Consider the following 72089-nt stretch of genomic DNA (forward strand, 5'->3'; position numbering starts at 1 on the left):
ATCCTAACAGAACAAGTTCAGTCAGAAGGCAACTTACTTGGACATTGGCTCGAAGGGCCGTGCTGGCGTCGTAAGCAGCCTGACTATTTTTGTGCACCACCTTCACTCGCTCAATCATCATGCAAGCTTGGCGAATGGCTTCCGCAGCGGCGTCCGCCTGACTTTCAGGAACGTGATGAGTGGTGAAGAATGGGACTGACGGTCCAGACGCAGAGCTTGAAATTCCAAGGCATGAAGTTGGACGGTTGAAGCAAGCACTGGTACAGTCGATGATGTGGGGCGTTCACTCGATAGTGGATCAGCAAAAGTAACAGAAGCCCGAGTCACATCTTCAGGATGTTGAACCGCTAGCTCTGCTGCCGGCACCGTTTGGGATGTCTTGCTACCTGATGCCTTCTTGTTCCTCCTGGCCCTCAGCGGCACATCATCGTCGTCATCTGGAAGTTCAATGACATTGGGAGGAGCTGCAAAAAGATCAGTCGACCCCAGATCAATCGTTAGAATTTAATAGACCGAGTAACTGAAGACGGGATTACGAGAGTTGTACCTGGGTTGGAGGTGACTGCACCTTCCATGTCTTCATCTTCATACTTGTGGGTGGAAGTCCCAGAGGTAGCAGCACTGCAAATTTCAATATTCAGTCGGTCATGTCTATCACAGCGGGTCGACTAAGAAATCAGACCCAACTATTACCCGGAAACAGTAGGAATGATCACTCTGATCTTTGGCAAGGCCTTCGGCGGTTTTGACGGCGTATCTTTTGGTTGCTTCGGTGCCTTCTCAGTCAGCGCTGGAGAAGACGTCCGAGGACGCTTTGACGACTGTCCAGTCAGCGTGGTCACTTTGTCGTGGATGCTTGCCGGGTCGTGAGTGTGCTTGGATCGCCTTTCCCTACGGGGAGGTGAGTCGACCTCTTCTTCGTCACTCGGGTCGTCACTCTCCTCGTCCTCCTCTTCATCAGAGTGCCACTCGCTGCTCTCGCCTCCGCTCGCCTCCCCCTCTGGATCCTACTCCTGCTCCCCGTTGGGCATCGAGTACATCTCAATAAGGGCCTGAAAGACAACAAGCAAAGCAAAAATCAGTCAGTTGACAACAAGTAGTTACATGATAAATCAAGAGAACACTCGGTAATTCAGAGTTGGACCTTGTCTGGTTGGCGCGAGTTGTCGAGTGGAGGGACTCTCCTAGACCCCTTGGGGTTATCTTTGTTGCCAGTGATACCCCTCAACCACTTCTCCACCGTATCCTCGTCGACCTCTTCTGGGTGGATCCGAGTGGAATCCTCAATACCCGAATACATCCACATCGGATGATCACGAGCTTGAAGCGGCTGAATGCGTCGTTTAAGGAAGACCTCCAATAGATCCATGTCAGTCACGCCATCACGAACGAGTTGGACCACCCGCTCGACCAACACCTTCACCTGCGCTTTCTCCTCCAGGATCACTTTCAAGGCGGAGGGCTTCTCGACCCGAGCCATGGAGAAGGGGGAAGTCCGGTCGACTGACCTAGAGTCGGCTGGTCTTTGCAATAGAACCAGGTCGACTGCCACCATCGGACTGACTCGGGAAGGATCATGGCTAGGAAAGTGCTTTTACCCCTCATTTGAATCCCAAGACCCCCACACATCTGGATCACGTGCGTCCTCTCATTACTCGGGTTGGCTTTCTTGACCGACTGGGAACGACACGTGAAAATGTGCTTGAAGAGGCCCTAGTGTGGCCTACAACCCAAGAAATTCTCGCACATGGACACGAAGGCAGCGAGGTACACGATGGTGTTGGGGGAGAAGTGGTGGATTTCTGCTCCAAAGAAGTTCAAGAAGCATTGGAAAAAAGTATGGGGAGGCAAAGAGAATCCGCGACCTAGGGGTGGGCATAAAAACCGACGAACCGTAAACCGAACCGATGCCAAAACCAAATAAACCGAATTTTCAGTTTTTTCTAGTGTCACAATAAAATTCGATTTTCATGCCTACTAACCAAACAAAATTCGGTAGGTTTGGTTTTATTCTCGGTTAACCGAACAAAAACCAAAGAAACGTGAATCAGCAAAAGAAACGATGCAAATACATGCGCATGAGCGCAACAATGTCTTCCGGGAGTCACGCATCGACGCTCCCACGATCGCCCACCAACGCATCGTGCGCAGCTCCCATGACATGGGCCATCCTTTTCTTTTTTTGACCAAAGTGCATGCAAGAGGATGCAAGGCCCAGCTCACGTGTGCTTCTTTTGTGGCCCACGTGTGCGCGCATGCATACAGCCGGCTCGTCTATCACGCTCCTTTAGTCCCACCTTGCTCCACTGGACAGATGATTCAAATTTGCTGCCTATATAAGAGGGTGCCACTACTACAATCTAAGCACGGATAGTTGAAGCGTGGTTGTTCGGTATAAAACTGAAAACCGCACCGAAACTCCAGTTAACCGGATTTTCGGTTAGCTATTTTTAGCTAGCATTTTTGGTTTCTATTTTTACTAACCGAAATTTAATAAACACCGAATGGTAGAAACCGATTTTTTGGTTTATACCGAATGCCCAGGCCTACCGCGGCCAACATGGATGGCGAGGAAGACGCACTCACCCTCCCGCGGATGCGGTTCGGTCTCGCCCTCCGGGAGCCGTGCCGATTCGTGGGGAATCAGTCCCCCCTCAACTAGATCGTCGATGTCGTCCTGACGAATCATCGACCGAATCCAGTCGCCCTGGATCTAGCCACGCGGCAGGCCAGACCTCGAAGAAGATCCGCCCCGGCTGGACTTCTTCCCCTTCACCTTCGTCGTCGCCTTCTTCGCGCGCTCCAAGGCTACCGTCTTCTCCTTCACCATTGCAGCGGGCGGAGCCCGAGTAGAGCGGCGGCGCCGGGGGCAGAGGTGGATGTGGTTGAGAAAGCAGGGGAGAAGAAGAATGGGAACACACAGTGCAAAAAACCCCAGTCCGGCACCTTATATGAGGCCGTTTCCGAGTGGCTGGCCTGTGGGTCCAGGCGATCCTATCAAATCCCGCAACAGTCGCGCGCGATATGTGGCGAAAAAGGTGGCACAATGATCGAGGCGGCCCTGCCTAATCCAACTCGATTACTGCGGCCTCCTCTGCCCCGCGCACATCCCGAAATTCGAATCCCACAATATCCGCGAGCAGCAGAGCAACCTGTCAGACGGAAGATTTTTCCCATATCAGCACTCGAAGCATAGCAGTAAAAGTTCACTCGGCAGAACCAAGAATGGATCAAGGCGACTGAAAAAGAAGTTGAAGTCATCATGATTGCTCACTTGGTCCAATCAGGCGCTTCCGAAGCACGAAAATTGAATCGGAGGTGTTCTCAACTCCTTCTCCACTCAAACCCTGAACCATTCGAGGGCTAATGATGAAGCTATGTACCTAGGGTAGGGTCATATGCCTGACCTAGACACCCTCCCCTAGGACTCCATCCTAAAACCAGAAGCATTCGAGGGATAGCATCATCCACTCGATTGCCAGGCATTCCACTCGGAAGATTCAAAGTCACTCGACCACTACAATTATCACTCGAGGGACAAAAGATCTAAAGTCACTCTGCATGACAACGGTCGGACGTTTACTTCATGTACTTAATAGGCATTTATGTCACTTAATTGCTAGCGTTACCAGTAACGCCCCCCTCTTGATGTACCTTAAAACCCTTGTAACGTAGGCTGACTGGGGTCTAGGCACACTCTATATAAGCCACCCCCTCCACTGGCACAAGGGTTCGCACCCCCTGTAAACACACACATACATAATCTAGTTGACCGCCTCCAGGCACCGAGACGTAGGGTCGTTACTTCCTCCGCGAAGGGCCTGGACTCGTAAAACTCGTGTGTACAACTTCGCCATAGCTAGGATCTTGCCTCCTCATACCTACCCCCCATTCTACTGTCAGTCTTAGATCCACAACAACTACTTCAAACCGGACCCAACTTATGATGAGTTTTTTTGACATCACGTCCGGTTGAGCAAACATTTATTCTTACTCATAGTGAATGTGGTGGACAAATATGATTGTCGATGTCAAAACCGGCGGATCTCGGGTAGGGGGTCCGAACTGTGCGTCTAGGCCGGATGGTAACAGGAGGCAGGGAACACGATGTTTTACCCAGGTTCGGGCCCTCTTGATGGAGGTAAAACCCTACGTCCTGCTTGTTTAATATTGATGATATGGGTAGTACAAGAGTAGATCTACCATAAGATCAAGGAGGCTAAACCCTAGAAGCTAGCCTATGGTATAATTGTTGTATATGGAGTTGATCTATCGACTAGCCTGGCCTCGGTTTATATAATGCACCAGAGGCCTAGGATAACAAGAGTCCTAGCCGAATACGTCGGTGGGGTGGAGTCCTTGCCTTGATTGCCAAGTCTTGTGGAATCTTCCTTGTATGCGGCAGCTGTCCGAACTGGCCCATGAGTATACGGCCATGGGGGTCCTCGGCCCAATCTAACAGATCGGGAGACGACGTGGTGAGTACCCCCTAGTCTAGCACACCGTCAGTAGCCCCCTGAACCGGTCTTCAAGTTAGGGACGCTCCTCGATTCTTCCGAACTGTTCTTCATCTTCGGTCGCCGGTCTTGAAAACGGGTTCAACAAATCTTCTCATCTTTGATCTTGAGTATCGCCGAAATGCATTCGACGAGTTTACACGTCGGGTATCCGAGGAGCCCCTTTAAGTTTCCGGCCTTTATCAATGCCTTGTTATTTTTATGCCACACCTCGGGTTTGAAGTTGTTCCCGGGCGGCAGCATCCTCTTGCGTTCGAGCTCCAACGCCGGACTGTATTCGAGGTATCTTTTGCAACCGAGCACCAACTCCGGACCGCTTCCCAGCTCTAACGCCGGAATATATCCGAGCTCCAACGCCGAACTATGTATCCGAGCTCCAACGCCGGACTATATCCGAGGTGTCATAAATCACCTTGGTTCAAAGAAGTTTGAAGGAGTTTAGCCGAACTTAATGCCGGAAATGCCCTCTATGGAGCCAGCCATTAGCGCCCGAGCTTTATGCCGGGCCGCTTCCGAGGTGGTGCACCACCCCGAATGTGGGCCGATTTTTGTGAATATTTTTTATTGGTGCAATTTATTCTCTGCCGAGATATATAGCCAGTAGCCCTCAAGGTGTGTATCGGTCTAAAACCCAAGATGCACCTGAAGGATGACGTAAGACCGCTGGTCCCAGTAGCCGCTGAGACTCAGGTTGATTTGCAAACTCGGACTGAGGATCAAGTCCAAGCTCGGCAGAATACCTCGGGACACTAAAAGCGGCGTGCTCAGTCCTCGAGACTCAGGTTGGGTGCGGCCGACCAACCTGAGGATCAAAATCTCCTCGGAAACTATATTGCACATAAAATTTTCTGCATTGGACAAGCAATGCAGTAGCCCCCGAGACACTGGTCGGGTGGCAACATCAGATCAGGGGATCGATGTGCCCCTTTAATATTTGTAAATAATAAGCCTGAAGCCCAGTAGCCCCCGAGACTTAATGCGGGCACGGGTGGCCGAATTAAGGATCGATATCCATAGTAAAATCACAAATTATGTGTAATGACTCTATGTATCCAAGTACTTTACGTTATTAATGCTCGGATCCGCATTGTACAAAACTTTGTTGACCGACCATCGGTCCTACTTTATAAATCCTTTATGAGGGCAAAAATTTATGACAAACAAGGCAATCTGGCCACACGGTTGTATAAACAAAGGTACGCAGAGAGATATGTTATATTACTGTTTAATAGAAGAAATGTCTTCCAAAGAAAATAGTCTCGCTATCGGTTCCTTTCTTTGGGTTGTCATGCTAAGCATGATCATGAAACCTCAGCTCCTATGTAAGAGCAAAATATCGAGGATTTAGTTTGGGAGGCTAGTTAATAGCCCCCGGTAGTGTTCGGCGACAGTCGAGGTCAAGCTGTAAACACTTCGGCCATTGTTATGAGCGGCCCATTATTTAACACAGTCATCGGATCACTGACCAGTTTACTCTTATTGTGACAGTCAGTTTTCGGCTTTCTCCACTGAGGTGCTTAACCATGTGAGCTGGAAGCACAATCGCAGTGGTTCTCCCTTTGCACGCCTAGCTGAACAAAACGAAACGTAGGAAGCAAGTGCAGGAGCCGGGCAACCCAACTATTGACCAAAGACACAATTCGAAACCGATGCGTATATAGTAATATCTAAGAATGTTTTTGCCGAATCCCTAAAGGTGTCCGGCGTTGCACTGCGAGACTGATGCTGGAAAAGCACAAATAGTTTAAAAGTGCCAAAAAGCTTGGGAAACCAAGAAACGTCAGTAAAAACATGACGTCCGAACAATATCAAGTGTTCGGTGCCAATCCGAAAATTGGTCTTAGAAAAAAAAAGAGTGCTTCTGTCGTGCTTTAACATTACACATCCGATCTCAAGACTTCAAGCGGGTCAGCCTACGGCTGCAGCCTCCTATCCCGAAGGCGGAGTGCTTCTCGTTAGACCAGTTTAGCGAACTAAACTCGAGCGGTCGCTAGCGAGAAAATGGGTTATCTGGCTATTGACCACACACTCACGTCGAAAAAGGAGCGATAGAAAAAGACTTTGCAACGACCAAGAAGAAAACACATTTACTATAAAATAGCTCATAGAAATTTTAAGAGCCCCCAAGTGACTTGGGTAGAAGAATGATTGCATGTACTGAAGTACTTATATCATATCTATGTTCAACCGAACATTAAACGCGTCTTAACCGACCGTCAGCTTCTCCCTCTTCGATAAAGGACCGAAAAGTGTTATGTACTCCATCGGTCGAGAATATCGACGGTGTTTCAATAACCAGGCAATCAGGCCATAAGGCTGTAACAGACAAAGCGCGCTCAGGGAACTTATGCTATATTACCGTGAAGTGTAAGAAGCATCTTCGAAGAAAATAGTACCCCCACCGATACCTTTCTTCGGTGCTCATTTTTATTATGAGACTTGTGCAATAGATTTTTTGTACTCATGAGTTCCGTTGTGTGCCGACCATCATTGAAAACTATAAGAGCGCTAGCTTTCGGCTTCACCCAGTCTGAGGTCCGGCTCGGGCGACCCGATCATGACAATCGCAGAGGTGCTCCCTTTACTCCCTAGCCGAACAATCGGGAACGTAGGGGTAAACACAGGAGCGAGGCAACCCAGCTTGCAAATCGCTTAAGTCAATATGGTGCATATAGGAACAAAGCCGTACAAGTATAATCAGATGCAAGAGGAAAAGCTTCATGAAGGAAGCCCCCAAATGAATTGGGTATTTGAATTTATGCGTCACAAATAAAGTTTGGACAAGGAAATTTTTACAAGCAACTTTTTTCCAAAAAGTATAATGCTTGGTCGAACCGAACACAAGTTAGAAATTAAAGCTTTGAGCATGAAAGCGACTTAGCTGGTTAATGTGTTCGGTATTGATGACGCGGTCCGAGCTTGATGCGGGGCAAGGTTCCATCCCCCAAGCCGGTCCCGAGGTGGCGGCGCGGAGAGCTCGACACGCCGAAGTGGTGACATAGCACGGTCAATGCAGACCGGCAGAGTGACGCCGAAGTCCCTGGATCATTTTCCTGTGCACAAAAAATAGTGCAAACCGGAGATAGTAGTAATAATGATAATTTAAAAAAATCTTTGCATAATAAATCATTTATGCAAAATGAGTAATAAAAGAAATATGGCCTGGCGCCAAAGTCAATGTCGATGCAGGGCGTCGGCGTGATGCGATAAAGCGTGGCAAAGCCTGAATTCGTAGGTCGGTCCGAGCTCCGGATGCGGCGTTCGCCGGACTATGTATGGAAATTGACCGAACCACCATGCGACTATCGTGAATGCGGCTACCATTTGATAGACCTGTGTACATATGATGGATAAACCACAGTAATAATTCCTTGGGAAAAATGAACCCAAACAAGCAAAAAATATTAGGGATTGATAGCACCTGGTTTATTTGTTGTAGCAATCCGAAGGAAGGTGATTCCCAAAATTAGGACTCGATCCACACACCCATTGCCTGATGGGCGACAAAACGACAGCATGTCAATGCTGATAAAGGTTGGCTCGCCGAGGCAAAGCTCTCGGCCCAGCTAATGTGACGGAGCTGGTCGGCTAGTGAGGCCGAAGTGTCCGGAGTAGGTTGATGAAGAGATGGCGAAGCCCCCGGTCCAGCCGAGATGTCGAAGCCCCGATGTTAGCCGATGAGTCGAAGTAGGTCGGCGTGATGGACACCAGCTTGAAGAAGCGATAGTGCGGCCCTGTCGATGCAGGTCGTGACGTGGTCGATGTCGGCTTGATGAAGCAACCGTGCGTCGATGCCGGTATGCCCGCTCCGTGTAATCCGTGGGGCGGCGATGTTGGTGATGATTTATCCTTCACAATGCCGAACTCTTGTTCGGCTTGCCGAGATGATGATCCGAAGAAGTTGAACTCGGCTCAACAAAGTGACGCCGTTTCTTAGCGCAGATCGGCAGCCGTGGAGTAATATTATCGGACTGGTTTGACACCAGCATGATGTTGAAGATCATGTTCAAAAGATCTTAAAGTTAGTGGGATGTGTTCGGGAACAAAACACAATACCCCATGCAAAACTTCCTTCAAAAGGGATGTCCGAAATCCCGTTCATAGAAAAGATGAAATCGGGTCAGATTCGTTTTCGCGCAGAAAACAGATGTGAAAAGTGATGCACTAATCGGAAGGTTCCCGGAGTTTGGACGGTTGGATCGAGCTGAAATTTTAAGAGGTGGTAGACACAGGAATTCCGCAGTCGATCAACGGTTGGATCTTCCAAAGGACATCCGAGCTAGAATCTGGACACCACGCCCTAAACACATCCAAATTCCCGTCCAGATTTGACAGGGCTCCGGTATATCGTGGATTGCCAGAGATTCCTCCATCGGAACTCGACGAAATTTTCCAGGGTTGTTGTAGACTCAATTCCGCACAATTCCACCAAAGAGATCGTCAAAACGATACTCGAGGAGGTGGTGGCAGCAGATACGAGTTCGCTGTCCAGAAAAACAGCGCGATCGCTTGAGGGCAATGTTGACGTTGAGCGCCCGAGCTCCATGGATGATTCCTCTGTGATCTTGATAGAGATCGGAGTAGATGTTTGATGAAGGCCCTCGTCCGAATATAATGATCCGAACACGGGGCGCAATTCTTGGTCGAACCAAGGTGACCAGTCGAGCTGGTGACGAAGATGCCGAAGTCGCAGTTAATCTGCAGGCGAGCCATCGATCCTTTTGTCGATCACACAGCGAAACTCTCAATGAAAGCACCAATGTCGGTGTCAAAATCGGCGGATCTCGGGTAGGGGGTCCCGAACTGTGCGTCTAGGCCGGATGGTAACAGGAGGCAGGGAACACGATGTTTTACCCAGGTTCGGACCCTCTTGATGGAGGTAAAACCCTACGTCCTGCTTGTTTAATATTGATGATATGGGTAGTACAAGAGTAGTGTTGGGGAACGTAGCAGAAATTCAAAATTTTCCTACGTGTCACCAAGATCTATCTATGGAGAAACCAGCAACGATGGGAAGGAGAGTGCATCTACATACCCTTGTAGATCGCTAAGCGGAAGCGTTCAAAAGAACGGGGTTGAAGGAGTCGTACTCGTCGTGATCCAAATCACCGGAGATCCTAGTGCCGAATGGACGGCACCTCCGCGTTCAACACACGTACAGCCCGGTGACGTCTCCTACGCCTTGATCCAGCAAGGGAAGAAGGAGAGGTTGGGGAAGACTCCATCCAGCAGCAGCACGACAGCGTGGTGGTGATGGAGGAGCGCGGGACTCCAGCAGGGCTTCGCCAAGCACTACGAGAGATGAGGAGGAAGAGGGGTAGGGCTGCGCCAACAGGGAGATTGAATCATGTGTGTTGGGCAGCCCAAACCTCAAGTATATATAGGGGGAGGGGAGGGGCTGCGCCCCCACCTAGGGTTCCCTCCCTAGGGGTGGCGGCAGCCCCCAGATCCCATCTGGGTGGCGGCCACAAGGGGAGGAGGGGGGGGGGGCGCACCTGGGGTGGGCCTTAGGGCCCATCTGCCCTAGGGTTTGCCCCCTTCCCCTCTTGGAGGCGCCTTGGGCCTTGGTGGGAGGCGCCCCAGCCCACCTAGGGGCTGGTCCCTTCCCACTATTGGCCCATGTAGGCCTCCGGGGCTGGTGGCCCTACCTGGTGGACCCCTGGACCCCTCTGGTGGTCCCGGTACACTACCGGTGTTGCCCGGAACACTTCCGGTGGCCAAAACCATACTTCCTATATATCAATCTTTACCTCCGGACCATTCCAGAACTCCTCGTGACGTCCGGGATCTCATCCTGGACTCCGAACAACATTCGGTAACCGCGTACATACTTTCCCTATAACCCTAGCGTCATCGAACCTTAAGTGTGTAGACCCTACGGGTTCGGGAACCATGTAGACATGACCGAGATAACTCTCCGGTCAATAACCAACAGCGGGATCTGGATACCCATGTTGGCTCCCACATGTTCCACGATGTCAAGGACTTAATCAATCCCGTATACAATTCCCTTTGTCTATCGGTACGATACTTGCCCGAGATTCGATCGTCGGTATCCCGATACCTTGTTCAATCTTGTTACCGGCAAGTCTCTTTACTCGTTCCATAACGCATCATCCCGTGATCAACTCCTTGATCAAATTGTGCACATTATGATGATGTCCTACCGAGTGGGCCCAGAGATACCTCTCCATTTACACGGAGTGACAAATTTCAGTCTCAATTCGTGCCAACCCAACAGACACTTTCGGAGATACCTGTAGTGTACCTTTATAGCCACCCAGTTACGTTGTGATGCTTGGCACACCCAAAGCACTCCTACGGTATCCAGGAGTTACATAATCTCATGGTCTAAGGAAATGATACTTGACATTAGAAAAGCTTTAGCATACGAACTACACGATCTTTGTCCTAGGCTTAGGATTGGGTCTTGTCCATCACATCATTCTTCTAATGATATGATCCCGTTATCAATGACATCCAATGTCCATGGTCAGGAAACCGTAACCATCTATTGATCAACGAGCTAGTCAACTAGAGGCTTACTAGGGACATGGTGTTGTCTATGTATCCACACAAGTATCTAAGTTTCCTATCAATACAATTCTAGCATGGATAATAAACGATTATCATGAACAAGGAAATATAATAATAACCAATTTATTATTGCTTCTAGGGCATATTTCCAACAGTCTCCCACTTGCACTAGAGTCAATAATCCAGTTCACATCGATATGTGATTAACACTCAAGGTCACATCCCCATTGACTAACACCCAAAGAGTTCTGGTTTTGATCATGTTATGCTTGTGAGAGAGGTTTCAGTCAATGGGTCTGCAACATTCAGATCCGTATGTACTTCGCAAATTTCTATGTCATCTTGTAGATGCAACTACTACGCTACATTTGGAGCCATTTCAAATAACTGTTCTACTTGGAGCTATTCTAAATTGTTGCTCCATTATAGTATCCGGTATCTTTACTCAGAGCTATCCGGATAGGTGTTAAGCTTGCATCGACGTAACTCTTTACGTCGAACTCTTTATCACCTCCATAACCGAGAAACATATCCTTATTCCTCTAAGGATAATTTAGACCGCTATCTGGTGATCTACTCCTAGATTACCTTTGTACCCTCTAGCCATATATGTGGCAAGGCACACATCAGGTGCGGTACTCAGCATGGCATACCGTATAGAGCCTATGACAAAAGCATAGGGGACGACCTTCGTCCTTCCTCTTTCTTCTGCCGTGGTCGAGCTTTAAGTCTTAACTTCATACCTTACAACTCAGGCAAGAACTCCTTCTTTGACTGATCCATCTTGAACACCTTCAAGATCATGTCAAGGTATGTGCTCATTTGAAAGTACCATTAAGCGTTTTGATCTATCCTTATAGATCTTGATGCTCAATGTTCAAGTAGCTTAATCCAGGCTTTCCATTGAAAAACACTTTCCAAATAACCCTATATGATTTCCAGAAATTCTACGTCATTTCTGATCAACAATATGTCAACAACATATATTCATCAGAAATTCTATAGTGCTCCCACTCACTTCTTTGGAAATACAAGTTTCTCATAAACTTTGTATACACCCAAAATCTTTGATCATCTCATCAAAGCATACATTCCAACTCCGAGATGCTTACTCCAGTCCTTAGAAGGATTGCTGGAGCTTTGCATACTTATTAGCATCTTTCAGGATTGACAAAACCTTCCGGTTGTATCACATACAACCTTTCCTCAAGAAAATCGTCAAGGAAACAATGTTTTGACATCCTATCTGCAAGATTTCATAAATAATGCAGTAATCGCTAATATAATTCCAACAGACTCTTAGCATCGCTACGAGTGAGAAAGTCTCATCGTAGTCAACTCCTTGAACTTGTCGGAAAACATCTTAACGACAAGTCGAGCTTTCTTAATGGTGATACTTACCATCATTGTCCGTCTTCCTTTTAAAATCCATCTGTACTCAACAGCCTTACGACCATCGAGCCATTCTGCCAAAGTCTACACTTTGTTTTCATACATGGATCCTCTCTCGGATTTTATGGCCTCGAGCCATTTATCGAAATCCGGGCCCGCCATCACTTCTCCATAGCTCGTAGGTTCATTGTTGTCTAGCAACATGACTTCCAAGACAGGATTACGTACCACTCTGAAGTAGTACGCATCCTTGTCATCCCACGAGGTTTGTTAGTGACTTGATCTGAAGTTTCATGATCACTATCATAAGCTTCCACTTCAATTGGTGTAGGTGCCACAGGAACAACTTCCTGTGCCCTGCCACACACTAGTTGAAGAGACGGTTCAATAACCTCATCAAGTCTTCACCATCCTCCCACTCAATTCTTTCGAGAGAAACTTTTCCTCGAGAAAGGACCCGATTCTAGAAACAATCCCTTATTGCTTTCGGATCTGAGACGGGAGGTATACCCAACTGTTTTGGGTGTCCTATGAAGATGCATTTATCCGCTTTGGGTTCAAGCTTATCAGCCTGAAACTTTTTCACATAAGCGTCGCAGCCCCAAACTTTTAAGAAATGACAGCTTAGGTTTCTCTAAACCATAGTTCATATGGTGTCATCTCATCGGAATTACGTGGTTCCCTATTTAAAGTGAATGTGGTTATCTCTAATGCCTAACCCATAAACTATCGTGGTAATTCGATAAGAGACATCATGGTATGCATCATATCCAATAGGGTGCAGTTATGATGTTCGGACACACCATCACACTATGGTGTTCCAGGCTATATTAGTTGTGAAACAATTTCCACAATGTCTTAATTCTGTGCCAAACTCGTAATTCAGATATTCATCTCTATGATCATATCATAGATCTTTTATCCTCTTGTCACGACGATCTTTCAACTTCACCCTGAAATTACTTGAACCTTTCAATAATTCAGACTCGTGATTCATCAAGTAAATATACTCAACATCTACTCAAATCATATGTGAAGTAAGAACATAACAATATCCACTACACGCCTCAGCACTCATTGGACTGCACACATCAAAATGTATAACTTCCAACAAGTTGCTTTCTAGTTCCATTTTACTGAAAAACGAGGCTTTCAGTCATCTTGCCCATGTGGTATGATTTGCATGTCTCAAGTGATTCAAAATCAAGTGAGTCCAAACGGTCCATTTGCATGGAGTTTCTTCATGCATATACACCAATAGACATGGTTCGCATGTCTCAAACTTTTCAACATCGAGTGAGCCCAAAGATCCATCAACATGGAGCTTCTTCATGTGTTTTATACCGATATGACTTACGTGGCAGTGCCACAAGTAGGTGGTACTATCATTACTATCTTATATCTTTTGGCATGACCATGTGTATCACTACGATCGAGATTCAATAAACCATTCATTTTAGGTGCAAGACCATTGAAGGTATTATTCAAATAAACAGAGTAACCATTATTCTCCTTAAATGAATAACCGTATTGCGATAGACATAATCCAATCATGTCTATGCTCAACGCAAACACCAACCTCGATGGTAGGGGGAGCGTGCGATGCTTGATCACATCAAGCTTGGAAAAACTTCCAACACATATCGCCAGCTCACCTTTAGCCAGTCTCCGTTTACTCTGCAGCCTTTTATTTCGAGTTACTAACACTTAGCAACCGAACCGGTATCTAATACCATGGAGCTACTAGGAGTACTAGTAAAGTACACATTAACACAATGTATATCCAATATACTTCTATCGACCTTACCAGCCTTCTCATCTACCAAGTATCTAGGGTAATTCTGCTCCAGTGGCTATTCCCCTTATTACAGAAGCACTTAGTCTCGGGTTTGGGTTCAACCTTGGGTTTCTTCACTAGAGCAGCAGCTGATTTGCCGTTTCATGAAGTATCCCTTCTTGCCCTTGCCCTTCTTGAAACTAGTGGTTTCACCAACCATCAACAATTTGTTGGAAATATGCCCTAGAGGCAATAATAAATTGGTTATTATTATATTTCCTTGTTCATGATAATCGTTTATTATCCATGCTAGAATTGTATTGATAGGAAACTCAGATACATGTGTGGATATATAGAGAACACCATGTCCCTAGTAAGCCTCTACTTGACTAGCTCGTTGATCAATAGATGGTTACGGTTTCCTGACCATGGACATTGGATGTCGTTGATAACGGGATCACATCATTGGGAGAATGATGTGATGGACAAGACCCAATCCTAAGCCTAGCACAAAGATCGTGTAGTTCGTATGCTAAAGCTTTTCTAATGTCAAGTATCATTTCCTTAGACCATGAGATTGTGCAACTCCCGGATACCGTAGGAATACTTTGGGTGTGCCAAACGTCACAACGTAACTGGGTGGCTATAAAGGTACACTACAGGTATCTCCTAAAGTGTCTGTTGGGTTGGCACGAATCGAGACTCGGATTTGTCACTCCGTGTGATGGAGAGGTATCTCAGGGCCCACTCGGTAGGACATCATCATAATGTGCACAATGTGATCAAGGAGTTGATCACGGGATGATGTGTTACAGAACGAGTAAAGAGACTTGCCCGTAACGAGATTGAACAAGGTATCGGGATACCGACAATCGAATCTCAGGCAAGTACAATACCGCTAGACAAAGGGAACTGTATACGGGATTGATTGAATCCTCGACATCGTGGTTCATCTGATGAGATCATCGTGGAACATGTGGGAACCAACATGGGTATCCAGATCCCGCTGTTGGTTATTAACCGGAGAGCGTCTCGGTCATGTCTGCATGGTTCCCGAACCCGTAGGGCCTACACACTTAAGGTTCGATGACACTAGGGTTATAAGGAATAGATATACGTGGTAACCGAATGTTGTTCGGAGTCCCGGATGATATCCCGGACGTCACGAGGAGTTCCGGAATGGTCCGGAGGTAAAGATTTATATATGGGAAGTCCTGTTTTGGTCACCGGAAAGGTTTCGGGTTTTATCGGTAACGTACCGGGACCACCGGGAGGGTCCTGGGGGTCCACCAAGTGGGGCCACAAGCCCCGAAGGGCTGCATGGGCCAAGTTTGGGAGGGGACCAGCCCCAGGTGGGCTGGTGCGCCCCTCCACAAGGGCCCAAGGCGCCTAAGGGGAGGAGGGGGGCAAACCCTAAGGGCGGATGGGCCTTAGGGCCCATGCCTGGTGCGCCTCCCTCTCCCCCTCCCCTGGCCGCCCCACCAGATGGGATCTGGGCTGGCCGCCACCCCTAGGGTGGAACCCTAGGTGGGGGCGCAGCCCCCTCCCTCTCCCCTATATATAGTTGAGGTCTTTGGGGCTGCCAACACATGAGTTTCTGACCTCTCCCTGGCGCAGCCCTACCTCTCTTTCTCCTCATATCTCGTGGTGCTTGGCGAAGCCCTGCTGGATCACCATGCTCCTCCACCTCCACCACGCCGTTGTGCTGCTGCTGGATGGAGTCTTCCTCAACCTCTCCCTCTCTCCTTGCTGGATCAAGGCATGGGAGACGTCACCGGGCTGTATGTGTGTTGAACGCGGAGGTGTCGTCCGTTCGGCACTAGGATCTCCGGTGATTTGGATCACGACGAGTACGACTCCTTCAACCCCATTCTCTTGAACGCTTTCGCTTAGCGATCTACAAGGGTATGTAGATGCACTCTCCTTCCCCTCGTTGCTGGTTTCTCCATAGATAGATCTTGGTGACACGTAGGAAAATTTTGAATTTCTGCTACGTTCCCCAACAGTGGCATCATGAGCTAGGTCTATTCCGTAGATTCTATGCGCGAGTAGAACACAAAGTAGTTGTGGGCGTTGATTTTGTTCAATATGCTTACCGTTACTAGTCCAATCTTGTTTCGACGGTATTGTGGGATGAAGCGGCCCGGACCGACCTTACACGTACTCTTACGTGAGACAGGTTCCACCAACTGACATGCACTACTTGCATAAGGTGGCTAGCGGGTGCCAGTCTCTCCCACTTTAGTCGGAACGGATTCGATGAAAAGGGTCCTTATGAAGGGTAAATAGCAATTGGTAAGAAATGTTCTTGCTAGAAACCCATAGCAGCCACGTAAAACAAGCAAACAACAATTAGAGGACGTCTAACTTGTTTTTGCAGGGTATGCCATGTGATGTGATATGGCCAAAAGGATGTGATGAATGATATATGTGATGTATGAGATTGATCATGTTCTTGTAATAGGAATCACGACTTGCATGTCGATGAGTATGACAACCGGCAGGAGCCATAGGAGTTGTCTTAATTTATTTATGACCTGCGTGTCAACATAAACGTCATGTAATTACTTTACTTTATTGCTAACCGTTAGCTGTAGTAGTAGAAGTAATAGTTGGTGAGACAACTTCATGAAGACACGATGATAGAGATCATGATGATGGAGATCATGGTGTCATGCCGGTGACGATGATGATCATGGAGCCCCGAACATGGAGATCAAGAGGAGCAAAGTGATGATGGCCATATCATGTCACTATTTGATTGCATGTGATGTTTATCATGTTTATGCATCTTATTTGCTTAGAACAACAGTAGTAAATAAGATGATCCCTCATTAAAATTTCAAGAAAGTGTTCCCCCTAACTGTGCACCATTGCGAAAGTTCGTTGTTTCGAAGCACCACGTGATGATCGGGCGTGATAGATTCTTACGTTCAAATACAACGGGTGTTGACGAGCCTAGCATGTACAGACATGGCCTCGGAACACATGCAAAACACTTAGGTTGACTTGACGAGCCTAGCATGTACAGACATGGCCTGGGAACACAAGAGACCGAAAGGTCGAGCATGAGTCGTATGGTAGATACGATCAACATGAAGATGTTCACCGATGTTGACTAGTCCGTCTCACGTGATGATCGGACACGGCCTAGTTGACTCGGATCATGTAATCACTTAGATGACTAGAGGGATGTCTATCTGAGTGGGAGTTCATAAGATGAACTTAATTATCCTGAACATAGTCAAAAGGTCTTCGCAAATTATGTCGTGGCTCGCGCTTTAGTTCTACTTTTAGATATGTTCCTAGAGAAAATTTAGTTGAAAGTTGATAGTAGCAATTATGCGGACTAGGTCCGTAAACTGAGGATTGTCCTCATTGCTTCATAGAAGGCTTATGTCCTTAATGCACCGCTCAGTGTGCTGACCTCGAACGTCGTCTGTGGATGTTGCGAACATCTGACATACACATTTTGATAACTACGTGATAGTTCAGTTAAACGGTTTAGAGTTGAGGCACCGAAGACGTTTTGAAACGTCGCGAAACATATGAGATGTTTCGAGGGCTGAAATTGGGATTTCAGGCTCGTGCCCACGTCAAGAGGTATAAGACCTCCGACGATTTTCTTAGCCCACAAACTAAGGGAGAAAAGCTCAATTGTTGAGCTTGTGCTCAGATTGTCTGAGTACAACAATCATTTGAATCGAGTGGGAGTTGATCTTCCAGATGAGATAGTGATGTTTCTCCGAAGTCATTACCACCAAGCTGCTAGAGCTTCGTGATGAACTATAATATATCAGGGACATATATGATGATCCTTGAGATATTCGCGATGTTTGACACCACAAAAGTAGAAATCAAGAAGGAGCATCAATTGTTGATGGTTGGTGAAACCACTAGTTTCAAGAAGGGCAAGGGCAAAAGGGATACTTCATGAAACGACAATTCAGCTGCTGCTCTAGTGAAGAAACCCAAGGTTGAACCCAAACCCGAGACTAAGTGCTTCTGTAATAAGGGGAACAGTCCACTGGAGCAGAATTACCCTAGATACTTGGTAGATGAGAAGGCTGGCAAGGTCGATAGAAGTATATTGGATATACATTGTGTTAATGTGTACTTTACTAGTACTCCTAGTAGCACCAGGGTATTAGATACCGGTTCGGTTGCTAAGTGTTAGTAACTCGAAATAAAAGCTATGGAATAAACGGAGACTAGCTAAAGGTGAGCTAACGATATGTGTTGGAAGTGTTTCCAATGTTGATATGATCAAGCATCGCACGCTCCCTCTACCATCGAGATTGGTGTTAACCTAATAATGTTATTTGGTGTTTGCGTTGAGCATAGACATGATTGGATTATGTCTATCGCAATACAGTTATTCATTTAAGGAGAATAATGGTTACTCTGTTTATTTGAATAATACCTTCAATGGTCTTGCACCTAAAATGAATGGTTTGGTGAATCTCGATCATAGTGATACACATGTTCATGCCAAAAGATATAAGATAGTAATGATAGTACCACCTACTTGTGGCACTGCCACGTAAGTCATATCGGTATAAAACGCATGAAGAAGCTCCATGTTGATGGATCTTTGGGCTCACTCGTTTTGAAAAGTTTGAGACATGCGAACCATGTCTATTGGTGTATATGCATGAAGACACTCCATGCAAATGGACCATTTGGACTCACTTGATTTTGAATCACTTGAGACATGCAAATCATACTACATGGGCAAGATGACTGAAAGCCTCGTTTTCAGTAAAATGGAACTAGAAAGCAACTTGTTGGAAGTACTACATTTTGATGTGTGCAGTCCAATGAGTGCTGAGGCGTGTAGTGGATATCGTTATGTTCTTACTTCACAAATGATTTGAGTAGATGTTGAGTATATTTACTTGATGAATCACGAGTCTGAATTATTGAAAGGTTCAAGTAATTTCAGGGTGAAGTTGAAAGATCGTCGTGACAAGAGGATAAAATATCTATGATATGATCATAGAGATGAATATCTGAATTACGAGTTTGGCACAGAATTAAGACATTGTGGAAATTGTTTCACAACTAATACAGCCTGGAACACCATAGTGTGATGGTGTGTCCGAACATCATAACTGCACCCTATTGGATATGATGCATACCATGATGTCTCTTATCGAATTACCACGATAGTTTATGGGTTAGGCATTAGAGACAACCACATTCACTTTAAATAGGGCACCACGTAATTCCGATGAGATGACACCGTATGAACTATGGTTTAGAGAAACCTAAGCTGTCATTTCTTAAAAGTTTGGGGCTGCGACGCTTATGTGAAAAAGTTTCAGGCTGATAAGCTTGAACCCAAAGCGGATAAATGCATCTTCATAGGACACCCAAAACAGTTGGGTATACCTCCTGTCTCAGATCCGAAAGCAATAAGGGATTGTTTCTAGAATCGGGTCCTTTCTCGAGGAAAAGTTTCTCTCGAAAGAATTGAGTGGGAGGATGGTGGAGACTTGATGAGGTTATTGAACCGTCTCTTCAACTAGTGTGTGGCAGGGCACAGGAAGTTGTTCCTGTGGCACCTACACCAATTGAAGTGGAAGCTTATGATAGTGATCATGAAACTTCAGATCAAGTCACTACCAAACCTCGTGGGATGACAAGGATGCGTACTACTTCAGAGTGGTACGTGATCCTGTCTTGGAAGTCATGTTGCTAGACAACAATGAACCTACGAGCTATGGAGAAGCGATGGTGGGCCCGGATTCCGATAAATGGCTCGAGGCCATAAAATCCGAGAGAGGATCCATGTATGAAAACAAAGTGTAGACTTTGGTAGAACGGCTTGATGGTCGTAAGGCTGTTGAGTACAGATGGATTTTAAAAGGAAGACGGACAATGATGGTAAGTATCACCATTAAGAAAGCTCGACTTGTCGTTAAGATGTTTTCCGACAAGTTCAAGGAGTTGACTACGATGAGACTTTCTCACTCGTAGCGATGCTAAGAGTCTGTTGGAATTATATTAGCATTATTTATGAAATCTTGCAGATAGGATGTCAAACATTGTTTCCTCGACGATTTTCTTGAGGAAAGGTTGTATGTGATACAACCGGAAGGTTTTGTCAATCCTAAAAGATGTTAATAAGTATGCAAAGCTCTAGCAATCCTTCTAAGGATTGGAGTAAGCATCTCGGAGTTGGAATGTATGCTTTGATGAGATGATCAAAGATTTTGGGTGTATACAAAGTTTATGAGAAACTTGTATTTCCAAAGAAGTGAGTGGGAGCACTATAGAATTTCTGATGAATATATGTTGTTGACATATTGTTGATCAGAAATGACGTAGGATTTCTGGAAAGCATATAGGGTTATTTGAAAGTGTTTTTCAATGGAAAGCCTGGATTAAGCTACTTGAACATTGAGCATCAAGATCTATAAGGATAGATCAAAACGCTTAATGGTACTTTCAAATGAGCACATACCTTGACATGATCTTGAAGGTGTTCAAGATGGATCAGTCAAAGAAGGAGTTCTTGCCTGAGTTGTAAGGTATGAAGTTAAGACTTAAAGCTCGACCGCGGCAGAAGAAAGAGGAAGGACGAAGGTCGTCCCCTATGCTTTTGTCATAGGCTCTATACGGTATGCCATGCTGAGTACCGCACCTGATGTGTGCCTTGCCACATATCTGGCAAGAGGGTACAAAGGTAATCTAGGAGTAGATCACCAGATAGCGGTCTAAATTATCCTTAGAGGAATAAGGATATGTTTCTCGGTTATGGAGGTGATAAAGAGTTCGACGTAAAGAGTTACGTCGATGCAAGCTTAACACCTATCCGGATAGCTCTGAGTAGAGATACCGGATACGTATAATGGAAATAGCTCCAAGTAGAACAGTTATTTGAAATGGCTCCAAATGTAGCGTAGTAGTTGCATCTACAAGATGACATAGAAATTTGCGAAGTACATACGGATCTGAATGTTGCAGACCCGTTGACTGAAACCTCTCTCACAAGCATAACATGATCAAACCCAGAACTCTTTGGGTGTTAGTCACATGGGGATGTGACCTTGAGTGTTAATCACATATCGATGTGAACTGGATTATTGACTCTAGTGCAAGTGGGAGACTGTTGGAAATATGCCCTAGAGGCAATAATAAATTGGTTATTATTATATTTCCTTGTTCATGATAATCGTTTATTATCCATGCTAGAATTGTATTGATAGGAAACTCAGATACATGTGTGGATACATAGACAACACCATGTCCCTAGTAAGCCTCTAGTTGACTAGCTCGTTGATCAATAGATGGTTACGGTTTCCTGACCATGGACATTGGATGTCGTTGATAACGGGATCACATCATTAGGAGAATGATGTGATGGAAAAGACCCAATCCTAAGCCTAGCACAAAGATCGTGTAGTTCGTGTGCTAAAGCTTTTCTAATGTCAAGTATCATTTCCTTAGACCATGAGATTGTGCAACTCCCGGATACCGTAGGAATACTTTGGGTGTGCCAAACGTCACAACGTAACTGGGTGGCTATAAAGGTAGCACTACGGGTATCTCCGAAAGTGTCTGTTGGGTTGGCACGAATCGAGAGTGGGATTTGTCACTCCGTGTGACGGAGAGGTATCTCTGGGCCCACTCGGTAGGACATCATCATAATGTGCACAATGTGATCAAGGAGTTGATCACGGGATGATGTGTTACGGAACGAGTAAAGAGACTTGCCGGTAACGAGATTGAACAAGGTATCGGGATACCGACGATCGAATCTCGGGCAAGTACAATACCGCTAGACAAAGGGAATTGTATACGGGATTGATCGAATCCTCGACATCATGGTTCATCCGATGAGATCATCGTGGAACATGTGGGAACCAACATGGGTATCCAGATCCCGCTGTTGGTTATTGACCGGAGAACGTCTCGGTCATGTCTGCATGGTTCCCGAACCCGTAGGGTCTACACACTTAAGGTTCGATGACGCTAGGGTTATAAGGAATAGATATACGTGGTTACCGAATGTTGTTCGGAGTCCCCGATGATATCCCGGACGTCACGAGGAGTTCCGGAATGGTCCGGAGGTAAAGATTTATATATGGGAAGTCCTATTTTGGTCACCGGAAAGGTTTCGGGTTTTATCGGTAACGTACCGGGACCACCGGGAGGGTCCCGGGGGTCCACCAAGTGGGGCCACAAGCCCCGGAGGGCTGCATGGGCCAAGTGTGGGAGGGGACCAGCCCCAGGTGGGCTGGTGCGCCCCCCACAAGGGCCCAAGGCGCCTAAGGGGAGGAGGGGGGCAAACCCTAAGGGCAGATGAGCCTTAGGGCCCATGCCTGGTGCGCCTCCCTCTCCCCCTCCCCTGGCCGCCCCACCAGATGGGATCTGGGTTGGCCGCCGCCCCTAGGGTGGAACCCTAGGTGGGGGCGCAGCCCCCTCCCTCTCCCCTATATATAGTTGAGGTCTTTGGGGCTGCCAACACATGAGTTGCTGATCTCAACCTGGCGCAGCCCTACCTCTCTTTCTCCTCATATCTCACGGTGCTTGGCGAAGCCCTGCTGGATCACCATGCTTCTCCACCACCACCACGCCGTTGTGCTGCTGCTGGATGGAGTCTTCCTCAACCTCTCCCTCTCTTCTTGCTGGATCAAGGCATGGGAGACGTCACCGGGCTGTACGTGTGTTGAACACGGAGGTGCCGTCCGTTCGGCACTAGGATCTCCGGTGATTTGGATAACGACGAGTACGAATCCTTCAACCCCGTTATCTTGAACGCTTCCGCTTAGCGATCTACAAGGGTATGTACATGCACTCTCCTTCCCCTCGTTGCTGGTTTCTCCATAGATAGATCTTGGTGACACGTAGGAAAATTTTGAATTTCTGCTACGTTCCCCAACACAATTGATGCTCCTTCTTAATTTCTACTTTTGTGGTGTCAAACATCGCGAATATCTCAAGGATCATTATATATGTCCCTGATATATTATAGTTCATCACGAAGCTCTAGCAGCTTGGTGGTAATGACTTCGGAGAAACATCACTATCTCATCTGGAAGATCAACTCCCACTCAATTCAAATGATTGTTGTACTCAGACAATCTGAGCACAAGCTCAACAATTGAGCTTTTCTCCCTTAGTTTGCAGGCTTAGAAAATCGTCGGAGGTCTTATACCTCTTGACGTGGGCACGAGCCTGAAATCCCAATTTCAGCCCTCGAAACATCTCATATATTTCGCGACGTTTCAAAACGTCTTCGGTGCCTCAACTCTAAACCGTTTAACTGAACTATCATGTAGTTATCAGCACGTGTATGTCAGATGTTCGCAACATCTACAGACGATGTTCGTGGTTCAGCACACTGAGCGGTGCATTAAGGACATAAGCCTTTTATGAAGCAATGAGGACAATCCTCAGTTTACGGACCTAGTCCGCATAATTGCTACTATCAACTTTCAACTAAATTTTCTCTAGGAACATATCTAAACAGTAGAACTGAAGCATGAGCTACGACATAATTTGCGAAGACCTTTTGACTATGTTCAAGATAATTAAGTTCATCTTATGAACTCCCACTCAGATAGACATCCCTCTAGTCATCTAAGTGATTACATGATCCGAGTCAACTAGGCCGTGTCTGATCATCACGTGAGACCGACTAGTCATCATCGGTGAACATCTTCATGTTGATCGTATCTACCAAATGACTCATGCTCGACCTTTCGGTATCTTGTGTTCCGAGGCCATGTCTGTACATGCTAGGCTCGTCAAGTCAACCTAAGTGTTTCGCGTGTGTAAATCTGTCTTACACCCGTTGTATGTGAACGATAGAATCTATCACACCCGATCATCACGTGGTGCTTCGGAACGACGAACTTTCGCAACGGTGCACAGTTAGGGGGAACACTTTCTTGAAATTTTAATGAGGGATCATCTTATTTACTACGGTCGTTCTAAGCAAATAAGATGTAAAAACATGATAAACATCACATGCAATCAAATAGTGACATGATATGGCCATCATCACTTTGCTCCTTTTGATCTCCATCTTCGGGGCTCCATCATCATCATCGTCACCGGCATGACACCATGATCTCCATCATCATGATCTCCATCATCGTGTCTTCATGAAGTTGTCTCGCCAACTATTACTTCTACTACTACAGCTAATGGTTAGCAATAAAGTAAAGTAATTACATGACATTTATGTTGACATGCAGGTCATAAATAAATTAAGACAACTCCAATGGCTCCTGCCGGTTGTCATACTCATCGACATGCAAGTCGTGATTCCTATTACAAGAACATGATCATCTCATACATCACATATATCATTCATCACATCCTTTGTCCATATCACATCACAAAACACTTGCTGCAAAAACAAGTTAGACGTCCTCTAATTGTTGTTGCAAGTTTTTACGTGGCTGCTATAGGTTGCTAGCAAGAACGCTTCTTACCTACGCCAAAACCACAACATGAATTGCCAATTTCTATTTACCCTTCATAAGGACCCTGTTCATCGAATCCGATCCGACTAAAGTGGGAGAGAGAGACACCCGCCAGCCACCTTATGCAACTAGTGCATGTCAGTCGGTGGAACCGGTCTCACGTAAGCGTACGTGTAAGGTTGGTCTGGGACGCTTCATCCCACGATGCCGCCGAATCAAGATAAGACTAGTAACGGCAAGTAAATTGACAATATCGACGCCCACAACTACTTTGTATTCTACTCGTGCGTAGAAACTACGCATAGACCTAGCTCTGATACCATTGTTGGGGAACGTAACAGAAATTCAAAATTTTCCTATGTGTCACCAAGATCTATCTATGGAGAAACCAGCAACGAAGGGAAGGAGAGTGCATCTACATACCCTTGTAGATCGCTAAGCGGAAGCGTTCAAGAGAACGGGGTTGAAGGAGTCGTACTCGTCGTGATCCAAATCACTGGAGATCCTAGTGCCGAACGGACGGCACCTCTGCGTTCAACACACGTACAACCCGGTGACGTCTCCTACGCCTTGATCCAGCAAGGGGAGAAGGATAGGTTGGGGAAGACTCCATCCAGCAGCAGCACGACGGTGTGGTGGTGATGGAGGAGCGCGGGACTCCAGCAGGGCTTCGCCAAGCACTACGAGAGACGAGGAGGAAGAGGGGTAGGGCTGCGCCAACAGGGAGATTGAATCGTGTGTGTTGGGCAGCCCAAACCTCAAGTATATATAGGGGGGGGAGGGGCTGCGCCCCCACCTAGGGTTCCCTCCCTAGGGGTGGCGGCAGCCCCCAGATCCCATCTGGGTGGCGGCCACAAGGGGAGAAGGGGGAGGCGCACCTGGAGTGGGCCTTAGGGCCCATCTGCCCTAGGGTTTGCCCCCTACCCCTCTTGGAGGCGCCTTGGGCCTTGGTGGGAGGCGCCCCGGCCCACCTAGGGGCTGGTCCCTTCCCACTATTGGCCCATGTAGGCCTCCGGGGCTGGTGGCCCCACCTGGTGGACCCCCGGACCCCTCCGGTGGTCCCGGTACACTACCAGTGATGCCCGGAACACTTCTGGTGGCCAAAGCCATACTTCCTATATATCAATCTTTACCTCCGGACCATTTCGGAACTCCTCGTGACATCCGGGATCTCATCCTGGACTCCGAACAACGTTCGGTAACCGCATACATACTTTCCCTATAACCCTAGCGTCATCGAACCTTAAATGTGTAGACCCTACGGGTTCGGGAACCATGTAGACATGACCGAGATAACTCTCCGGTCAATAACCAATAGCGGGATCTGGATACCCATGTTGGCTCCCACATGTTCCACGATGATCCCATTGGATGAACCACGATGTCAAGGACTTAATCAATCCCGTATACAATTCCCTTTGTCTATCGGTACGATACTTGCCCGAGATTCGATCGCCGGTATCCTGATACCTTGTTCAATCTTGTTACCGGCAAGTCTCTTTACTCGTTCCCTAACACATCATCCCGTGATCAACTCCTTGATCACATTGTGCACATTATGATGATGTCCTACCGAGTGGGCCCAGAGATACCTCTCCGTTTACACGGAGTGACAAATCCCAGTCTCGATTCGTGCCAACCCAACAGACACTTTTGGAGATACCTGTAGTGTATCTTTATAGCCACCCAGTTATGTTGTGACGTTTGGCACACCCAAAGCACTCCTACGGTATCCAGGAGTTGCACAATCTCATGGTCTAAGGAAATGATACTTGACATTAGAAAAGCTTTAGCATACGAACTACACGATCTTTGTGCTAGGCTTAGGATTGGGTCTTGTCCATTACATCATTCTTCTAATGATGTGATCCCGTTATCAATGACATCCAATGTCCATGGTCAGGAAACCGTAACCATCTATTGATCAACGAGCTAGTCAACTAGAGGCTTACTAGGGACATGGTGTTGTCTATGTATCCACACATGTATCTGAGTTTCCTATCAATACAATTCTGGCATGGATAATAAACGATTATCATGAACAAGGAAATATAATAATAACCAATTTATTATTGCCTCTAGGGCATATTTCCAACAAGTAGATCTACCACGAGATCAAGGAGGCTAAACCCTAGAAGCTAGCCTATGGTATGATTGTTGTATATGGAGTTGATCTATCGACTAGCCTGGCCTCGGTTTGTATAATGCACCAGAGGCCTAGGATAACAAGAGTCCTAGCCGAATACGCCGGTGGGGTGGAGTCCTTGCCTTGATTGCCAAGTCTTGTGGAATCTTCCTTGTATGTGGCAGGTGTCCGAACTGGCCCATGAGTATACGGCCATGGGGGTCCTCGGCCCAATCTAACAGATCGGGAGATGACGTGGTGAGTACCCCCTAGTCCAGGACACAGTCAATGATCCTTACTTCAAGCTGAGGAAGGATTCGTGGACAACTGTCCTTCGCTTCCTGCTCATTTGCATAAATGCATGACTGCTATTAGGATGCTTGCACATGGTAAAGTCGCATATGCTGAAGTTGGGATGAGAGAGAGCACATGCCTTGCCGCCACGACAAAATTTGCCTGCACTGTGGTGAAGTTGTTTGGACCGAAGTACCTGAGAGAATCAACTGTCGAGGATACAAAAAGTTATTGGCAATTGGAGCATCAAGAGGTTCCTTCGGTATGCTCGGTTCTGTTAATTGCATGCATTGGCAATAGAAGAACCACCCAAAAAATTTGCACGAGCAATATATATCAAGGTCACACCCAGAAAGCCACCATCATACTTGAAGCAGTGTCATCATAAGTTGTTTGGATGAAGCCCATGCCAACCCCGCCAAAGCTGGGCGTGCCAATTATTTGGCAAGGGAATCGACCACCCCAGTTTCACCCTTGCACCGGTGCAGAATCTGAACTACACAGCCAAAATATTGGTGTGGATGGAAAGATTGGGCCACCATGCAAACGTGAGCCAAGGCTCTCAGTCAATGCCAAAAGTTTGGAAGGGCAACTCTCGGCCACAATCCAAACAACTTCTAAAGAACATGTGAATTTGCCATGCTTTTTTTGGTATGCTTGGTTTTCACAATGACGTCAATATGTTACAATATTCTCCATTGTTCAAGAGACTTTGTGATGGGATGCTTGAGCGTGCAGCTTGACGGTCAACGGGCACAAGTATTAAAATGGATACTTCCTTTGTTGATGATATGTATTCTCAATGGATGACGTTTGTAACACTATATCCGAGCCTAAGGAGCAATCTCTCTTTGCACAATCACAAGAAGGTGCTTGGAAGGATGTGGAGAAGGCACTTGGAGTGGACCAAGCTCGTTGGCGTTGGAGTATTGTTTATGTGGTTGCAGTGATGTGGGAACCAAAGACATTTGTCTGGCAACTGATGTCATGTTGTGTAATCTTGCACAACATTGATTATGGAGGATGAGTGCGAAGGGGCAGCCTACATGCATGATATTTAAGAAGTCTGGAGTATAGGTCCTCCTCCTCCTGGAACAAGATGCAGAGCATGTTATGAACTTTTTAAAGATATACATCAACAACTTCAAGATCAACATGTGCACGGGCAACTACGCAATGATCTTATGAAGCATGTGTGAACTCTCACTGCAAATCATTGTATTTCATTTTGAATTATGCACTCCGAGTGAATTTTATGTTTGGATTTTGTATTTTTTTTCCTCGATCAATAAATATTGTTTGTGTGTGATATTCATTACTAGGAAAACGCATCCGCGTATATTTAGAGGCAAGATTTGTCCATTATGATTGTAGATGCGGAATCATCCCCAATCAGAAGAGGCCCTCATGATGGCTTGGAACATTGGGCCGTACCGCCCAATTGCGATACACACGCAAATCTTTGATGCTTTGCATTGAACCGGAGCGCGGGGTAGGATTTAGCGAAGAACGACCCATCCTTTTGACCGCCTCTGAAACCGCCCACTTGCCACCCGGCCGACTCCATCGATCATGTCTGAATGAGCTAACCTATTTTTGTACTATAATCCAACAATGTCACATTATCAGTAGAGGTACTCGAGTGCGTACCTAGCATCTCCCGTCTCACAAGCAGCCGCAGCACTGTACTGCTGACCAGTCGCCGCATTGCGCAATGATCAGCTCATGGTGCGCGTGTGAATCGTATCCGACTCTCTCCATATTTTTTTTCAAGGGATGCGTCAAGGTTGACGCATCAGGATCATAGATAGAGAAAGTGGCCAGAAGAAAAAGCCATTGTTGTTAGTACAACCTTACGGGTGCTAGAGCCCTAAAGAATCCACATGCGGATTACTCGCTCTCGTCCTTCCTATCTACCATACAAATGACTGAGCCACGTTCACGCAGCAGGCCAGCCGCTCTCCAATCCTGAGACTCTAACTCGATCTTAACAAGAAGTTCGTCCACAGATGGTGACGCGCCATTGAAAACAATGTCGTTTCGGTGCTTCCATAGCATCCATAACACCAGGGTTATCACCGTCCACGCCTCCTTCCTGAATTGATTTTGGGGGTTGAGAGTAGTCCACCATTCGACAAGCTTTGAATCTGCGGACGGCGTCCAGTCCGGCCTACTCAATGTGTTCATGACCTTGGTCCATACCTGCCTTGCTAGAACACATCCGAGAAGCAAATGGTCCAAGGTCTCAGGCAGCTGATCACAGAATGGGCATGCCGATGGGTGCGGCAACTGCCGTCGCTGAAGTCTATCTGCTGTCCAACATCGGTTCCGTGTCGCGAGCCACGTGAAAAACTTGCAAGCAGGGAGGGCCTGCATCTCCATACTTGCACTGCTCCCGCGCTCTCTATGCGGCCCGCAAAGTGGGCACGATATGCCGATCGCGTAGAAAATGTTCCTGAGCTCTCCCAAGTCCAGGCAATGGCATCCTCAATGCCCGGTCGCAGTTCAACATGTTGGGTTAGGTCCACCGGCGCCATGAACTCGAACAAGGCCTGCGTTCCCATGTCCGGGGACATATCTTGCCACCATCCAGCGGTGAGGGCCTTCTTGACTGTGATCTTCCGCCCATGCTTCTTTACCATAGCATAGAGGTGTGGCATGGTGTCCTCGATGCGGCCATCAGAGAGCCACCAATCTGTCCAAAATCGGGCCATCTCCCCATCTCCAAGCGTGCACCTTGTCGCTGCCTTGTATATTCCCATCGATTCATCGGATACTTGTATGTTAAACTCACTCCACGGCCTGGTGGAGTCGGTCCTCTGTAACCATGGCCATCGTGCCCTAAGTGCAGAGTTCAGGTAGCGTAAGTTCGGAACACCGAGGCCGCCATGCTCCTTGGGCGAGCAAACTTGGTTCCATGCAATGATGCAGTGTCCTCCATTCACCTCGCGTCGCCCTTTCCATAGGAAACCACGGCAAATCTTGTTCGCGGCAGTAATAGTTTTGATTGGCAGGTCAAGTGCCATCATCGCGTGAATCGGCATGGACATCGAGGTAGATCTAAGCAGCTCGAGTCGTCCATCCCGATAAAGCAGTCTCGCCTGCCAAGCAGGTAGCTTGTCAGCCATCTTGTCAACCATGTACTGGAGCTGAGCTGCCGTGATCTTACGTAGCCCCAAAGGCAGCCCAAGGTATTTACACGGCCAGCCCAACACCTGGCACTCCATCTCAGCTGCGATCAACTGCTTCTGCTCGTCGGAGCATCTTATTGGGTGGGCGGAGCACTTTGTCAGGTTAGTGCTGAGACCGGATGCAACACCAAAGTCATACAGCAACGCAGCACACGCCCTGAGACTTTGCACATCCGGCTTAATGAACGTGATCACGTCATCCGCATAGATGGAGGTGCACTTCCGAACGCCGGTGGTCGCAAGAGGCGTCAGAATCCCTGCCGCCATGGCCTTGTAGAACATACGTTGCAGCCCCTCCATGACAAGGACAAACAAGAGGGGAGAGACCGGATCTCCTTGCCGCAAACCTTGTCGATTTTAAATGACCTCTCCCGGAACGCCATTGAGTAGCACTCTAGTGGAGGACGAAGCTAGAAGGCCAGAGATCCATGCCATCCATTTATTGCCGAATCCCATGTGTCGGAGGATCTCCAGAAGGAATGCCCAGTGCACGGTGTTGAAGGCTTTTGTAATGTCAAGCTTAAGCATCACGGCCTCTCGCCTCGCCGCGTGAAGCTTTCTGGCCAACCCTTGCACCATCATGTAATTATCATGCAACCATCTTCCTTGAATAAAAGCACCTTGGTGCGTTCCGACCAACTCTGGGACGTCCGGGGCCACACGTGTTGCCAACACCTTGGCAACAAGTTTCGGGAAACTACGGATCAAGCTGATGGGGCGAAACTCGCGGATCTCCATGGCTGCAGGCGTTTTGGGCAGGAGAGTAATAAGAGCCTGGTTAATGGACGTGAGGCCGCGGAAATCCATCCTGCCAAAAGTCTGGAAGGCCGCCATGACATCATCTTTTATGATCTGCCAGCAGCTCAAGTAAAACCGTGCTGGAAAGCCATCAGGCCCTGGCGCCTTGTCAAGCTCCTGAGCATGAATGGCTGTCCAGATCTCCTCCTCAGTGAACTCAATTTCAAGGTGACTCTTGTCCTTGCGGGGCAGCCCTAGCTCATCCAAATCGAGTGTGAACTCCCGGTCTGTGGTGTCTCCAAGCAGGTTAGAGAAGAAAGAATCGACAACCTCTGCCATAGACTCATGGTCAGTCGTAACCACGCCATCCACTTTGAGCTTGGTAATGAAATTCTTGCGCCTCCTATTGCTTGCATGCGCATGGAAGAACTGTGTGCACGCGTCCCCTTCCCGCAAGAAAAGAATCCGGGATCTCTGGCGGGCAATCGTCCGTTCGAGGGAGGCCAGCCCAAGCAACTTGCCTTTTAGCAACCTCCGCAGCCCGATTTCATCATGAGATAAAGCACGGCTCTCCATGGCGACATCTAACCGAAGAATGACCTCATTCGCAATGCGAATTTGCTGCTTGACACTTCCCACATACTTGCTGCTCCAGCGTGAAAGATGTTTGGCAGTTGTCCTAAGCTTGGCCGCCAATCGTTTGTACGGGTTTTGTATGAATGGTTGACTGCCCCACGCTTGTCTGACCACGTCTTGGAAGCCCTCAATTCTCGTCCAGAAAGCCTCAAAGTGGAAGCGCCTCCCCCGTGGTAGGTTTGCCTCAAGTACCAGATGTAATGGGCAATGATCTGATGTGCTGGTACTGAGCGCAGAGAGGAAAGATGCAGGGTGCATCGCCTCCCACTCCACCGAAACGAAAACCCGATCAAGCTTTTCGAGAGTGGCCTCCCTCCGTTCATTAGACCAAGTGTATCTACGGCCATTGAGATAGAGCTCCTTCATGTCGAGGTCCGAAATGCATCTCCTAAAGCGGCCCATCATCCGACGATTGATCCTGTCATTGCTCTTGTCCGATGGGTCCAAGATGAGATTGAAGTCGCCGGCAAGCATCCAGGGGCCTGCATGCAATTCTCTGACATCCTTAAGCTCTTGCATGAAAAGCACTTTGTCCGTATCCTCCTGGGGTCCATAGACTCCAGTTAACCACCAACCGGGTGACCCCTGGAACTGCACCCACGCCGTGGCCGTGTTTTGCGTGATGTGTGGATTTGTCAACTGCGCACATGCAGATTTGGCTGCCAATAGGACGCCACCACAAGTGCCAATCGCTGGCACGTAAAAGAACACATCAAAGGCCGGGCCAAGACATTGCCGCACCACCATTATGTTTACGTCTTGGAGTTTCGTTTCCTGAAGACAAACTACACTCGCGCCCGAGCTCGAAATGACGTTATTTATTGCATTGCGTTTTGCCGGGCTATTCAAGCCGCGTACATTCCACATCACTATCACTTGACTTGGGTCAGCCATAGAAAAAGGCCTACAAGCAAGCTACAACAGGTGCACACACTAAAGTGTGTCACACTCCATCCCTTTGCCAAGCGGCAGCACATCCGCCTGCCACCCAAAGAGTCCAACGATTGCCGTAATGTGTGACTGTCTCTCCATCTTTGACTGTACCGAGACAGATACGGAAAGGGGAATTGCTACACCAGAGATCCTTGGTGAAAGTTAGGGGGCAATCTTACTTCGAGAAAGAACCAAAGCTAGCGAGCAACCCGATATTGCTGCTCCTGCATTGGATCATCATGGTTCATAAAAAGTCGGACAATCTCACCCTTTTGATCATGAGTTGCACGTCCTGACCACGGTACACTATGCATGCGCACGCAGTAACGTTGCAGTGCGTAGTAAGAAATTTCTTACTCGCGGAGAAAAACAAATGTCTTCTTGAATGCATTTTTTTTAAGGCTTGAATGCATGATTGAAGGTACTGTAGCCAGTGAATAGCTCAGCTAGCTAGCGTCGTGTCGTCACTTGCGTGCCGAGAGAGTCAACTCAGAGCAGGCTTTTATATTCGTACACGTACTATTCCCGCTCGTCTGCTCGTCACCTTTGCCCGGCCAGAATTTATTTACCGCTGTAATAAGAGGTGGTACCTCGACGCGTCAAATCACCGCAACCATCGATGGATGGGTGCATGCATGCACGCACGCACACGTACCGCCCGAACGATCGATTCGCTTGCTTCACTGCACCGCCATGATTCGAACTTATGCACGCTACCAGGCTAGCTAGCTAGCCTATGATCTTACCCCCATTTACCTCCTCTTTTCATGTCACTAGCTGCTCGCGGTGATCATGGCGTGCACGCTCCCTTTACCCCCTATTTAAGCCGCTCGGTCTCTTGCGAGGAGCTCCGGTGACATATACTACCCCGTGTCCGTGTGTGCGTGCGCGTCCACTTCTCCAAGAACTCACTCGTGTAGTGTAGTCGAGCCACGATCACCATGCCCTCGCCTGGTGGCTTCAGTCGGCGTAGCGGCGACAGTTTCCTGCTGCCCCGGCCGCCGCCGGTGACGGACGTGGGCTGCGGGTGCCGCACGCCGAGGCTTCTCAGTTCCATCTACTCGTCGCTCATGTCCCGGGCGCGCGGAGGGGGAGGCCGTGGCACCAAGCCCAAGTCGCCGCACGCGTCGTCCTCGTCCACCGCCACCGCCTTCACCTCCAGCACCGCGGGCGCCACCACCGCCACCACGGCGTCGTCCCTGGACGACTCGTGGGGCCTCGCGACCTACGCCACCAACATGCTCTACGAGGACGACCCGGAGGCGAGGCGCCAGAAGCAGAGGACCACGACGAGGACGAGGAGGCGCAGGAGGCAGAGGAACCACGGTAGCGGCAGAAGGCCGGAGAGGGGCGTGGCGGTGATGGCGCGCGGGGAGGAGGTGGAGGAGGAGGAGGCTGCGGTGGCGGTGGAGGTGGAGTCGGCGACGCCGTACGAGGACTTCCGGGAGTCCATGGTGGCCATGGTGGTGGAGAAGGAGATGTACGCGTGGGAGGACCTCAACGCGCTCCTCCACGGCTTCCTCTCGCTCAACTCGCCGCGCAACCACCCGCTCATCCTCCACGCCTTCGCCGACCTCTGGGCGCCGCGCGGCGGCCTCTTCTGCCCTCCGTCACCGTGCCTAGGCCTCTAGAGTGGAGGCTCCGCGCCGTCATGCGCCACCTAGCTAGCTATACTCCATTAGCGCTGGCATATATAGCCGTAAATCTAGCTTAGGCTCTCGATGGGTCATACTACTGTATTACGTACTATCTTGTACTGTAGTTGTCGTCGTCGTCCTCGTCGTTGTTGTACGTGCTACTCTGCTACTACTCCGTAGTCCTCTAGAGCTAATGCTCAACGGACTGCGTATTAATCTTTGTGTAATGATGATGCGTGCGTGCGTACGCAAGACAAAATAAAGTATGCCATACGATGGCACGTCCGTGGTTCGTATGAGCTCTGTTCGTTTCTATAGAGCTTTTTTTTTCACACTTTAGCTACTTTTCAATCGCCTGAAAATAATAGTTATGGTCAGTCGATTTCTTTTCCCACCGATTCATGCACGTAACGAGCGCTACAGTGTGCATGCTACAGCAGTACAGCGCACATGCAGCCGATGCGTGCGTGCTTGCTTAATTACCGTGAGTATATTAACCACTAGACAGATGACGGGAGCCTTTTTTTTAATATCAGTACAGACACAAGGCTTAATATACACACGCATATACTCATCCCTACGAACGCACACACGCATACCCTATCTCTATAAGCACCTCCGAGAAACTGAGGGACTTTATTTCCGGGGACTTTTTTGTGTAAAGACTAGAAAAAGTCCCTCTTAAAGACATTTTTTATCAAACGGAAGGGACTTTTTAGGGACTAAACTAGGTATTTGGGACTAAATGAAAGAAGATTCTTTTTGGAATTTTTTGGGACTTTTCCAACAATGCCCCTCGATGCATCCATTGGCCCGCCACCCCATGGTGTTGTTTGATTGTTATTTTTCTATATACTAGGGGTAACATGGTCATTTAATAATCTCTAGGAAGGGATTAGGGACTTTTTAGTCTCTGGAAACAAACATGGAGGGACTTTTTAGGGACTAGAGACTTTTTAGTTGGGACTAGAAAAAGTCCTAGGACTAGAGAACCAAACACCACTTGAGCCGGCATATCATCTTGAAATTTATGAAATCACCATAGGCACCTCGTCATCGACGGAAACGTCTCCTCCCACTGAATGCTCATCGCCGGAAATCCTGAAATAAATCCAGAAATAAATGCGAGCACCAGGATTTGAATCCTGGTGGGCTGGGGATACTACAGTCCCTCTAACCACCCAACCACAGGTTGGTTCGCACAGATAAAGGGAGCCTGGACGGCCGAGAGTATTAATCGACGTGTATGTCCGAAGTATTTGTTCAATTTAAAGACAAATGTTTTTTTGCGGGGGTAAACAGAGTTTTATTGCAAGATTATAGAGTTATAGTCTTGAGACCATAAATCCTCAATACACGGTGATATTGAGCCCAACCACACAGCAGTAGTACGCTCCGTGCGGCTATAATTGGCCAGTCGATCGGCAACTCTATTTTAAGAACGACTAATCTTTAAAGGAAAAAACTCCCTAATACCTAACAAGTCCTTGATCTCCAATACTAAGTGGCCATAAGCTGACCTATAAAGCGCATTCTTTGATAGGCTGGATAAGGCTTCAGAGGAATTTAACCGCACCATCATCGGGAGGTCCGAATGTTGTATTGCAAGTGCCATGCCTTGCATTAAGGCCAACTCCATCGCGCGATCCTATCCTGTCCGGCCCCGTCCATTTGAGGTAAAACGGACAAAGGAGACGGCCCAGCGCGCGACGGCCCGGACCTATCTTATCTATTTTGTGTCCGGGCCGACCCATTTCAAGCATAAACTTACGCAGGGTTTGAGTCGCGACGGACACCAAACGGACACGCGCCTTGTCCGCGTCGGGGCCGCGTGGCAGGCGGCCACCTACCTCCCACCCGTGCACATCAATGCACACGAGCGGGCGGCCCCACCTGTCATCCGCACGTCGAATGATCGCCGTCCTTCTTTAAATGGGAAGCGTGGACGGGTCGTCGTCCACACTGCCCCACGCCATCCCGTGGCCTCCTCGAAACCCGACAGCCCCAGTCCCAAACCCTAGCCAACACCTCGCCGGCAGGCCGTCCGCAGCCATGGGCCGCAAAGGCAAGCATGACCGCAAGGCTGGTTCCTCGTCGGGACGCCGCCGCGGCTCGCCATCGCCACCACGCCGGCCCCCCGCGCCGCCCGCCTTCTCCATCGCGCACACCTCCACCGGCGAGCGCGACCGGCATTACGTCCTCACGTCGGTGTGCCGCTGTTATTGGGAGACGAGGACGTCGCTCCCCTGGAGCGACATCCATCTCCCCAATAACTGGCATCTCTTCACCGACCGGGTCCCGATCCCGCCGGTCCCGACGAGCGGCCGTGCGCGCGACAAGGAGATCGAGCGCCGCAGCCTCCTCCTCCCCGACGACCTCTTCTACGACCCCAGGTACGCCCCGACTCCGGGCTCTAGGACACCTGGTTTCGTGATGAGCACGACACCAGGCGCGTGTCGTTCTTCGCCGGCACCTCGACGGGGCCGCGGCGGCCACGACAGTAGCGCGCAGCGCCTGCTCCCCCGGAGCGCGGGCGTAGGCGGGTGCGCGGCGTCACGCCCACGTCGTCGCCTTCGCCGTCTCCATCGCCACCACCACCTCCTCGCATGAGAGAGGAGGAGGAGGCCCGTCTCATGGCGCGTGTCATGGAGGACTCCATGTACACACACAATGAGCGGCAATGAGAGGTCCTGGAGGAGATGACGGCCCGCTCCGCTGCCGGCGAGGTAGCCATCCCCGAGGAGGAGGAGTCGGTGGCCGCGTTCCAGCAACTGCTGGGCCAGGGGTGGGGCTGGTCCTGCACTGCTCCGGAGATGGCCGCCGGCGTGGGCGTGAACTGGTGCCCCACTCCGCCGCGGTTACCGGAGCGGGAGGCGTCGCCACGGGAGGAGGTGGTGCAGGCACCTCCGGCCGTCCAGCCCGCCCCCGTCTACCACGCACCGCCGGCCCACCCGTGGACGCCGCCGGCCTACGTCGACCTCGTCAGCGACGACGACGACACCGGCGGCCAGTGAAGACGGCGACGGCCACGGCACTGACGGGCGCGGCAGGAGCGCACGGGAAGCGTTTTTTATTTTGTTTTTATATGTTAATTATGAAACTGGGCCTTTTAAGTGGCCGTGGAAACTGGGCCATTTTGTGGCCGACCCCTATATATGTTTTATGTTTTTTTAAATGCGTTTATTTACTTTTTTAGTTATTTCATTATAGTTTTTATATTTTTTTATTCACGTCCACCCCGGACACGATTTGGGGTGCGGCCGCGCGGTGGGCGCACGCACGACCCATCAGACAAAGCCGGACACGGACGAACCCATCGGCGCCCAAAGGGACAAAATCCGGCCAAACCAGACGTCCGTTTGGGATCGTGCGGTCGAGTTGGCCTAGCGCATACAGTTCCGCCTCCAACGAATCATTGCAGTGGAAGATAAAACGATAAGCTGCGAATAGGATTGCTCCCTCACCGTCCCTTAGAACCATACCAGCAGCCACAGAACCGTCGTCCTTCTGGAAGGAACCATCAAAAGAAAGGGCCACAGGCCCAGCCGCCAGGGCCGGCCATGGATATGCGGGGGATCTGTCAACTCTCGCCGCGGAGGTAACATCTATGGTAGATATCTTGCCTTTTAAAATTTTATCAGTTGAGAACCTTCCGGCTAGTTTGATTGACTTGTAGTAATTGTTCAAGAACTCAACGTTAGCAAGAACTGGCGGACTATCCTTTCCATGTAGCAAGTCACTACGCAAGTGCCAAATCCTCCACACCATCATAATTAGCATGTTTCTAACATCTCCAGAGCACTTGCTCAGTAAGGTCAAAAGCCATTCCTTTCCAGTATCAAGTAGCATATCATCAGCTGGTAGTGGCCACCGTCGACGCATATTCACCCAAAGGATTCTAGCATGCATACACGCTACCAGCGCATGGTATGTGCCTTCCTCCTCCAGACCACAAAGAGGGCATGTCGATCTAGTCGATAAGTGTCAGACTTCCAGATAAGATTCCACAGGGAACGTTCCCCGTCCGGGTTAGTATTGGAGACGCCATTAGCAAAGGCAGCATTGTGTTCCTGGGCAGCAAGCCTGTAAGCACTTTTCACCGTAAACACTCTGCTCTTCTCTGGAAACCAAGAAAGAAAATCATCACGTTGGCGAGGGGAGGTTTTTTATGTGTATGTGTAAATTTGCTTGTTTTTGACGGTCATCTAAAGAAAATATGTTCATGCTATTTTTCTTTTTCTTTTTATGTGTGTTTATTTCTGTTTCTTTGTCTTGAGTTGGTTTTTTATGTGTATTGTGTAAATTTGCATGCGTATATGTATGTATCATATAATATGTCTGTAAATTATATTGGGGTGTGAAATTTACGCTATTATGTATATTTATTTGTTTTAATATTATTTTTTTATTTTATATCATATTAAGGGTAATACCAATGCCACTAATTCATTCTTCCTTAGATACTTCATCTTTTACGAAACTTACACTATTATATGCTTGTTCTTGCATATTATGAAAAAGTATAATTCTTTACAAATTGTGTGCAATTTTGTCATTATTTCTTTTAGTTTTTCATTTTCTTTCTTCTTTAAGTGTAATACCTAGCGCCACCAATTCATTCTTTCTTAGAAAAAGATTATTTTAGTTTTTATTTCTATTTTAGTGTTGATTTTGTTTTAGTTTTTATTTCTTCTTCTTAAAGGGTAATACCATTGGCACCAATCCATTCTTTCTTACAAAACTTTATGGTTTTGAATTTGTTTTAGTTTTATCTTATTTTCTTTTGTTTTACTTAACTTTCTTTCTTGTTCAAAGGTATTACCATTGCCACTAATTTATTCCTTATTCGAAAACTTCATTATTTTGATTTCATTTTGGTTTTATTTCATTTCTTTCTTGTTAAGCGTAAAACCAGTGCCACTAATTCATTCATTCTTAGGGCACTTCTTTTTTGCAAAATTTCCACTATTATATGAGTATTGTCGCATATTATAGAAAATCGCAATTTCTGTATAGAATAGGTGCAAATTTTGTCATTATTTGTTTTATTTTTTTCCATAAATATTGTCATTGCTTGTTTTAGTTTTTATTTTTTTTCTAAAAGGGTAATACCATGCCACTAATTCATTCTTCCCTAGAAAACTTCATTTTTTTGGTTTTGTTCTATTTTCTTAGTATTAGTATAAGGGGAATAAAAAGGTTAACAAAGAAGAAGAAAGCTGGGCCTTTTGATATAGATCAGGTGGTGGACAGTGGTGGAGACGATTTGAATGAATGTCAAAAAAATAGGCGCCTATCAAATAATAGCCCGCATAACATGATATATACTCACTTAATGTTTATGCAATGTGTGCGATTCTTACCACTGTGTAAAAATTGCACCACTATATGCTTATTTTTTCATATTATGAAACAATGCAATTTCTATGTCAATCATGTGTAATTTTCTGTCATTGTTTGCTACATACGGTTTTGCATTTCCTTTCTTCTTTTGCCCAATGCAGTACCATGCCACTAACCACGGCCAGCCGGAGCTGCTAGCTAGCTAGCTCACGCACGGACGCAACCGGAGCTAGCTAGCTCACGCATGGAAGCGGCCAACCAGAGCTAGCTAGCTCACGCATGGAGGCGGCCGAGCTAACTCATGCGCGCACGCACACTGCACACAACACACCACGTCACACTCTGCATGCAGAGGAAAAAGTGACTGATCCATCATCCATATCACAAAGTCAGTCGACTGATCAGTAGTCTGTCCTTTTTTTTTAGACAGAGTTGGTGATTTCAATTTTTAAGGCAATGGTGGGGAACATATGGCTTTTTTTTGGCGAGCCTATGTCTCGTATTCAGCCGGGAACACCTTGAAGGCTGTGCCAGTTGGGCTAGCCCAGGCGCGTGGGAAACAATAGCCCCGTTTTCCATTTCGTTTTTTATCACGTTTTTTAAATAAATATATTATAAAAATAACTCTACATAAATAAATTGAGAAATGTTGACCAAACATTTAAAAATGTTAAATGTGTATAGGAAAAATGTTTATCATGTATACAAAAAATATACATAGATAATTGTGTATGAAACAGTTAGATCACGTATTTAAAAGAAGTTAACCAAACATTTGAAAAAATGTTGAACAAGTGTTTGAAAAATGTTAAGCAAGCATTTGAAATATGTTAAATATGTGTAGAAATATGTTGACCATGTATTAATAAAATGATGAAAATAACTTGACCAAGTATATAAAAATGTGAATCAAGCATTTGAAAAAATATTGAAGACGGTTTTGAAAAATGTTAATCAAACATTACAAAAATGTCAAATGTGTTTAGAAAAATGTTGACCATGTACTCAAAAATTGATGATTTTTTTATCATGTATATAAAATAATCAAGATTTTTTTTAAAATGTTGAACAAGTGTTTAAAATATATTAATGAATTATTTCTTAAATGTGTTTAGAAAACATGTTGAAGTGTGCTTAAAAATGATAAAGCAGCATTAAAAATGTTAATAAAGCATTTTAAAAATGTGAAAATGTGCATAAAAATGTTGATCATGTATTAGAAAAATGTTAATCTTGTATCTGAAAAAAGATAATCAGGCATTTGATTTTATTTTAAAAGTGTGTAAATAAAAACTTTTGACCATGTAGTAAAAATATCATTTTGTATTTTAAAAATGTTAATCAAGCATTTGAAAAATGTATATGTAAAAAACATGCATTAAAAATGTTAAATTTGTATTGGAAAATGTCAAGCATGTATTAGAAAAATGTTGTTGACATATTAAAAAAATGGGGAATGAAAACTAAAAGAAACAAAGAAAACAAAATAAATGAAAACCAAAAAGAAACAAAATAAACCAAAGAAAATAGAAAATGAAAAATAAAACCGAAGAAACAAATGAGTAGGAAAAGTCAAAAATCGATAAAGAAAGAAAGAAGAATAAAAAATGTTGAAAAGCAAGAAAGAAGAAGGAAAATGAGTAAGAAAATAAAAACCGAGAAAACTATGAAAGAAAAAAAGAAAAACCAAAAGAAAAACAGAAAATAAAAGAACCGAGAAGAAAAAGGAAAGCCAAGCAAATAATAAAAGGAAAAGGATAAAGGAAAAAATGGAGAAGACCGAATAAAAATGAAGAAAAAATAAAAAAATGGGGAAAACCGAGAAAAAAATATCATGGAAACCTGGGCAATCTTACGTCAAGTAGAACGCGCCCTATGTCTTCATCTACATCCCAAAGCTTCCCTCGTGGCTAGCACTGTTGCAAATCTTCCAGGATGCCAAGGTTGGAATCACCCCGCGCTCCTTTTTCTAAGTTGTTTTCTTTAAGCGTGCGGGAGTGGGCCGGCACGTTACTATAGACTCTTGCAGCGAGAGTTGTTTCAGTCTTGTTTGATGCGAGATATGGCACTTGCGGTTTTTTAGGTGTCGGGGAACATCTGGGCTATGCTCTTCATGTGTGACATCTTCATGTGTGACATGCTCTTCATGTCTGATATGGCTCGGAAGAGGGTATCAATGTCACACATGAAGAGCATAGCCCACATATGGAACTCAGACACCGTTTTTTTGTGTTTTTGAAAATAAATTAAGGTTTTTGCTCGACCGTTGGATAAGTTCTTGATTTGCCAGTTGGTATGGTCTATGGACTAGAGGGTATCAATGCGATCATTGTGTTTTCAAATAAGTAATGAGTAAATTAGAAAGCTTAAAACAATCCCGGGTAGAGTCTTTGTTTAGTTTGTGCTGAGAACTAATATATTGATCATCAACAACTTTTAAGAGAGAAGAGGGTGGGTGGGAACTAAGTGTTAGTTTTGTGATGAAAGGGAGATCTCGAATCACATGTTTTTGCACTGTGCTGAGGCAAGTTCTGGCTGAAATATAGCAAGGTGTGTGTTTCGCGTGGATATGAAGATAAGACTTACATATGAATTTGGTGCGTGATTTTTAGGGAACCATGAGGGATTTCTCTCTCGTCTCTTCTACACATTTATGTTTTTTCAAAGTTCATAGAAAGAGCTACAAATAGCATAAAAGGAGTCGGAAGAGAAAAAGGAAGAGGATAAAATAGTCAACGAAAAGCCTTTGGCCAATCTTCATATTTGGACATTTCCTTTTGTTGGCTCTATGAATGAGAAGAATGACTTCCTTATTGTGCAGAGGCTTGCGGAATAGACTTAAAGATATAGTCATTACTAATTATCGAAATGACCCAAGCGACAAGAATAATGAGCTTCACACCAAAGCTGGCTTTCAGAAAACCATTTAAAGCATTTATCTAGTTCTAAACCGAGTCTCGCAAATGTGTACACTTGGGACACAAGTATTGCCAACAAGCAATGTCAAAATGGCACTGGAAGAATTGGTGGTCTCTTGTTTTAACGAAAAATCTTCCACAAAGCACACATGTGTATTCGGGCTAGTGGAAGTTCTTTCTCTACATCATCTCTCTTGTGTTTAGTTGATCATGCAACTAAAGTCAGAAGAGATTTTGTGTTTTTTGGGATAGTAAGTTTGCCAATCCACCTTAATGCAAGGATATCATCATGGGTTGCTAACATGTTATTGTACATACAGGAGGCACAATAACCGGATGATATTTGGTGCCATATCCAAATGTCAGGCTCAGTGGCAGAAACACGATCCATGATTAATTGGTCCAGAAGTGTCAATTATGTAGAAAGTGAATGGTGGAACAAATATGGGGAGTGATCAATGTGCAATACAATACAAGATACAAGTACTACCCGCAAGCAATGGCAAAAGGGCATTGGAAGAATTGGTGTCTTTTGTTTTAACAAAAGTTCTTCCACAAAGCAAACATGTCTGTTCAGGTTAGTGGAAGTTTTTTCTCTACATCATCTCTCTTGTGCTTAGTCGATCATGCAACTAAAGTTGGAAGAGATTTTGTGTTTTTTGGGATAGTAAGTTTGTCAATCCACCTTAATATGCAAGGATATCATCATGGGTTGCTAACATGTTTTTGTACATATAAGAGGCACAATAACCATATGATATTTGCTGCCATATCCAAATGTCAGGCTCAGTGGCAGAAACATGATCCATGATTAACTGGTCCAGTAGTGTCAGTTCTGTAGAAAGAGGAAGGTGGAACCTCACTACATCGGGGTCATTTACAATAGACTCTATGTACCATGCACACACGCATTCTGAGGTACCGGTGAGTAATAACAAGAAAATCTGAAAGTCGAAGATTCCACTAAAAGTTAAAATCTTCATGTGGTATCTTCATAGGGGTGTTGTTCTAACCAAAGGCAACCTTGCACGGCGCAACTAGCAAGGGAGTAGTGTTGTCTTTGTACTCATGAAGAGACAAACGAAAACCACTTTTTTCAATGCAAGTTTGCACGTTCTATGTGGTCAGCCATCCAAATAGCATCAAATTTGTATCTGCCCACATGTGTCACCAATATTTTTGGTCATTGATTGGACGGTATTACAAATAGATTTAAAATGCTAATATGGGTGGGAGCATATGCCTTACTATGGTCGCTTTGGCTATGTAGAAATGATTTGATTTTCAATGATAAAAATGCTTCTCCTTTGCAGCTTATTTTCCGTTGTACGCATTCGCTTCGTACGTGGTCTACGCTACAACAAGGGGAGTATCAACCGATGTTTAAGGCGGTGTGTATGCGGTTGGAGCAGGTGGCTACGGTGGTTTTTGCCCAACATGGATGGAGGCATAATCTCCGGATTGGTCCACCATCCGTTTCGACATAGGCATAGTGTCGGTCTTTAGGACTCTACTGTCGCTGATTGTCGATTTTTTTCTTTCTTTTTGTCAGACTTTAGGTGTTTGGTTGTGTGCATCCTTGTTATGCAGAGACCGAGTGTTACTCATAATGCTTTGTATCCACTTGATGCTACATTTTGATTTAATAAAAGCACCCTTTATCGAAAAAATAATGTGCAATACAATAGATCTTGAAATAGAAAATAAAATAGGTGATGCCATGTTACATGAAGAGGGGTGCTTTTCATTTATCTCTTTAGAATAAAACAGAGCTATCATTCTTCAATTGACATGAGACAATGTTTGTGAACGTAGGCAGTATGTTAGGCAATCTCTCCACCGGAAAGACCGATCAACATTTTGACCACGTGGCAGTCTATGTTGATAATAAGATCCACAAATAAAGTTGACCCATGGGATGTCCTTTTTTAATGAACCCGAAATGTTTTATCATCAACAAGGCATCATTTTGAGTCACCAAATTGATTATGCCAAGGCCCTCCTAATCCATTTGTCTGCAAACTACTCTAATTCCCGAGCAACAAGAGGTGTTTCCCCCTTTGGATTCTTGCCTCTCTTGAAGCAATACCTACGATGCTTGTCAAATTCTCAAGGGGTCATGTACAATTACAGACAATTCATCACCAAGGTAGGTAGAGATGAAAGGACAACATTAACCATTTGTGATTTAACACCATGCCCAAGGAAATCAGAGCAAACACTCAATCTACATTGACCACTCTGGATCAAAGGCAATAAATGTTCCATTCTAGGTTTTGTCAAACAGAGGGGCATAGTTAGATAGTGTAAAAGGGAAAGATCCTTTCCGACACTACATAATAGTGGTGAATGGACAAACATCATCTTATGTGATGTTAATGGGTATAAGGATGTATCATTGGAAGTTCACTTTGAGGCCAGGTACATGGTTTAGATGGTTAGATGTAGAAGCAACTTAGTAGCAAGTGGTGTGGTTTAGTGAGATATTCGGGGCACGGGTCTGCAGCCAAAATCTAGGTCGTTAACACTGAATCAATTGGTTGATGCTAGTTTTGCGACAAAGTAAATTTATATTTTATCAAACTCAAATTGTAGTCCTCATCTTATGTAACTTTCATCTATGAAACTTAGGTGTAGCTCAGATGAAGTGGATTATCGGTCAAGTTTGATAAGTACAAGGTTCCGTTTGCACCTATTGCTACGACCACATGCAGAGATCTTGATGTATTATGTATGCTTGTGGCTAGGATTGTTTGCCACATCTTTACCCGAGTTTAGATTCAACTTGTCATGTGTGATTCATATTTTACGGTCTATATGGAAAGCCAAAAATGTAGTCTGCTTTCGAGATATAAAACCTTTTATGATTATGCCAGTGTAATATCTCAGCTTGCATACTAGTTGTCTCCCTGGGCCACATTTTATTTCGTATGTAAGGATTGAATCTATGCAATAAAATATGAAGTCACCGAGGATATTTCCTTAAAAAGAGCTTCCTGGGAAGTTGGATTATAAATGATAGCACTTACCGAATTTAAGGATCACCCCATGCAAATTACTTATGATTTTGCTAAACATTAATTAGGTAACTAAAATTTCCTTTTGGTCCAGATGATTTTATGGGTAGGAGACAACCAATCGAGAGAGTAGCACAAGCCCGAGCTTGAACCGGGAATGTGGTTGGCCTTGTCATGTCCTAGTGAGATCATCGGGATCTCGCTGGAGACTAGGCCGACGTGGCTCACCACGGCGTCACTGGCATAGGAGAGCATGCGGATTCACATACTAGGAGGAGGCTTTTTGGTTTTGACAGTCGCTCAGATTACACAGTTGCCAAGCAGAGCAAGTCATCCTCGCTAGAGGGAAGAAATCGATTAGAGAAGCAGATGGAGGAAGCACGAGGAGGAAGAAGAACAAAGCCTATCGATGGGAGTAAAAAGATGGCCGACAATACAATGGCCCGGGTGGAATTGACTTCTCGCTCAGAAAATTTCAGGCCGGTGTGCCCTAGGCACTCCAGTTTACGGCTCCTTTGATTCAAAGGATTTTTCATAGGAATTTGGAAGGATTATAATCCTTAGGAATTTTTTGTATGTTGGTTATTTGATTCGTAGGATTGAATCCTATATCTTTACAAAGAATTTTTTGTACTACTTCCCTTATGATTTCTAGCATCGACGCAAAATCTTTTTAAAAGAATCCTTTGTTTTTTCTGTGATGCAATCAAATAATCCAAAATCTTGTAGGATTGAGATGAGCACTACATTCCAATCATATGTTTTTCCTATTCTAATATTTTTAGAATTCTGCGAGTCAGAGAGGACCTTAGAGCATCTACAGTCGGACTTCGCAAATCCACCCCTCCCCCTAAACATCCGCGTGTTGGGCGCGACCGCTAACAGCGCCGGGCGACCCCTCATATGGCCTGTCGGGCAGCCACACTCCTCAAATCCATGCACATGGATCATAAGGCACAAATTCACCACAATTCAACTGTTCAACAAATGCAACAAAGTAAAATAAATCATAGTCCAACAATCTGGAGATGCCAAAATAAATTCAAGTCCGAGCCACGGCTGCCCAACATGATGGATCACTCGCCAAACACCATATGCGTCGCCTGCTTTGGCGCGGCCATCTGTGCCGCCTACTCTGCCGCCATCCGTTTCTCGTCTGATGCTGTCATCGCCGCCTCGTACTCTCTACGTTCGTTGCTCTCTTTCTTCTTACCCACAAGCCACTTCTTCGCTTGCTCATCCAAGAGGCTTGCATCCGCCAATATTATCCTCGAATCCTCCGTGTTTCGAGCAAATTGCAACGTCTCCTTCTTAATCTCTATTGACCCAATAGTTCGGGCCTTCTCGAGCTCCCATTTGAGACACTCCTCTCTCTTCTCCAACTCTTCTTCTCCCTCTAGGGCGGTGGATGGGACCAGTGGCGCGGATGGGGGAGGAAGGGTGGACGACGGACATGACTCGGACGCGGGAAATGGTGGACGGACGTGGGAACATGACGGTGGATTTGGTGGACTTGATTATTTGTGTGCAATTTGAGGTGGTTTCGGCCTGTTTGGTCTGACGTGGCGGGGACGCGTCTGGACCTTCTCATATCCGTCATAGCTATGGATTGAATACGAGGGATGCCAGTCAGCCTGATGGTAGGGCCAGTACGAGGAGGCTGTGTGGGTCGGTGTTTTCAATGCTCTTACTTACAGAACAAACGACTTCTCATTGTCTTCCGGACAGGACATAGTGGCCGACGCCGAGGGACAGGAATTCAAGCGACATGACTAACGTTCATGTCAATCTACGTCGCGCGGTACGTCGAAAACTGGCAGGGGCGTCAGGTTGGCCCAGGAAAGGCATGGATGGGTGAGTTGGAAAGCTGGGAACACGGTAGCACGAGCAAACTATTCCGGGGCACACACGCTGGCCTGGCTGATGTGAAGCGGTCTCGCTCCTGTCCAGCTACGGTCACGGATCGGCCGCAAAAGGGCAAATGATCCACTGGCCCGCCCGCCGCTAGATCCCACGCTCCTCACTCCTCGCTCGGTCTTGAGCAAGTTTTACCATGCATGGTGGCCGCATGCAGCATGCCGGCCGGGTGTGCCGCCAGCCATTAGTGGCTCTGCTACATAAGATGGGGGTCGTGATTACTCTGCGGGCACATGCGGACATAATCAACTCGCCCACACGCTCGAAGCAAGACAACAAACGTCGGGTACTCTGCGTGAGAGCGCGAGCCCTAGTGCACCAAATCAATGCAGGACTCTGCGTAAAGCTGCGCATGCACTGATGCACCAAGCGAGCATAGCTAGCCCCTAGCGGCACTGACAGAGGCGGAGCCTGGACCACACCCCTGGCGTCTGGCTCACGCGCTCACCCGCCGCTCCAGCCCACAGCGGCCGGGCGGCCGGTGCTCGATCGAATGGCGGGGGGCGGCGGTGCGCGCGCTCGTCATCCGAGTGCTACTACGGCCGAGGGCCGTCCCGTTGCCCCGCGCGCGCATCGCATGCGTTGGTCGCTCGTGTCCATGCGCAATCGCACGTACGGGAAGGCATGGTCCGTGGGGGGAACGTGCCGCCCGCCCGTATGCTGGCCGGTGGCCTTGCAGATGGGCAGCGCCGTATCGTGGACGTGCGGGCCGTGTAGGTTTGATTCATTTGCTCATGGGTATGGGTTTGTCAGTTGTCACCTATTTAATTTGTCACTTGTCTAGGAACGATTCTTCTAGCCGCGCACGGACTTTGACCAAACGTCCCAACGGGCAGTAAGGGCATCTCCAACAGCAATCCACAAATTTCTTTCTGCATGTGTCTGTGGACACGGATGCGGAAGACCGCGATTCAACCATAGCCACATACTCTCTCCATTTCAAAATAGATGACTTAACTTTGTACTACGAAGGGAGTACATCCGGTTTTCTTTATTTTTTTTTCAATTGGCACGATCAAATAGCAGCATGCAGCGGTAGTTCAAATTTTAAAAAAATTCAAATACTACATTCCAACATTGTTTTTTCCTTTAACCGCCCATCAATGCTCAATCAGATATTTTTTCAGCTGCTCGTGAGTTGGTCGATGCCGAATTTGCTGATGTATTTGAATAAACTCTTAAAATTTGACCGGATTCCGGTCTAGAAGTTGGTTAGGATCATCCATGTTCTCAAATTCTAGAGCTGCAACAACATCGTCACCCTCATCCTCGACGGTCATGTTGTGCATGATCACACAACATGTCATCACCTCCCATAAGGGCTCTGTATCCCATTGTTTAGCAGGTCCACAAACAACTGCAAAACAGGCCTGCAGAACTCGAAATGCCCTCTCGACATCCTTTCTAGTTGCTTCTTGTCTTTGGGTAAAGTGAGCCTTTCTCTAACAAACTGAGTTAGAGATGGTGCTGACAAAGATAGCCCACGGAGGATAGATACCGTCAATCAGATAGTAATCCATGTTGTACTCATGTCCAATGACAGTATAGTTGCAAGGATGAGTTTTTCCTTCAGCCAGCCTCGCAAACAACGGGAATCGCTGCAACACATTGATGTCATTATGAGACCTAGGCATGCCAAAGAAAGCGTGCCAAATCCAAAAAATCTTGTAATGCAACTGCTTCAAGAATTATAATGGGCTTCTTAACATGACCCTGACATTGCCCTTGTAAAGCCTACGAGCAGTTCTTACATTTCTAAAGCACGCAGCCAAGAGAGCCAAGCAAATTAACCTGGCCACTCTCTTGCTTCTGAGATTACTAAGAGCCTCCCGGTGTCTGCCATAGTTGGTTCTCTCAGGTACCGAGGTCCGAACACCTGGACCATGGCAGTTGCACACCTCACCATGTCATCTCTGCATGTGCTCTCAAACATCCGTAGCTACTCGTCCCATGAATCAACGGTTGTGCCATACGCGAGCATCCGGAGTGCGGGCGTGCACTTCTGGTAACCAGAGAACCCAATCATTCCCATGGTGTCCTTATTCAGGATGAAGTAGTCATCATAGGACCGAATGCCATGGTACAAATGAGCGAAGACAGTCTTACGCATCAGAAAACGTCGGCGAAAACGATCAGCAAAGAGTGCATCGGGAGCAAAGTACTCGGCCATCAGTGTCAAATTGTCGCGCGCTTTGTTGCAGTTGATCACTTGATGGCCCTTGATCGAGCCCTTAAAATTGAGAACATGATCCTCTGCACGCTCCGCGTCTTTAAGGACCGCCTGCATCATCACCGTCTCATCAGAGTACTCCTCGTTCGATGCACCGTTGGACGACTCAACATATTGCTCGTGTATGTACTCCGATTGGAATCCATTGCTAGAAAGAAGAAGAGAAAACTATTCTTAGCTCCGGCGATTCATCGAACAGTTGCCGGGCATAGTGAGTATAGTAGCAGTGGATGGTACCTGGCGGGGTGGTCGGAGGACATGGGTTGAACAGCGACAGAGGAGAAGCGGGGTGGAGCCCTTATGCAGCGCTGGAGGTGATGGAGACGTAGAGTTTAGGCAGGAGTGTGGTGTGGTGGCCGGGGTGGTGGAGTAGCGGCGAAGGCAATAGAGAAAGAAGGAAGAAGAGAAAATGGGAAGGATGGGGGCGCGGGGTCCAGGAAGGGTTTTGAGTGGGCATGGGGTGTCGAAGTCCTACATGTCTGATGTTTGGACTCCCGTAAAGCTTCCCACATTTGTCTTCAGTTTGTAGGAGAAAACACGTCCGGACGGCCCCGCCGACCGATATAGACTCGCGTAGACCCGCGTTGGATAGCTTCGATGGTCCAAACAACGCGCTCCGAACAGATGTGGGCGGTTTACGGGTCCGCCTTGGAGATGCCCTAACGCGGTACCCCGAGTGCTTTTTTCTTTTGCTGAGTGTAATTGATATTCGGTAAAAAAAGAAAACGTTTTTTTCCTTAGTGGAAGATGTAGTAGTGCGTCGTACCATTGCCTGAGAAACATTCCCAGTACTGCGTGGATGGCATATTTCTCCCTCTATACCCTAGGATATACACGTATCTCTATACATCACTGCTTGCTTGAGTAGCTAAAAACACAGCGACCCTCTAGCAGCGAGTGTTTCTTTTTTGTTGTTGAGAAAAACAGCGAGGTTTTTTTTTTTGAGTAATCTCACCAACTTTATTAATTCAAAATGATGTTCATAGATACAAGACTTGGGTCATAAAGATTGTCCATCCAAATATGTCTACTTATGTCTAAATTACAAGCAACTTAACGAGATTATGAGCCTTAAAATTGTGGTTTCTACGCTCATGCACAAAATTACAATAAAGAAAACTCGATCTACCGGCTATTATTTCATGTATAATAGCTACATGAGGCCCCCTTGTCCCCATGTTAATGCCATTAACGACTCCTTAGCAATCTGAAGGAAAACAGCGAGGGTAGAAAGGCGCGAAGCGCCATGGACGCAGGCCGGGACCATGGGCCAAAGATTCTTTTTATGGAAGCAGGGCCGCCCATCTAATTGAACGAGAAGGTCTCAAACTATTTAATGGCGTCCGACGAAACGGCACAGCTGCCACACGGTGGGCGCGGCGTCGATCAGATCTGCGGAGCAGGCAAAGCAGTTGCCCCCATCCACATGAGACTCACTGGACCTCAGAAAGGGGCCGGCGTGGAGCAGCAGCCAGCACCGTTCCTTTCACCTGAGAGGCTCAGACGACGCAGCGGGGCAACGGGGTGTTTGGCAGCTTGCCATTTGATCCTGGCCCTCACGAACGTGACATAGCTACGCCACAACTGGATCAACAATGACCTTCCGGTGTCGCATCAACGTCGACGCCAACCTGCGCGCGGAACCGATCGATCTCGATCGACGGCACGTGCATGGCGCCGGGGACCATGCATGCCCGTCCGGCCGGCCGGCTGGCCGGCCAAACTGCTGACGATAAGACGTTCGCTGTACGTAGCTCGTCTCACATCACATGTATGGCGATTAGCGAGCGCGCGTACGTACGACGAGATCTGTTACGTCGAGTTCACAGCGACCTCCGGAAATCGGTCCAAACTTGTTCCTTGTCCGGCTGTGACGCGCATATTCTCTCTCGCTGGGTGCCACAATTACTGAGAGGCGCACGTAGTGCACCGTGCTACGTTGCTCACGTCGCGCTCGTCGTTAGCTGTTACGCCGGCGTCGGCGTGCATGTTGTACCGGTGCTCGGCCGCCGGCAGCTAGCGGGTTACAGCTTAGTTTCACTTCTCAGGAGCAGTAACGCAGCGTGGATTACGAACAACCAGAGGCCAGTACAGGTTAATTAATCTGGAGCTGCTACAGTTTACATGGCAAAATGAATCGAGGCACACTCACGTAGCACACGCAGTCGGTCGGACCGTCGGACACGTAGCTGAGCGGCTGAAAGCCTGAGATTGATTCGGTTCACCTCAGGCGGAAAGATCCATTGCGGCCGGCGCTACTGCTCTCCAAGTCGCTCCCGGCGAGCGTGAAGGAGGAGTGGCCGGAGGAGGAGCTGGCTGTCGTGGTGACGACCAGGTCGACGAACGCGCTGACGATGGCGGCGTGGGTGCCTTTGCCGTTGGCGCGGAGGTACCACCCCAGCATCTTCTCTAGCCAGTCCCAGTCGCCCGCGCCGTGCGCCGTCATCATCTCCTCCATTGACGACCGGAAGTCCCGGTACGGGTCCACGGACTCGAACGCCACCGCGACGCCGCCGCCGAACGACGTCGCCCCCGCAGCCTCATGGCCGCGCGCGGGTGCTGGAGGTGGCTTCTTCTCGAGGATGGAGCTAGAGGGCGCGCGGGGCTCGAAGCGGAGGCGGTCGGACCGGAGACCGCGGACTATGGCGTCGGCCATGTCCTCGGCCGCGGCGCCGGAGGCTTCGGACTCCGTGGAGAGGCTGTCGGAGGCGGCACAGTCGTGGTGCATGCGGGCGGAGGAGTCGACGAAAAGGGATGCGGCGTTCTTGGCTGCCACCGCCGCCGCCGCAGAAGCGGACGGGGACCGGAAGGAATGAGCCGTTGGGTTCTTGCAGGAAGGCCACATCCATGCCTGTGGGGTGGCCGTCGGAGTGGGAGGCGACGACGGCGGAGTGTCTTTGTTGGCCGAGTTGACGGGGTAGAAGAGCGAGCTCAATGGTTGCTTCTTCACCATCGGTGTGACAGTTGATGGGAAGTGCAGAAGAATGGAGAACCGGCAGCAGCAACAGGAGTAGTTGGATGAAGAGATGGAGCCGAACTGGTGAAGAGAGTAGAAGAAGCTCGCGCATGTGTGCTTGTCAGTGCCTCTGTGTATTTCAAACTGGGGGTTTATTTGGTTCGGTACAAGCTATAAGTGTTAGCTTGGTTCTTTTGAAGGGGCCGGTGGGAGGGAAGGAAGAAGGTGAGGGTGAAGGGAAAGATCTTCTGTGGGTAGGGTTTAGAGCATCTCTAACATACTCCAGATCATCGAGTGGTTGCATGTGAGCATGGGTATCTTAAAGTTGTCAATACATCTCTAGGAAGTTCGCAACATGCTCTACATCTTGTGCCGGAAGATGAACATGTACTCCAGACTTCTAAAAATCATGCGTGCGGGCTTTCCCTCTGTCATCATCCTCAACAATCATGTTGTGCAAGATTACACAACAATTCATGACCTGCAACAATGTCCTCGGATCCCACATATTTGAAAACCCACGACCAACACCCCAACGAGCTTGGAGCACTCCAAATGCCCTCTCGATATCCTTCCTAGCAACTTCTTGCAGTGCAAAGAGACATCACTTGTTACCTTAGGGATGGGATATAGTCTTCACAAATGCCCCCACCGAGGATACATACCATCGGCAAGATAGTACGCCACGGTGTATTCATGCTCGTTGACGATGTAGTTGCACGCCGGAGCATCCCAAGTGTCTTGAAAAACGGAGATTGTGAAGCACATTGGAGTTGTTTTGAGAACCCGCCATGGCGAAAGAAAGAATGCCAAAATCCACAAGTCTTTTAATGACACTGTTTCAAGTATGATGTCTCGAATTAAAATAAATTTTCATAAGAGTGAATTGTTGTGCTTTGGATGCGCCGAAGAAGTTGAGAGCGATTACATATAATTGTATGGATGTGAAATTGGTAGTTTGCCATTTACATATCCCGGTATCCCGATTTATCATAGGAAAATCACCAATAATAGAAGGGAAATGCATGTGGATTGGTTGGAGAAAAGGTTGAATTTTTGGAAGGGTAAAATGATGTCCTATGGAGGCACATCGGTCCTTGTGAGATCGGTTCTCATGAGTTTGCCTATGTTCATGCTCTCATTTTTTTAAAGTGCCAATAGGGGTATGAAAAAAGACTAGATTTCTAACGTTCTAGAATTTTTTTGGCAGAGTGATGAACATAAGGCCAAACACCGTTTGGCGAGGTGGGATGTTTTGTGCAGGCCAAAAGACAGGGGGGGGGGGGAGTTTGGATCTCGAGTTAAAAAATACGTGTTTGCTTATCAAATGACTTTATAGACTCGCTTCAGAGGACGAGGAGTGTGGATACCGTTATTGTGTAAAAAATACGCTCAAAGACGCTGTCTCAAGTCACTGTGCAACCATTTCATTCACCCTGGTTGCTTTTTCAATTGGGGAAGAATTCATATGGGTGATGGTCGGACAACTAGGTTCTGAGAGGATACTTGGCTTGGGGACATGCCCCTTGCTTTACAGTATCCTTCTTTGTAAAATATTGTTCAGTGTAAGAAATACTATGTGAGCATTGTATTGGAGGTCAAATACACTGAATATCTAGTTCAGGAGAGCTCTGATCGGGGATAAGTGGACTGTGTGGGTGCATTTAGTTCAATGGTTGATACGTATTAACCTCACTAATGTACCAGACACATTGCATTGGAAGTTGGCGCCTTCTAGGGTTTCACGGTCTAATCTATGTACATAGATTTAAGCCTTCTGGGTTTTCACATTCTAATATATGTACATAGATTTAATCAACTCTGGACTCAATTCAAAGCACATTTGGAAAACAAAAGTATCACTCAAAATTAAAATTTCCATGTGGTTTGTTCATAGTGGAGTTATTCTTACTATAATCTAGCAAAATGTAAATGGCAAGGCAACAAACAGTGTTGCTTCTGTGATCACGAGGAAATATTCCAAAATAATTCCCCGTAAATTTTTATCGCGTTTGGACTTCATTTGATATGGATTTTCTGCGAAACAAAAACATGCAATAAACAAGAACTGGAGCTGGGCACTAGATAAGTAAGTTAGTCCAAATAAATCATATAAAAAGTTAACAAAAGGATGTAAAAGTTGTATAATATTGGCATGAAACAATCAAAAATTATAGATAAGATGGAGACGTATCAGCATCCGCAAGCTTAATTCCTGCTCATCCTCGAGTAGGTAAATGATAAAAAGGATAATTTTTGATGTGGAATGCTACCTAGCATAAACATGATCATATATCTAATCATAGCATGAATATTAAGACATAAGTGATTCAAAGTAATAGTCTATAATTTGACATAAAGACATCAATACTCAGGCATCCCAACAAACAATCATGTCTTTTAAAATATCAACGCTGAAGAAAGCTATCCCTACAAAATCATATAGTCTTGTCATGCTCTGTCTTCTTAACACAAAGTATTTATCCTGCACAACCCCGATGACAAGCCGAGCAATTGGTTCATACTTTTTAACGCGCTTCAGCTTTTTCAACCCTCACACAATACATGAGCGCAAGCCATGGATATAGCACTATAGGTGGAATAGAGTATGATGATAGGGGTAAATATAAAGAAGACAAAAAGTAAAAAAGTCTCACATCGACGCGGCTAACCAACGGGCTATGGAGATGCCCATCAATCGATATCAATGCGAGGAGTAGGGATTGCCATGCAACGAAGGCACTAAGAGCTATAAGTGTATGAAAGCTCAATATGAAAACTAAGTGGGTGTGCATCTATTGCTATAATGAAAAATTCCCATTAGTATATGAAAGTGACAACATAGGAGACTCTCCATATGAAAAACATGGTGCTACTTTGAAGCACAAGTGTGGTAAAAGATACTAACAATGCCCCTTCTCTCTTTGTTTATTTTTTTTTCTTTTTTTTTCTTCCTTCCTTTTTTTCTTTTTTTCTTTTTCTTTTTCTCTCATTGTCTGGAGTCTCATCCCGACTTGTGGGGGAATCATAGTCTCCATCATCCTTTCCTCACTGGGGAACTACTCTAAAAATGAATAATGATGATCATCACACTTCTATTTACTTATAACTCAAAATAAATAAAAATTACAACTCGATACCTATGAAAAAATATGACTCTATAGGAATGACTCTGGCACGTACCAGGATGTGCAATGATCTAGCGTAACATGTATGAAAAATGATGAACGGTGGCTGAGCCCCAACTACTATGTCAGCTATATGATCATGCAAAGCAATATGACAATGAAATGCTCAAGTCATCAAACTGAAGCGGTGGAAGTTGCATGGCAATATATCTCGGAATGGCCATGGAAAAGACATAATAGGTAGGTATGGTGGCTGTTTTGAGGAAGATATAATAAGGCTTATGTGTGATAGAGTGTATCATATCACGGGGTTTGGATGCACCGGCGAAGTTTGCACCGACTCTCGAGGTGAGAAAGGGCAATGCACGGTACCGTAGAGGCTAGCAAATTGCGGAAAGGTAAGAGTGTGTATAATCCATGGACTCACATTAGTCATAAATAACTCATATATTTATTGCAAAAGTTTATTAGCCCTCGAAGCAAAGTACTACTACGCATGCCCCTAGGGGGATAGATGGTAGGAAAAGACCATCGCTCGTCCCCGACCACCACTCATAAGGAAGACAATCAATAGTAAATCATGCTCCAACATCATAGCATAACGAGAGACTATACATGCATGCTTTGGGAATCACAAACATTAACACCAATATTCTTACTAACCACAACCGTTTACTAGTACCTCCCACATATTACCATCTCTATATCACAAAACTATTGCAAGGAATCAAACATATCATATTCAGTGATCCATAATTTTTATGTAGGATTTTATGACTAACCATGCAATTGACCAATTCCTGTTGACTCTCTAAATATATCTAAGTGAAGCATGAGAGTTTAATTCTTTCTACAAAAGACCATGCTCTAACAAATATAAGTGAAGCAAAATAGCATTCTTCAAACAACGGTTTTCTATGTGAAGAGAAACAGGCAATCCAGACTTCAAATGATATAAGTGAAGCACATGAAGCATTCTATAAAGCCACACTCAAAAGATATAAATGAAGTGCAATGAGCATTCTATAAATCAACCATGGACTATCTCATACCAGCATGGTGCATACAACAAAAATGAAAAATAAACACAAAAGACGCTCCAAGATTTGCACATATCACATGAACGAAACGAATCCGAAAACATACCGATACTTGTTGAAGAAAGATGGGATGCCTTCCGGGGCATCCCCTAGCTTAGACGCTTGAGTCTCCTTGAATATTTACTTGGGGTTCCTTGGGCATCCCCAAGCTTGAGCTCTTGCCTCTCGTCCTTCTCCTCATATCGAGACCTCCTCGATCTTCGAACACTTCATCCACATAAAACTTAACCGAACTTTTAGTGGCGGGGTTAGTGAATATGACAATGAAATCCCATCATGTACTACTGTAACATTATTGTATAATTATAAACAAACATTACCCACTGTATTCTATCATAATTCTATGGCCTCAAGTCAAGGAGGCTTCAACAAGAATTCAAACATATGCAAATAATGAAGCTATAACAGCAATCTGTGAAAACAGGACAGTCCGTAAGGATTTAAACATCCACCATACTTCTGTAACTCAAACAATTCTGAAACAATTAGGAAAAATACAAATTTTGTATATAAATACAGTGCAAAAGGTTTCAGAACTGTTTGACGTTCCAGTAAAAAATGTAAAATCGAGCACTACAGCCAAAGATTCTGTTTTGCACCGCACACACCAACAAGCAATTTTATCATCCCAAAGGCAAACCTTGGCACATTATTTTTATAATACAATGGAATTGTACAAGGGGATAATTATTTTTGTTGAAAAGTTTCTGTAATTAATATTCACAAAGTTTCCCTGGGCATGAACAAAGTTCAAGGACACCCTCCACTTTCACAATGCTCGTCCCTCTCACTTTCGCTTTTCTTTTTGTGAAGCTTTAAGTTCCCCTATATTTTTTTGTTTTTAAAATTTATAAAAGCACTCAATGTAAATAAATGACTCTCTAAAACTTCCGGGTTGTCTCCCTGGCAGTGCTTTCTTTAAATCCATTAAGCTAGGCATATAGTGCTTAAGTAATGGATCCACCCGGGTCCCAAGGTATATTAAAGCCAGTTTTAATTGACAATGATTTGGCATTTAGTAATGAGCAAAAAGCAACATATATCATGCAATGATGAAGTCTAACTCTCTTCATATGCATCGGCATGTCATACGAGAACAATTCATGACCATCAAGTAAATGTCAATACATAGCATAAGCAGTTTCTTGAAATTTTATCGTGTTGGAAACATAAAGAGGCGGAGATGTAGTTCCTCTCTCATAATAATTGCAAGTAGGAGCAACAAGCACATGCATATTATATTCATCAAAATCATCATGTGTAACGGTAAAATGCAACCCATCAATGTAATCCTTAATAAGTGCAAACTTCTCCAATATAGTGTAGTTTGGAGAATTCAAAAAGATAGTAGGACTATCATGTGTGGGTGCAATAGCAACAATGTCGTTCTTAATATAAGGAACTATAGCAAGTTCATCTCCATAAGCATAGTTCATATTGGCATCTTGGCCACAAGCATAGCAAGCATCAAGTTCATCAAAAATGAATATTTCAAATGAATCAATGAGATCATAGCAATTATCATGGCATTCATCCTTCGGTAAGAACGAAGGGAAATTAAATAATGTATGAGTTGGAGGGTTACTCTCATTAGAAGGTGGGCACGGGTAGCTAATCCACTGTTCCTCCTTTTGTTCCTCGCTCTCCTCATCATCTTTTTCATCCAATGAGCTCACAGTTTCATCAATTTATTCTTCCGTAGACTCCTGCAAAACATTAGTCTCTTCTTGGACAGCGGAGACTTTCTCAATAAATTCATCAATATCGGAATTGTATTTATAATTATCATAGCAATATTTAAGGATAGCAAAATTTTCAGGTCAATAAACATCATCATCAAAAGATTCAAACTTTTCAAACAAAGATTCAATTTCATATGCGCCCTTAAAAGCAACAAATTCTTATATTTGTTCCACATCATAGTAATCATATATACCATTAGCATAAGAAGCTAAGGTTTCATTTTCATTAAATTCACATGAAAAGGGAGGATGTGGAGTATTCATCCTAGAGCAACAAGTATAATCATATCTCTGACATAAATTCCAAGCATACCAATGCAACATATGAATTTGATCGCATAACAATTTCCCTTTATGAGTCAAGCAATAATCCCTAAAGTATTCACGTTGATCCAACGTTACTCCCATTATGAAGTTGAATGGGGCTTTCTCAGGATTATCACAGTAGTGCATAATATTTTTCACATAACGAGCATCGAGGGTTTTAGGAGGTTCCCCATCTCCATGAGTAGCAAGTACCACTAATTTTTTTGGTGTTTCGTGTTCCATATCCATAACTAAAGATAGATAACAACTTAGAACAGAAAATAAAAAGTACTTAGTGATAAAGCAAACAAGCACACACAAGAATATTCACCCCACGCTATTGCTCCCCGGCAACGGCGCCAGAAAAAGGTCTGCATAACCCACAAGTATAGGGGATCATTTGTAGCCTTTTTCGATAAATAGGAGAAGACAAGGCAATATGGGCTCTTTTTGTCAGATCAACAAGTATGCATACAAGAGCCACTTCAACAATTTAATTATGGACTTCTCCTATCGACCTCCAAAGAAAAGAAAAGAAATAAAACTATTTACATGGGAGAGCTCCCAACAAGTAAAAGAAGAATAGGAAATCTTTTTGGGTTTTCTTTTTAATTATTACTACAGGGATGAAAAGTAGACTAATTAAAAGCCACAACTAATTTTTTTGGTTTATCAAACGCACAAGAAGAAAGCATAAAAAGGAAATTAAACTAGCATGGATGATACAATGAAAAAGTATGAGCACCGACATCTAGCAATAAGTGTGTGAACATAAATGCAATGTCGGTGGGAAATACGTACTCCCCCAAGCTTAGGCTTTTGGCCTAAGTTGGTCTATGGCCATGGCTGGCCTGGCGGATATCCATAATAATAGTTGGGGTCGTATTGAGATGCAACGGCTATTGCCTCCTGAGCTGCAGCGTGGCGACGAGCGGCCTCCGCTCTCCTCTCGTACTCATCTGCCTCCTCTCTGGTAATAACATATCTTCCTTTTTCCTGATGATCAAAGAAGGCAGGAGCAGGGAGAATAATATGGACAACACGGCGTCTGTCAAAGATTAGTCGATACTCGAGAGGTGATTCATTCCTCTCGACAAACTGGTGGTGAACCATAGCATTAAAGTCTAGGTAAGCAGGTGGTAATTCAATATCATCTTCGCGTATGGCTACACCAAGAAAATTAGCTATGCGGGTTGCATAAATTCCTCGAAAGAAATCTCCATTAAATCTATTAAGATGCAACCTACGTGCAACAATGGCTCCCAAATTATAAGATTTGTCTCCTAACACAGCACTCGTAAGAATACTGAGGTCAGGGACACACATGTGACATGCCTCATCTTTACCATTAATTCATCTACCTATGAAGAGAGCAAAATAATGTATAGCAGGAAAGTGAATGCTCCCTATGGTAGCTTGTGTTATATCTCTAGATTCTCCCACAATTATGCTAGCAAGAAAATCTCTAAATTCAGATTTGCGAGGATCCCTTATACTACCCCATTGTGGAAGTTTGCAAGAAGTGGTAAAATCCTCTAAGTCCACAGTATAAGAATTTTCATAAAGATCAAACAGGACAGTTGGAGAATTACGTGAAGATGAAAATTCAAACCTCCTCACAAAGTTACTAGTGAGATTGTGATACCGGCTGCACTTCTCTTCCTCGAAGCTCACAAGATCGGCGTTACGCAAATATGCGTTGGATTCCTCCTTAATTCCTGCTCGATCCATAAAATTTTCAAAAGGCCACTCACAAGGACGCACTGGAGCGTCTCTTGGTGGCTCTTCATCAGCATCACGCATTGCAAGCCTGGATCCTTGCTTCCTCGAGGAACCACCTTGGAACAATTTCCTAAGCATTTTTCTTCCTCTGAAAAATTCTGAATTTTTTTAGTAACTTCAAAATATAAGTAAACCAAACTCAATAATATTGATAGTAACTACTCCTACAAGTGCCTAGGGCCTATATCATGCATCAAAACTACTTGGAACCATACAAATTTGACATGTAAGCTCAAGAACATGGTCACCTAGGTAGCAAAAATTTGCAATGATAAAGCACTAGAACAAAAACTAATTGGACCAATGGAGGAGTTACATATCAAGGAACAATCTCCCCAAGCAGTTTTGTGAGAGGTGCTTTGAGCAAGGAGATCGAAAATGGCAGCAAAACGAGCTTGGACTCAGATTTGAGCTGGTTATTCGTGGTTGGGGGAGGAAGAAGGAGTGTGTGGGTGAAAGGATAAGTGGAGGAGGGCCACCGTGGGCCCATGAGGCAGGGGGGCGTGCCCAGGGGGTAGGGCGTGATAACCCACAAGTATAAGGGATCGCAACAGCTTTTGAGGGTAGAGTATTCAACCCAAATTTATTGATTCGACACAAGGGGAGCCAAAGAATATTCTCAAGTATTAGCAGCTGAGTTGTCAATTCAACCACACCTGGAAACTTAGTATCTGCAGCAAAGTGTTTAGTAGCAAAGTAATATGATAGTGGTGGTAGCGGCAACAAAAGTAAAGACAGCAAAAGTAATGTTTTTGGTATTTTGTAGTGATTGTAACAGTAGCAGCGGGAAAGTAAATAAGCGTAAACCAGTATATGGAAAACTCGTAGGCACCGGATCAGTGATGGATAATTATGCCGGATGCGGTTCATCATGTAACAGTCATAACATAGGGTGACACAGAACTAGCTCCAATTCATCAATGTAATGTAGGCATGTATTCCGTATATAGTCATACGTGCTTATGGAAAAGAACTTGCATGACATCTTTTGTCCTACCCTCCCGTGGCAGCGGGGTCCTATTGGAAACTAAGGGATATTAAGGCCTCCTTTTAATAGAGAACCGGAACAAAGCATTAGCACATAGTGAATACATGAACTCCTCAAACTATGGTCATCACCGGGAGTGGTCCCGATTATTGTCACTTCGGGGTTGCCGGATCATAACACATAGTAGGTGACTATAGACTTGCAAGATAGGATCAAGAACTCACATATATTCATGAAAACATAATAGGTTCAGATCTGAAATCATGGCACTCGGGCCCTAGTGACAAGCATTAAGCATAGCAAAGTCATAGCAACATCAATCTCAGAACATAATGGATACTAGGGATCAAACCCTAACAAAACTAACTCGATTACATGATAAATCTCATCCAACCCATCACCGTCCAGCAAGCCTACGATGGAATTACTCACGCACGGCGGTGAGCATCATGAAATTGGTGATGGAGGATGGTTGATGATGACGACGGCGACGAATCCCCCTCTCTGGAGCCCCGAACGGACTCCAGATCAGCCCTCCCGAGAGGTTTTAGGGCTTGGCGGCGGCTCCGTATCGTAAAACGCGATGATTTCTTCTCTCTGATTTTTTTCTCTCCGAAAGCAAATATATAGAGTTGGAGTTGGCGTCGGAGGGCATCCAGGGGGCCCACGAGGTAGGGGGCGCGCCCTAGGGGGGGCGCCCCCACCCTCGTGAGAAGGGTGTGGGCCCCCTGGTCTTCATCTTTGGCGAGGATTTTTTATTATTTTTTCTAAGATGTTCCGTGGAGTTTCAGGTCATTCCGAGAATATTTGTTTTCTGCACATAAAACAACACCATGGCAATTCTGCTGAAAACAGCGTCAGTCCGGGTTAGTTCCATTCAAATCATACAAGTTAGAGTCCAAAACAAGGGCAAAAGTGTTTGGAAAAGTAGATACGACGGAGACGTATCAACTCCCCCAAGCTTAAACCCTTGCTTGTCCTCAAGCAATTCAGTTGACAAACTGAAAGAAAGAAAGAAAAACTTTTACAAACTCTGTTTGCTCTTGTTGTTGTAACTATGTCAAGCCAGCATTCAAGTTTTCAGCATAGATCATAACTAACCACATTTGCAATAATTCTCAGGTCTCATAATTACTCATATCAATAGCATAATCAACTAGCAAGTCATAATAATAAATCTCGGATGACAACACTTTCTCAAAACAATCATAATATGATATAACAAGATGGTATCTCGCTAGCCCTTTCTGAGACCGCAAAACATAAATGCAGAGCACCTTTAAAGATCAAGGACTGACTAGACATTGTAATTCATGGTAAAAGAGATCCAATCATAGTCATACCCAATATAAATTAACAGTGATGAATGCAAATGACAGCTGTGCTCTCCAGCTAGTGCTTTTTAATAAGAGGGTGATGACTCAACATAAAAGTAAATGGATAGGCCCTTCGCAGAGGGAAGCAGGGATTTGTAGAGGTGCCAGAGCTCGGTTTTGAAATAGAGATAAATTGTATTTTGAGCGGTATACTTTCATTGTCAACGTAACAACTAAGAGATGGCGATATCTTCCATGCTAAACACATTATAGGCGGTTCCCAAACAGAATGGTAAAGTTTATACTCCCCCTCCACCAACAAGCATCAATCCATGGCTTGCTCGAAACAACGAGTGCCTCCAACATACATCAGGTCCCAGGGGGAGTTTTGTTTGCAATTAATTTTGATTTAGTTTGCATAAAGCATGGGACTGGGCATCCCGGTGACCAGCCATTTTCTCGTGAGTGAGGAGCGGAGTCCACTCCTCTTGAGAATAACCCGCCTAACACGGAAGATAAGGACAGCCTTGGTTGATACATGAGCTATTCGAGCATACAAAACAGAATGATTATTTGAAGGTTTAGAGTTTGGCACATACAAATTTACTTGGAACGGCAGGTAGATACCGCATATAGGAAGGTATGGTGGACTCATCTGGAATAACTTTGGGGTTTAAGGGATTGGATGCACAAGCAGTATTCCCGCTTAGTACAAGTGAAGGCTAGCAAAAGACTGGGAAGCGACCAACTAGAGAGCGACAACAGCCATGTACATGCATTAAAATTAATAAACATTGGATGCAAGCATGAGTAGGATATAATCCACCATGAACATAAATATCGTGAAGGCTATGTTGATTTTGTTTCAACTACATGCGTGAACATGTGCCAAGTCAAGTCACTTAAATCATTCAAAGGAGGATACCACCCCATCATACCACATCATAATCATCTCAATAGCATGTTGGCACACAAGGTAAACCATTATAACTCATAGCTAATCAAGCATGGCACAAGCAACTATGATCTCTAATTGTCATTGCAAACATGTTTATTCATAATAAGCTGAATCAAGAACGAGGGACTCATCATATTTACAAAAACAAAAGAGGTCGAGTTCATACCAGCTTTTCTCATCTCAGTCAGTCCATCATATATCATCATAATTGCCTTTCACTTGCACGACCGAACGGTGTGAATAATAATAAGAGTGTACGTGCATTGGACTAAGCTGGAATCTGCGAGCATTCAATAAACAGGAGAAGACAAGGCAATATGGGCTCTTGGTTAAATCAACAATAATGCATATAAGAGCCACTTCAACAATTTAATTATGGTCTTCTCCTACTGACCCCCAAAGAAAAGAAAAGAAATAAAACTATTTACACGGGAAAGCTCCCAACAAGCAAAAGAAGAACGGGAAATATTTTTGGGTTTTCTTTTTAATTATTACTACTACAGCAGAAAAATAAACTACTACTAATTTTTTTGGTTTTTCTTAAGGTTTAACAAACACACAAGAAGAAAGCAGGAAAAAGAAAATAAACTAGCATGGATATTACAGTGAAAAAGTATGAGCACCGACATCTAGCAATGAGTGTGTGTGAACATAAATGTAATGTCGGTGAGAAATACGTACTCCCCCAAGCTTAGGCTTTTGGCCTAAGTTGGTCTATGGCCACGGCTGGCCTGGCGGATATCCATAATAATAGTTGTTGGGGTCGTACTGTGATGAGGAGGAATAGTTGGGATCATACTGTGATGAAGAAGAAGACTCTGACTGCCACTGGCTGACAGTCATCTCTGGATCCCAAGAATAAACAGATTGTCGTGGAGGCTCATCTTGTGGTTCCTGTTCCGGGGCTGGTGCATGATTCTTATAAGCTTGGACGACAGCCCACGTAACGAGGTAGGGTCCTACAAAATTAAACAAAGAAGGAGCAGGCAAGATAATAGTCTCAGGATGATGTTTGTTAAAGAACAATTGATACTTAAGCTCTCCTGCCCTATTCTTAACAATAAAATCATGTGCCACCATACTTTTATGATCTAGATAAACACGGGGTAGCACCTTTTCTTCCTTCTCAGCATGCCTAATAGGTATGTTAAAATGTGCAGCTAGGCGTGTGGCATAGACGCCTCCAAAGATTGGACCCTTAGTACGGTTCATACTTAACCATCTAGCAATAATACCACCCATACTAAAAGTGTTATCACTGTATAAACCGTGGTGCAGAATAATTATATCAGGGATGCTAAGGTTTCCACAGTTTCCGCGTCCAATTAAACAACGACTAGCAAATAATGCAAAGTAACGTAAAACAGGAAAATGTATGCTAGTGATTCGTGCATCGGAAACCTTCCTAGTTTCTCCTACAGTGATAGTATCAATAAACCCAGCCACATCATCATGATGTTGTTCTTCTGTCTTGCCCTCAAAATGGACTAAACAAATCTGACAGAAATCATAAAGTGACATCTCCTTATGCTCATCATATAAATGAAACTCCACCGTAGGTGGTGAGTTCCTAGAATGAAAATGAAAGTTTTGCACAAAAGTATTTGTGAGTAAGAGATACTGATCGCATTGGTCGTGGAGGAAAGCGGTGAGGCCCGCATTGTGAGCCAATTCATGAAAATCTTCATAGATACCGACTGCTCTCAAGAAATCATCAGAAGGCCATTCACACGCCCGAATCTCCGCGGTGCGCGGCAAATTATACTTAGGCTTCGGTGCCTTTTCCTTCGAGTTTGGCTCGATGAGCCCCTCAAAAATCTACTCATTATTTTTCTGAAATAATCTGAAATTTTTAGTAACTTCAAACAAAAATGAACCAACTGCAATAATATTGATAGCAACTACTCCTACAAGTGCCTAGAGCCTATATCAAGCATTAGAACTACTTGGAACCATATAAATTTGACATGCAAGCTCAAGAACATGGTCACCTATGCAACACAAATTTGCAAAAAATAAAGCACTAGAACAAATACTAATTGGACCAATGGAGGAGTCACATACCAAGGAACAATCTCCCCAAGCAGTTTTGCGAGAGGTGCTTTGAGCAAGGAGATCGAAAATCACAGCAAAAGTGGCTGGAACTCGTGCTTGAGTTGGTTTTTCGGGTTTGTGTGAGACAGAGGAAGAAGATGGGTGCTGGGATAAGTGGAGGAGGGCCACCGTGGGCCCACGAGGCAGGGGGCGCGCCCTAGAGGGGGGGGCGCCCACCACCCTCGTGGCCAGGTGGCAGCTCCTCCCGCGGTAATTTTTGCACAGTAAATCCTCAAATATTCCCGAAAAAATCATATTAAATTGGCATGTCATTCTGAGGACTTTTATTTTCAGGATATTTTTATATTGCACGGATAAGCCAGGAAACAGACTGAAAATACTATTTTTACTTTATTTAATATAAATAACAGAAAGTAAAAGTGGGGTACAGAAGTTTGTGCTTCTAGTTTCATCCATCTCATGCTCATCAAAAATAATCCACTAACAAGGTTGATCAAGTCTTGTTAACAAACTCATTCCGATAATCATGAAACCGGAGAAATTTCGAATAACACTAAGTTACCTCAACGGGGATATGCACATCCCCAATAATAAGAATATCATATTTCTTCTTGACAGTAGGAAGAGGAAATTCAAAACCTCCAAATATAATCGATGGAATTTTTCCAATAGAGTTGATACTATGAACTTGAGGTTGTTTCCTCGGAAAGTGTACCGTATGCTCATTACCATTAACATGAAAAGTGACATTGCCTTTGTTGCAATCAATAACAGCCCCTGCAGTATTAAGAAAAGGTCTTCCAAGAATAATAGACATACTATCATCCTCGGGAATATCAAGTATAACAAAGTCCATTAAAATAGTAACGTTTGCAACCACAACAGGCACATCCTCACAAATACCGACAGGTATAGCAGTTGATTTATCAGCCATTTGCAAAGATATTTCGGTAGGTGTCAGCTTATTCAAGTCAAGTCTACGATATAAAGAGAGAGGCATAACACTAACACCGGCTCCAAGATCACATAAAGCAGTTTTAATATAATTTCTTTTAATGGAGCAAGGTATAGTAGGTACTCCGGGGTCTCCAAGTTTCTTTGGTATTCCACCCTTAAAAGTATAATTAGCAAGCATGGTGGAAATTTCAGCTTCCGGTATCTTTCTTTTATTAGTAATGATATCCTTCATATATTTAGCATAAGGATTTGTTTTGAGCACATCAGTTAATCGCATACGCAAAAAGATAGGCCTAATCATTTCAGCAAAGCGCTCAAAATCCTCATCATCCTTTTTCTTGGATGGTTTTGGAGGAAAAGGCATGGGTTTCTGAACCCAAGGTTCCCTTTCTTTACCATGTTTCCTAGCAACAAAGTCTCTTTTATCATAACGTTGATTCTTTGATTGTGGGTTATCAAGATCAACAGCAGGTTCAACTTCTACATCATTATCATTACTAGGTTGAGCATCATCATGAACATCATCATTAATATTTTCATTAGGTCTATGTTCATTACCAGATAGTGTTTCAGCATCAGACATAGAAATATCATTTGGATTATCAGGTGGTTTAGCAATAGGTTCACTAGAAGTTTGCACAGTTCTATCATTTTTCTTCTTCTTCTTTTTAGAAGAACTAGGAACATCAATATTATTTCTTTGGGAATCTTGCTCGATTCTCTTAGGGTGGCCTTCAGGATACAAAGGTTCCTGAGTCATTCTACCAGTTCTAGTAGCCACTCTAACAGCATAATCATTTTTCTTACTATTCATTTCATCAAGCACTTCTTTTTGAGCCTTAAGTACTTGTTCTACTTGAGTGGTAACCATAGAAGCATGTTTGCTAACAAGTTTAAGTTCACCTTTAATATTAGCCATATAATCACCCAAGCGTCTAATCATATAAGCATTTTCTTTTAATTGTCTACCAAAATAAGCATTGAAGTCGTCTTGCTTAAACATAAAGTTACCAAACTCATCCAAGCACTGGCTAGCAATTTTAGTAGGAGGGACTTCAGCTTTATCATATCTATAGAGAGAATTTACCTTTACTACCTGTGTCGGGATATCGGGATCAGGAGGTTCTTCAGTAAATAAAGAATTGAGATCATATGTTTCTTCAACAAGCGGTATATTAAGACCATGTATTTCTTCAATAGGAGGTAAATTCTTAACATCTTCAGCTTTAATACCTTTTTCTTTCATAGATTTCTTTGCCTCTTGCATATCTTCGGGACTGAGAAATAGAACACCCCTCTTCTTCGGAGTTGGTATAGGAATAGGCTCAGTAATTGGAGCAGGAGTTGGCTCAGGAGCTGGCTTAGGAGGTGCCCAATTATTTTCATTTGTCAACATATTATTCAATAGGATTTCAACTTCACCCGGTGTTCTTTCCCAGAAAAGAGAACCAGCACAACTATCCAGGTAATCTCTGGAAGCATCGGTTAGTCCATTATAAAAGATATCAGGTATTTAAGGTTTCTTAAGAGGATGATCAGGCAAAGGATTAAGTAACTTGAGAAGCCTCCCCCAAGCTTGTGGGAGACTCTCTTCTTTAATTTGCACAAAGTTGTATATTTCCCTCAAAGCAGCTTGTTTCTTATGAGCAGGGAAATATTTAGTAGAGAAGTAATAAATCATATCCTGGGGACTACGCACACAACCAGGATCAAGAGAATTAAACCATATCTTAGCATCACCCTTTAATGAGAACGGAAATATTTTGAGTATATAAAAGTAACGCGATCTCTCATCATTAGTAAACAGGGCAGCTATATCATTTAACTTAGTAAGATGTGCCACAATAGTTTCAGATTCATAGCCATAAAACGGATCAGATTCAACCAAAGTAATTATATCAGGATCAATAGAGAATTCATAATCCTTATCAGGAACACAAATAGGTGAAGTAGCAAAAGCAGGGTCGGGTCTCATTTTATGTCTAAGTGATTCTTTGTTCCATTTAACTAATAACCTCTTAAGCTCATATCTATCTTTGCAAGCTAAAATAGCGACAGAAGATTCCATATCAAAAAGACAGCCCTCAGGAATAACAGGCATATTTTCATCATCACTATCATCATCGTATTCAGATTCAATAGTTTCTTTTTCTCTAGCCCTAGCAATTTGTTCATCAAGAAATTCACCAAGGGGCACAGTAGTATCAGACATAGAAGCAGTTTCATCATAAGTATCATGCATAGCAGAAGTGGCATCATCAATAACATGCGACATATCAGAACGAATAGCAGAAGAAGGTGTAGGTGTCGCTAACTTACTCATAACAGAAGGTGAATCAAGTGCAGAGCTATATGGCAGTTCCTTACCTCCCCTGTAGTTGAGGGGTATATCTTGGTTTTTGGATCTCTCAAGTTCTTCATAGTGATAAGCAGATATAAATCCCAAGTGACTCAAAGAATAGAGCTATGCTCCCCGGCAACGGCGCCAGAAATTAGTCTTGATAACCCACAAGTATAGGTGATCGCAACAGCTTTCGAGGGTAGAGTATTCAACCCAAATTTATTGATTTGACACAAGGGGAGCCAAAGAATATTCTCAAGTATTAGCAGCTGAGTTGTCAATTCAATCACACCTGGAAACTTAGTATCTGCAGCAAAGTGTTTAGTAGCAAAGTAATATGATAGTGGTGGTAGCGGCAACAAAAGTAAAGACAGCAAAAGTAATGTTTTTGGTATTTTGTAGTGATTGTAACAGTAGCAACGGGAAAGTAAATAAGCATAAACCAGTATATGGAAAACTCGTAGGCACCAGATCAGTGATGGATAATTATGCCGGATGCGGTTCATCATGTAACAGTCATAACATAGGGTGACACAGAACTAGCTCCAATTCATCAATGTAATGTAGGCATGTATTCCGTATATAGTCATACGTGCTTGTGGAAAAGAACTTGCATGACATCTTTTGTCCTACCCTCCCGTGGTAGCGGGGTCCTATTGGAAACTAATGAATATTAAGGCCTCCTTTTAATAGAGAACCGGAAGAAAGCATTAGCACATAGTGAATACATGAACTCCTCAAACTATGGTCATCACTGGGAGTGGTCCCGATTATTGTCACTTCGGGGTTGCTGGATCATAACACATAGTAGGTGACTATAGACTCGCAAGATAGGATCAAGAACTCACATATATTCATGAAAATACAATAGGTTTAGATCTGAAATCATGGCACTCGGGCCCTAGTGACAAGCATTAAGCATAGCAAAGTCATAGCAACATCAATCTGAGAACATAGTGGATACTAGGGATCAAACCCTAACAAAAGTAACTCGATTACATGATAAATCTCATCCAACCCATCACCGTCCAGCAAGCCTACGATTGAATTACTCACACACAACGGTGAGCATCATGAAATTGGTGATGGAGGATGGTTGATGATGACGACGGCGATGAACCCCCCTCTCCGGAGCCCCGAACGGACTCCAGATCAGCCCTCTCGAGATGTTTTAGGGCTTGGCAGCGGCTCCGTATCGTAAAATGCGATGATTTCTTCTCTCTGATTTTTTTCTCTCCAAAAGCAAATATATAGAGTTGGAGTTGGCGTCGGAGGGCATCCAGGCGGCCCACGAGGTAGGGGGGCGCGCCCTGGGGGGGGCGCCCCCACCCTCGTGAGAAGGGTGTGGGCCCCCTGGTCTTCATCTTTGGTGAGGATTTTTTATTATTTTTTCTAAGATGTTCCGTGGAGTTTCAGGTCATTCCAAGAATATTTGTTTTCTGCACATAAAACAACACCATGGGAATTCTGCTGAAAACAGCGTCAGCCCGGGTTAGTTCCATTCAAATCATACAAGTTAGAGTCCAAAACAAGGGCAAAAGTGTTTGGAAAAGTAGATACGACGGAGACGTATCAGGGCGCGCCCTCCACCCTCATGGGCAGGTGGTTCACCCCCCCTGCTGTGTTCTTAGTGCCAAATATTCTCAAATATTCCAGAAAAATCATATTTAAATTTCAAGGCTTTTGGAGAACTTTTATTTTCGGGGTATTTTTATATTGCACGGATAATCAGATAACAGAAAGAAAAAAAAAACTATTTTTATTTATTTAATATAAATAACAGAAAGTAAAAGGAGGGTACAGAAGGTCGTGCCTTCTAGTTTCATCCATCTCATGATCATCAAAAGGAATCCACTAACAAGGTTGATCAAGTCTTGTTAACGAACTCATTCCGAATAACATGGAACCAGAGAAATTTCGAATAACACTATGTTACCTCAACAGGGATATGCACATCCCCAATAATAAGAATATCATATTTCTTCTTTACAGTAGGAAGAGGAAATTCAAAACCTCCAAATATAATCGATGGAATTTTTCCAATGGAGTTGATACTATGAACTTGAGGTTGTTTCCTCGGAAAGTGTACCGTATGCTCATTACCATTAATATGAAAAGTGACATTGCCTTTAGTGCAATCAATAACAGCCCTGCAGTATTCAAATAGGGTCTTCCAAGAATAATAGACATACTATCGTCCTCGAGAATATCAAGAATAACAAAGTCCGTTAAAATAGTAATGTTTGCAACTACAACAGGCACATCCTCACAAATACCGACAGGTATAGCAGTTGATTTATCAGCCATTTGCAAAGATATTTTAGTAGGTGTCAACTTATTCAAATCAAGTCTACGATATAAAGAGAGAGGCATAACACTAACACCGGCTCCAAGATCACATAAAGCAATTTTAATATAGTTTCTTTTAATGGAGCATGGTATAGTGAGTATTCCTGGATCTCCAAGTTTCTTTGGTATTCCACCCTTAAAAGTATAATTAGCAAGCATGGTGAAAATTTCAGCTTCCGGTATCTTTCTTTTATTTGTAACAATATCTTTCATATACTTAGCATAAGGATTCATTTTGAGCATATAAGTTAATCGCATACGCAAAAAGATAGGTCTAATCATTTCAGCAAAGCACTCAAAATACTCATCATCCTTTTTCTTGGATGGTTTGGGAAGAAAAGGCATAGGTTTCTGAACCCAAGGTTCTCTTTCTTTACCATGTTTGCTAGCAACAAAGTCTTTCTTATCATAACATTGATTCTTTGATTATGGGTTATCAAGATCAACAGCAGGTTCAATTTCTATAT

The 72089-nt window shown here is 45.1% G+C and overlaps 2 protein-coding genes and 1 long non-coding RNA gene across 4 annotated transcripts; 2 read left to right on the top strand and 1 right to left on the bottom strand.

Moving 5' to 3' along the window:
* The first annotated feature begins 33358 nt into the window (after positions 1 to 33358).
* LOC123150372 (transcription repressor OFP8) lies at positions 33359 to 34507 on the top strand. The gene has a single exon (XM_044570261.1). It carries the CDS (start codon positions 33524 to 33526, stop codon positions 34211 to 34213), a length of 690 nt encoding a protein of 229 aa, XP_044426196.1. The 5' UTR covers positions 33359 to 33523; the 3' UTR covers positions 34214 to 34507.
* A 3181-nt stretch (positions 34508 to 37688) lies between these two features.
* Positions 37689 to 44144, top strand: LOC123150473 (uncharacterized). 2 transcript variants are annotated; one of them, XR_006475143.1, is made up of 3 exons: positions 37689 to 37817; positions 42801 to 43057; positions 43794 to 44144. It is a non-coding gene; the product is annotated as an uncharacterized lncRNA (long non-coding RNA). The 2 variants fall into 2 exon arrangements; XR_006475157.1 differs by having other exon boundaries at positions 37691 to 37829.
* A 7553-nt stretch (positions 44145 to 51697) lies between these two features.
* LOC123150556 (transcription repressor OFP13) lies at positions 51698 to 52801 on the bottom strand. The gene has a single exon (XM_044570418.1). The coding sequence runs from the start codon at positions 52595 to 52597 to the stop codon at positions 51866 to 51868; it is 732 nt and encodes a 243-aa protein (XP_044426353.1). The 5' UTR covers positions 52598 to 52801; the 3' UTR covers positions 51698 to 51865.
* Positions 52802 to 72089: the final 19288 nt, after the last annotated feature.

Source organism: Triticum aestivum, chromosome 1A (assembly GCF_018294505.1).
Source record: "Triticum aestivum cultivar Chinese Spring chromosome 1A, IWGSC CS RefSeq v2.1, whole genome shotgun sequence".
Classification (NCBI taxonomy): domain Eukaryota; kingdom Viridiplantae; phylum Streptophyta; class Magnoliopsida; order Poales; family Poaceae; genus Triticum; species Triticum aestivum.

Excerpts from the sequence above, each read along its gene's own strand:
- LOC123150372 (XM_044570261.1), top strand. The coding sequence starts at position 33,524 with ATGCCCTCGCCTGGTGGCTTCAGTCGGCGTAGCGGCGACAGTTTCCTG.
- LOC123150556 (XM_044570418.1), bottom strand. The coding sequence starts at position 52,597 with ATGGTGAAGAAGCAACCATTGAGCTCGCTCTTCTACCCCGTCAACTCG.